This window comes from Haematobia irritans, chromosome 3 (assembly GCF_050003625.1).
Source record: "Haematobia irritans isolate KBUSLIRL chromosome 3, ASM5000362v1, whole genome shotgun sequence".
Lineage (NCBI taxonomy): Eukaryota > Metazoa > Arthropoda > Insecta > Diptera > Muscidae > Haematobia > Haematobia irritans.
In genome coordinates, this window is record NC_134399.1 from 140,502,297 (window position 1) to 140,574,385 (window position 72,089).

The window sequence follows — 72,089 nt, forward strand, 5'->3', positions numbered from 1 at the left end:
ACTTATAATGTAGCCAACATTTGGGATATGTGCGACAAGAACACTGTCGTCCGGATAAACTTATAGTCTGGACGGCGTATAACTTCAAATTGATTTTTTAAGGGATAATTGTGAGCCGCCGAATAAGCAAATTTGTATCGGCTTAGGCGTCTAGCCACCGAAGGCAAAAATTTAGTATCAGCCGCCACCGATAAAAATGGGTCGGCTGTATTCTCTGCCAAGGACCGGTCCTGGGGTTGAGCCAATCTAATCTACCAATCAACTTAACTTCCAATTCAGAAAGGTTACTTAAGGAAATTATTTCCACCAGTCTTTTCAACTATAAAGCTTTCTTAAATATGTTTGCCTTATTGAAATCTCTTATCTCTCTTTACCAATTTAGTTTTTTTTTTATATTTAGATTTCCTGAAATTTTATTTAGAAATATAATACTTAACCTACTCTATGTATTTAATACAACGAGTATAATTATAAATATAATTTGGCCATTCTCTTAAACAATCTGTTTTTTTGGTAATTATAGCTATGTCTTCACTACAAAAATACAAATAAATCTTAGTAATTCTACATTCTCATTATTCCTAATCGTAATCATTTAAATTTTCCGTCACCATGGTCTCCACACCAATCTATCATGATCATCCATAATTTCTCTTTTCACAGATCGATCCATATCATATTGAGCGATATCATTTAATTCTCTAATCATCTCTTTGGCTGGAATGGGAACAGGAGTTACAGGTGCAGATGCAACAGGCGACACTGAAGGTTTTCTCGTATACGGTAATCTTTGGTAGTTTGCTGTCATTTGTCTATTGGATAAATAAGCCGTCGATGGCAAATGTGGTATTGCGGGTGATGCTGCATTGGGAGTATTTACATTTGGAGCATAACTGGCAATATGCTGAATTAATTCTCCACTTATTTGATGATCAAATTTATTTAGATATTGTGCTACTTCGGCGGCACAATGTTGAAATCCAGCCCAGAATTTTTCCATATTCAGTGTGTCATTGTGTCTTACATAGAGGGCATTCTTTTCCCTTAGACGTTGCAAGTGACGAACGGTTAGTTCAAGAATATCAGCCTTTTCCAATTTCGAGACATTTTCACCGTCCTGTAAAAGAGAAAATAAAATTTAGTTGCCTTTTTTAAAATTTTGTTGTTTAATATGAAATGAAATAGTGAAATTAATTGTTAATAGTTTTTAGATTGAAGGTATATTAATATTTTCAAAACAAAAAAGAACAAAACCAATACATTCTTTACAACTGGCTACTATATGCGAATTTTTAACCTAAACTAAAAAATACCAAGTATATAAGATTATGTAGATTTTTACCCCTAAAATTGGAATGAGCAATATAATTAAAATCTGGAAATTTTCTCCTTATATCCCCTCAAGAAGCGAAATCAGGAGACTGGTGTATTTGACCGCATATCCAAAATCATGAAAATCAACGGCATATACCCAACCATAGACCAATACACCATATTCGTCACAGGTTTTAGCCAATCGTATAAAAATTACGATACATTGAAAGGCAAAAAATTAAATAGGGAGATTGTACTGGGAGCTATGGTAAAATATGGACCTATCACATGCTATTCAGCACTCCTATCTATGAATCTGAAATACATTAAAATTTCCAATATTAAGAAGAAAATCAGAAAAAATTGCGGTGTTTGGCAACATAAGAAGTTAAATCGGGCTATCGGTTCATATCGTGGACCAATGCACTCTATTTAAGGAACAGGTCTATGTGGACTAAAAATAGGTTTAGAGGTTAGGTTTCTGATAGGATAAATGGAAGTCGCTATATGCTAAGGAGATCAAATCTGGGAGTCAGATTAGCAACCAAAACCTGGACAGACGTACACTGAAAAAAAAAAGCCGCAGCGGAGACCTGAAGTAAGGATATTTTGACAAATTATAGTTTATTCGTTTATACTGTGTTGTTTTTCCTTCATGTTCCATTAAGGCCTTTAAAAACGTATTAACGACAATTTTATTTTCAAAATTCATACTCGACTTCAAGTACAAATAATGCTATGCTTCAACTAAAAGTCGTCTTTAAAATAAAGTATTGAAAAACATATTCTATGTTATTTGTAAACGCTTTTTGGCTTTGTTTCCAGGATGCAAAAAGACAATTTCATAAATTTTAAAGAATTTTTCACAATTATTAAAGGAAAGTAGACCTTAGACAAATAAAATTTTCTTTCATTTTTAGATACCCATTTTTAAGTCGAATCACTTAATTATAAGGACAAAATGACTTTATAGAAAAGCGTCGTCTTCTCTGCTAAGCAAAAGACGCAGTCGTATTTTTTTGAACAGGAAATCTTTGGCCCCGCGACAATATTTTTTCAGCTTAGCCAATCTTCGAATTTCAGAACGATTACATCAAACAGATGGGCAGATGGACATTGTCAGATCGTCTAAAATTTTTTCCCCTGATGAAGAATATATATTTTATAGAGACGGAAATCTATATATAAACCTATTATGATGCAATCAAATATATTTTTATAAAATCTTTCTAAAATTTAGATGGAAAATTTTAAACAACGTTTGGACTATTAAAATTAAATGATTCAAAAAAGTAACCGAGAGAATAAGCTGATTTTCGGCATGCACACCGAACAGTCAATTTTGTTTGGTTTAAGTATCAATTTTTAAGTAGAAGTCGCGGATTAAGGTAAACTTCTGAAATCTTCTTCATAATGAATGAGAAAGTCTTTAAATAAGTTGAGTTTTTGTATCTTGAACCACCAAACCAAAAAACCGAAAAATAAAAAAACAAAAACAAGTATATACAGCCGTAAGTTCGGCCAGGCCGAATCTTATGTTCCCTCCACCATGGATTGCGTAGAAACTTCTACGAAAGACTGTCATCCACAATCGAATTACTTGGGTTGTGGTATCTTAAAACTTCTTAACATCGTTTTTTAAATTGTGAGTTAGTCCATACGTGGTATATATTAGACAAAAGAGTTATGTATAGGTAATTGAAATTGAAATTGGAAATTGAAATATGGGGGTCGCTTATATTAATTATGAATTTGATATGGACCAATTTTTGAGTGATTGGGGATCGATTTATCTGTGGGCTATATATAACTATAGACCGATATGGACCTAATTAGGCATGGTTGTTAACGGCCATATGCTAGCACAATGTGCCAAATTTCAACTAACTCGGATGAAATTTGCTCCTCCAAGTGGCTCCAAAACCAAATCTCGGGATCGGTTTATATGGGGGCTATAAATGATTATGGACTGATCTGGACCACTTTTGGCATGGTTGTTAAATATCATATACTACCACCACATACCAAATTTCAACCAGATCGGATGAATTTTGCTTCTCCAAAAGGCAACGGAGTTCAAATCTGGGGATCGGTTTATATGGGGCCTATATATAATTATTGACCGATTTCGACCAATTTTTGCATGGGTATTTGAGGCCATATATTAACACCACGTACCAAATTTCAACTGAATCAGATGAATTTTCGTCTTCCAAGAGGCTCCGGAGTTCAAATCGGCTGATCGGTTTATATGGGGGCTATATATAATTATGGACCGATGTGGACCAATTTTTGCATGGTTGTTAAAGACCATATACTAACACCATATACCAAATTTCAGCCGGATCAGATGAAATTTGCTTCTCTTAGAGGCTCCGCAAGCCAAATCGGAGGATCGGTTTATATGAGGGCTATATATAATTATGGACCGATGTGGACCAATTTTTGCATGGTTGTTAGAGACCGTATATTAACACCACGTACCAAATTTCAGCCGAATCGGATGAAATTTGCTTCTCTTAGAGCAATCGCAAGCCTAATTTGGGGGTCCGTTTATATGGGAGCTATACGTAAAAGTGGACCGATATGGCCCATTTGCAATACCATCCGACTTACATCACTAGCAACTACTTGTGCCAAGTTTCAAGTCGATAGCTTGTTTCGTTCGGAAGGTAGCGTGATTTCAACAGACGGATGGACGGACGGACGCACATGCTCAGATCGACTCAGAATTTCACCACGACTAAGAATATATATACTTTATGGGGTCTTAGAGCAATATTTCGATGTGTTACAAACGGAATGACAAAGTTAATATACCTCCATCCTATGGTGGAGGGTAAAAAAAACATTCAGCTGATGGCCTTAGCAGCCAATGCTTATTTCTCATTTTATCATACATTTACCGTATGATTAAAATAAACAATAAATAAATAAATAAGCATTCAAAAATAGGAGTTTTTTCAATCCTTGCTTTTAAATCAATTACCATGATTTTCGTAAAGTTTATTATTTCGGTCTAATTTAGTAAACTTTTCATTGACGACTTTTGGAAATCTCGAAAGATAATGTATCCTATAGTCACTTCAGAGCCTCCCCCGTTTTCCCTATAAACTCCAGATATATCGAAGATGTTTAGACTTTCCCCTTTAATTTTTTGTAAATCGGGAAACTTTTTATTTTGCTTTAAAAAATATTATAAAATGAAGTGGGGTTTTTTTTGTAGAAATCACTCTTACGGAGATTTAGTTTTTTCACGGTACTTTATTAAAAAATCGTGCAGATTGGAGATCCCCCTCGCCAACCGAATATCGCAAAAGTTTAATTTTTCATTATATTATATAGTCGGGCAGATTGGAAGTCCTCCTCCCCAACCAAATACTGAAAAATAACGTAGCTAATCTTTGTCAAAACTCCATCATAAACTTTCCTGAAATTTTCTTACCAAGCGGAAAACATACGCTCAAATTCCAAAAAGGGATGGGTCCAAATCAGGGATCCGGAGCGGAGCGGAGCGGAGCGTGGAGCGGAGCGTGGAGCGGAGCGGAGCAAGCCCTTTTTTTGCCGGAGCGGGAGCGGAGCGGGAGCGGCATTTCTAAAATCCGGAGCGGAGCGGAGCGGGAGCGGTTTCCAAATGAAAAACCGCTCCGCTCCGAATAAAATATTACTTGAATGAAATGTGTAACTTTGAAATTACACTGTGTAGGTAATTTCAAATTTAGCTAGTACTTAGCGTAGTGTGAGTAAGCGTTTAAAATGTACGATATGTAGTTTTGTACGTACGTACATTGGGGAAAACACCGTGTTTTTTAGTAATTGTTTTAAAAAACGGCAAATGTCAAAATATATCTCTAGTATGTGTTGTAAAAGTAACAACAGTACTTTCGATCAATTTCATTCCGTATTACTACAAAGATGTTTGTAATGAACGTCAAATAAATGCAATTAAACGATCTTATTTATATTTAATTTTTTAGTTTTCTACACTGAAAAAAATATTGTCGTGAAGTCAAAGATTCCATGTCCTTAGAATAAGAATGCAAATTTTGCTTAACATGGAAGACGCATTTCTCTAAAATAAAGTTTTTTATACCCATCACCATAGAATGGTGACGGGGGTATAATAAGTTTGTCATTCCGTTTGTAACACATCGAAATATCGATTTCCGACTATATAAAGTATATATATTCTTGATCAGGGAGAAATTCTAAGACGATATAACGATGTCCGTCTGTCCGTCTGTCTGTCTGTTGTAATCACGCTACAGTCTTCAATAATGAAGCAATCGTGCTGAAATTTTGCACAACCTCGTCTTTTGTCTGCAGGCGGGTCAAGTTCGAAGATGGGTTATATCGGTCCAGGTTTTGATATAGTCCCCATATAAACCGACCTCCCGATTTGGGGTCTTGGGCTTATATAAATCGTATTTTTTATCCAATTTGCCTGAAATTTGAAATCTGGAGGTGTTTTATGACCGTAAAGAGGTGTGCCAAAAATGGCGAGTATCGGTCCATGTTTTGGTATAGCCCCCATATAGACCGATCTCCCGATTTTACTTCTTGGGCTTATAGAAACCGCAGTTTTTATTCAATTTACCTGAAATTGGAAATCTAGAGGTATTGTAGGACCACAAATACGTGTGCCAAAAATTTGAGTATCGGTCCATGTTTTGGTATGGTCCCCATATAAAACGACCTCCCGATTTGGGGTCTTGGGCTTATAGAAAGCGTATTTTTTTCCAATTTGTCTGAAATTGGAAATCTAGGGGTATTTTCGGACCATAAAGAGGTGTGCTGAAAATGGTGAGTATCGGTCCATATTTTGGTATAGCCCCCATATAGACCGATTTCCCGATTTTACTTCTTGGGCTTCTAGAATCCGAAGTTTTTATCCTATTTGCCTGAAATTGGAAATCTAGAGGTATTTTCGGGTCATAAAGAGGTGTGCCGAAAACGGTGAGTAGCGGTCCATGTTTTAGTATATCCCCCATAAGAACGATCTCCCGATTTAACTCCTTGGGTTTCTAGAAACCGTAATTTTTATCTGATTTGCCTGAAATTGTAAATATTCAGGTATTTTAGGCTCGGTCCATTTGGTAATGCCTCCATATAGACCGACTTCACTTGAAACTCAATGTAAAATTTCCAGATTTTACTTCTACATATTTAAGATTTCAAATCAAGACGCTATTTTATAATTTTCTTGCACACTTACAAGAGATGTTAATGATTCCTCTAAAACTCAAACAAAAATGGTTCTTATAAATCCAGAATCTGATATAGTCCTCATAGGTGAAATCTTTAAATTTATCTTCGGGAAGTGTCCTCAAGTCCTCACGCCCTCCTAAAATTTCAAAGGAAACCCTAATATTTGGTTCATGGTGGTGGGTATTTAAGGTTCGGCCCGGCCGAACTTAGTGCTGTATGTACTTGTTTTCTTGTCCAAAAGGCAATAAACTTTTGAATGAAGTTGTAATGTCCTTATAATTAAGTGATTTTACTTAAAAATGTGTATCATAACATGAAAGATAAAATTTTTGAGGTAAGGTCAACGTGACTTTAATAATTAAGAAAAATTCTTTAAAATTAATAAAATTGTCTTTAAATTTGTTTCCTTTTTGCATCTTGCCTACAAAGCAAAAAATCGTTAAAAAATAAGACATGTTTTTCAACACTTTATTTTAAAGACGCTTTTTACTTGAAACATAGCATAATTTCTACTGGAAGTCGAATCTTAATATGGAAAAAAAAATAACTCGTTAACTCGTTTTTAAAGGATTTTGATAACAACTGACGAAAAAAAATCTAAAAAAATGAAAAATTAACATATGCTTCCTAGAATGCTTCCTTTAATGAAGTCAAAATGGATTTAATATTTCTGAAAAAAATCTTCAAAATTAATAAAATATTTCAACACATTGTTTTAAAGTCATTATACCCTAAACCACATAGTGGTCAGGGTATAATAAGTTTGATCGGCCAAAAAATGTGCCTACAAGAAATATTGATTTTAGACCCCATAAAATATATACCGATCGACTCAGAATCACCTCCTGAGTCGATCTAGCGCTTGGCGTCCGTCCGTCTGTCCATGTATTTGTTGTTCACAGGATTTCGGTCGCAATTATTAACCGATTTTGATGAAATTTGGTACAGGGAGTTTTTTTGGGCACAAGGACGAACGTTATTGAATTTGGAAGAAATCGGATCAAATTTAGATATAGCTCCCATATATATGTATTGCCCGATTTCGACAAATGGGGTCACGTTGCACTTTTTTTACTAACCGATCGTCGTCAAATTTAGCACAAAATAATCTTCTGTATCACCCTTTAAGTCTGAAAATTTCATCGAAATCGGTTCAGATTTAGATATAGGTCCCATATATATGTATCGCCCGATTTTGTCAAATTAGGTCATAAAACCCTTATTTATCAACCGATCTTACTCAAAGTTGGCGAAATGTAATCTTCTATAGCACTAACTATATGTGCAAAAAATCATCGAAATCGGTTCAGATTTAGCTATAGCTCCCATATATGTACCGCCCAAATTTTCTAAATAAAATAAAACTCAATTGAACAAATAATACAATGTTTGTACTATAATTTTCTCGAAGAGGAGCGGAGCGGAGCGTGGAGCGGAGCGGAGCGATTTTTTTTTCTCGGAGCGGAGCGGTTTTTTTTTTCTCCGGAGCGGGAGCGGAGCGGAGCGAAAAAAATGGACCGCTCCGGATCCCTGGTCCAAATCACAACTCAAAATCAAAAAACCCCGTACTAATTTCATAAGCTTATCTGTAAACCAAAATTGGAAAAGTTTAGTTTTTTCAAAGCACTTAAAACTTGGGTAAAATGGAGGTCACCCTCCGCGCCCAAAAATCGAAAAATCATGTAGGAGACACCACTCCGAAACTTTCCCAAAAAAATTCAAGCTAATCGGAGGTATCCCGTATTGATTTCGTAAACTCCTCCCACGTCTTCTGTAGATTTCATGTAAATACGAGATGTTTAGTTTTTCAATTTCCGCAAATATACTAATTTCTAATTGAGTTTTGAACTTTTTAAATTTAGTCAAATCGACTTATCGAACTTTGATGTTAGCCTTTATTGACTAATCGACTTTTAATAGTGACCGAATTCGACTACTCGACTTTAAACAAAAAAAAATTGAGAAGTAGATTTTGAATTGAAATGGGAAGGCAACGACTTCAAAAGTCGATTTTTCAATATTAGTTTTTATAAATTTCGACTAATCGGCCTTTAGAAAAAGTCGAACTCAATTTTGTTTAGTCTTTAAATTCAACTATTGCAAAATTAAGTTTAACCCATGTATCGATCTTCGATCTTGGCCATCATTGACTTATCCACTTTCATGGAATAAATTGTAAAGTAGAATTTGTATTGAAAGAGTAATGTAATTTGAATTTTTTATGCTGACAAATCATAAAAAATCGAAAAGGCTGACTCCTAGTTTCACATTCCCGTCCCCAGTTCAAGTTTAGATAGAACTCTAATATAACTTAACAATACCCTGTTATTCTGTTATTTGGAATAGAAAAAAATATTTTCCTTAAAAGAAAAAAAATCGAAAATTTCTCTGACTTAAATGCATATTTAATTAAACCTCCTCGATAAAGAGAAATTTTTAAATGTAGACGTGTAAGGATTAAGAAAAACGAAAATTCTGCGATTTTCTTAATATTGGAACATGGGAGAATAACTACCACCTAAGTTTTACATCGGTCTTCTTCAAATTCGATATACCCAAAAATGTATATAAATATTGTCACAAATACATCCACTATGTGGCAACCCTTTTTAAAATTTCATGCAAAACCCTCCTCTTCAATTATACTTCTCATAGGTGATAAATACGACAAATTTTGTTTCATACAACCGATTCCGACCAACCTTAGATTTTTTATATGTATTTTCAGTCTTCCTCATCGTTTTATTATGCATCTAATTTTTCTTCTTGCAAAATAGGCCAATCAATTTTTTTACTTCGAAAAACATCTCGTAATTCTTTGAAGGCTAAGTTTTTTTTTAATGTAGGCCACAGAGATATGTCACATATTTCCCTAATAACTTAAAATTCAACCTACCGCTTGCAATGTTCCTGTCATTAAATCCTTTAACTCATCCAGACATTTGTTAATTCGAGCACGTCGTTTTCGCTCCAACATTGGTTTCATAATCTTGCGATATTGATAAGTGCGCGACACCGGCTCCATGGGTAGGGAATTCAACAAAAACTGATGGTTGGGTGGCATTCTGGCGGTGAAATTCATTCACTTCAACACTTAATCGACAAGTCACTGAGATCGTTGTGACACGCTTTTTTCGCACGCGTACTTGTTGCCGTCAACAAAAAAAACCAAACAAAAAATAGGCGCAAACAAAATCACAAAATAAAATCCACAGTTTGAGCGGCTTAAATTGTCTGTCAAAGACAACAATCACTTTACTTGTTCAGTTATTGGAAATGAAAGAAATTTATTGTTTAATTTGTTTTCGTATTTTTTAAAAGGCGTTTTTTCTTCTTAAATATAATATTTATTTTGTATTGTGTTTTGTTATTTTTCGTATCTAAAGGATGATGTTTAAGAGGCCAAAGATATTTCAAGAACAATAGCGAATAACAGACGTCTTTACTGAGACACGTTCTCCCAAGTAGTGATTCAGTCTTTGTTCATCGACCATAATTTTATTTAGTGAGATGCACTCACTGCTCAGCACCTCCCCTTGAATACAAGCTTCACTTAGCAGAGAAACACAAACAGAGACACTTGTTTGGTAATGATGATGATTACGATGATGATGACAAAGCTCTTGTGTGAGAGAGTATCATATAGCCACACACGAAACCCTAATCGACGTATGGGATTCGAGTGCGATCGCACAAGCAATCTGAACATTGGCAAGGCATTTGTAGGATTTGAAGCTACATTCATGTTAAGCCACGCGTTCGGTGCCATTCGTATCTTAAGCATGGATAATAAACACATGCCACAGAGTTGCCAATACATCTAAATATATAGCTAAAACAATTGACATATAGGAGTATACTTTGATTGTTATACAATTTGATTGAAATTTTCCCTATTCTGAGTCGATCTGATAATGCAATTTGGGCCATATCGGTCCAATTTTACGTATAGCCCCCATATAAACGGACCCCCAAATTTGGCTTGGGGATCCTCTAAGAGAAGCAAATTTCATCCGATCCGCCTAAAATTTGGTACATGGTGTTAGTATATGGTTTCTAACAACCAAGCAAAAATTGGTCCACATCGGTCCATAATTATATATAGCCTCCATATAAACCGATCCCCCGATTTGGCTTGCGGAGCCTCTAAGAGAAGCAAATTTCATCATATCCGGCTGAAATTTGGTATATGGTGTTAGTATATGGTCTCTAACAAGCATGCAAAAATTGGTCCACATCGGTCCATAAGTATATATTGCTCCCATATGAACCAATCCCCCGATTTGGCTTGTGGAGCCTCTAAGAGACGCAAATTTTATCCGATCGGGTTGAAATTTGGTACATGGTGTAAGTATATGGTCTCTAACAACTATGCAAAAATTGGTCCATATCGGTCAATAATTATATATAGACCCCATATAAACCGATCCCCAGATTTGGCTTGCGGAGTCTCTAGGAGAAGCAAATTTAATCCGATCCGGCTGAAATTTGGTACATGGTGTTAGTATATGGTCTCTAATGACCATGCCAAAATTGGTCCACATCGGTCCATAATTATATATAGCCCCCTATATAAACCGATCACAAGATGTGACCTCCGGAGCCTCTTGGAAGACCAAAATTCATTTGTTTAAGTTGAAATTTGGTACGTGGTGTTAATATATGGCCTCAAACACCAATGCAAAAATTGGTTGAAATCGACCCATAATTATATATAGCCCCCATATAAACCGATCCCCAGATTTGACCTCCGGAGCCCCTTGGAAGAGCAAAAATCAACCGATTCTTTTGAAATTTGGTATAGTATATGGTAACCAACAACCATGCAGGAATTAGATCAGATCAATCCATAATTATATATAGCCTCCATATAAAATGATTTTTTTGGTCTTCTTTAGGTTCAGCTTGACAATAGCCCAGTATTTCTCAATTGGGCGGAGCTCTGGCGTGTTGGGAGTGTTCTTGTCCTTGGGAACCACCTGCACGTTGTTGGCGGCGTACCACTCCATGGCCTTTTTACCGTAATGGCAAGATGCCAAATCCGTCCAAAACAGTACGGAACAATCAAACACTCTTTCACGTACATTTCTTGGTTGACAGTCCCGGAAGCTATGAAAATGCTGCTTTTCAAGCCACAGGTACAGATGGCTTGCCAAACCAGATATTTCTTTGCAAACTTTGGCAGTTTTATGTGCTTGAAAATATCTGCTACCTTTCCCCTTCCTTTTGCCGTATAAAACTCCTGTCCCGGAAGCTGCTTGTAGTCGGCTTTGACGTAGGTTTCGTCGTCCATTACCACGCAGTCAAACTTCGTCAGCATTGTCATCGTCGTGTACAGCCTCCGGGATCGCGCTTTGGCCGTCGTATTTTGTTTATCATCGCGATTTGGAATCACTACCTTCTTGTAAGTCGATAGTCCGGCTCGTTTTTTGGCTCGATGCACGGTTGTAGACGATACACCCAGCTTATTTGCGGCATCTCGGAGAGAGAGGTTAGGGTTTCACTTGAAACTACCGGCAACTCTATTTGTCGTCTCAGCGGCTTCCGGTTTTCGATTTCCCCCCGATCCATACTTCCTGGCTGTCGACAAACGTTCCCCAAACACTTTAATTACATTTGTAACGGTTGATTTGGCAACTTTTAGCGATTTTGCCAGGTTTGCGTGCGAGTAGCTCGGATTTTCGCGATGCGCGAGCAAAATTTTGATACGCTGCTCTTCTTGCTTGGACGGCATTTTGACAACTGAAGAGTGAATTCCAAATCAAAATAGGAGCAACATTCTACACACACACACCTTCAAAATAAGGGGTGCTCAAGTTTTTTAAATGCAAAATTGAAAGAAATACGTTATAATAAGTTATACGTATAAATAAGTTTATATTGACCAAATTTTGACCGTATCACCCTTTATCAAGTTCATAATTGTATATAGCCCCCATATTAGCGACCCCCATATTTCAATTCTGGCTCTGTACGTACAGTGCAAAAGTCCATATCGATTCGTAATTATTTGTAGACTTGCCTATACATACCTTTTTTGTCTAATATATACCACATATGGACTAACTCACAATTTAGAAAACGATGTTAAGAAGTCTTAAGATACCACAACCCAAGTAATTCGAATGTGGATGACAGTCTTTCGTAGAAGTTTCTACGCAGTCCATGGTGGAGGGTACATAAGATTCAGCCTGGCCGAACTTACAGCCGTATATATAATTGTTATACCCACCACCATAGAATGGTGACGGGGGTATAATAAGTTTGTCATTCCGTTTGTAACACATCGAAATATCGATTTCCGACTATATAAAGTATATATATTCTTGATCAGGAAGAAATTCTAAGACGATATAACGATGTCCGTCTGACCGTCTGTCTGTCTGTCTGTCTGTCTGTCTGTCTGTCTGTTGTAATCACGCTACAGTCTTCAATAATGAAGCAATCGTCCTGAAATTTTGCACAAACTCGTCTTTTGTCTGCAGGCAGGTCAAGTTCGAAGATGGGCTATATCGGTCCATGTTTTGATATAGTCCCCATATAAACCGACCTCCCGATTTGGGGTCTTGGGCTTATAGAAATCGTAGTTTTTATCCAATTTGCCTGAAATTTGAAATCTAGATGTATTTTATGACCATAAAGAGGTGTGCCAAAAATAGTGAGTATCGGTCCATGTTTTGGTATAGCTCCCATATAGACCGATCTCCCGATTTTACTTCTTGGGCTTATAGAAACCGCAGTTTTTATTCAATTTACCTGAAATTGTAAATCTAGAGGTATTATAGGACCACAAATACGTGTGCCAAAAATTGTGAGTATCGGTACATAGTTTGGTATAGCCCCCATATAGACCGATCTCCCGATTTTACTTCTTGGGCTTACAGAAACCGCAGTTGTTATTCAATTTACCTGAAATTGGAAATCTAGAGGTATTGTAGGACCACAAATACGTGTGCCAAAAATTGTGAATATCGGTCTATATTTTGGTATAGCCCCCATATAGACCGATCTCCCGATTTTACTTCTTGGGCTTATAGAAACCGCACTTTTTATTCAATTTACCTGAAATTGGAAATCTAGAGGTATTGTAGGACCACAAATACGTGTGCCGAAAATTGTGAGTATCGGTCCATGTTTTGGTATGGTCCCCATATAAAACGACCTCCCGATTTGGGTCGTGGGCTTATAGAAACCGTAGTTTTTATCCAATTTGTCTGAAATTGGAGATCTAGAGGTATTTTAGGACCATAAAGAGGTGTGCTGAAAATGGTGAGTATCGGCCCACATTTTGGTATAGCCCCCATATAGACCGATTTCCCGATTTTACTTCTTGGGCTTCTAGAATCCGAAGTTTTTATCCTATTTGCCTGAAATTGGAAATCTAGAGGTATTTTCGGGTCATAAAGAGGTGTGCCGAAAACGGTGAGTATCGGCCCATATTTTACTATAGCACCCATAAGAACGATCTCCCGATTTAACTCCTTGGGTTTCTAGAAACCGTAGTTTTTATCTGATTTGCCTGAAATTGTAAATATTCTGGTATTTTAGACTCACAAAAACGTATATCGGATTAAGGTTTTATCGGTCCATTTGGTAATGCCTCCATATAGACCGACTTCACTTCTTGAGGGTGTAGAAGGCGCACTGATCAAGAAAATTGCTTGAAACTCAATGTAAAATTTCCAGATTTTACCTCTACAGATTTAAGATTTCAATCAAGACGTTATTTTATAATTTTCTTGCACACTTACAAGAGATATTAATGATTCCTCTAAAACTCAAAAAAAAAAAATGGTTCTTATAAATCCAGAATCTTCAATCACAGAAATGATAGTATCAATTAAAAAATTAATTGACAGTCAATTAAAAAATTAATTGATACTATTAATTTGTGTGATTGATTTTTATTTCAATTAAAAAATTTGTTGATTATCTTCGGGAAGGGTCCTCAAGTCCTCAAGCCCTCCTGAAATTTCAAAGGAAACCCTAATATTTGGTTCATGGTGGTGGGTATTTAAGATTCGGCCCGGCCGAACTTACTGCTGTATATACTTGTTTTTGTTACAAGTTGTTTTTGTAATTAAGTTAAATTTAGCATCAGTTTATCGATGGACTGGTTTTCAGTGTATATTGGACCATCTAGCGATATAGTGTATTCACTGAAAAAATCCAAAGATTTTGTCTTTAATATTGAATCCGAGCCAATGAGGCAAAGAATCGAAGTAAGGAAAAATTTTAAGGCACAATTCTCTTTTAAATTTAAGTTTTGCGTACTTGATACTAGATCTCTAATTTCAGGCATATTGAATAACAACTACGGTTTCTAGAGGCGCAAGAAGCAAGACCGGGAGATCGGTCTATATGGGGGCTATGTCAAAACATCAGCCCATACACACCATTTTCAGCACATCTATTTGTGGTGCTAAAATACTGGTAATTTGTCATTTTCAGGTAAATTAGAAAAAAACTAAGGTTTCTATAAGCCCAAGACCCCAAATTGGAAAGCCCGTTTATATGGGGGCTATATCAAAACTTGGACTGATATAGCCCAACTTCGAACTTGACCTGCCCGCAACCAAAAAACGAATCTGTACCAAATTTCAGGACGATAGCACCATTATTGAAGGATGTAGCGTGAGTATAACAGACAGACAGACGGACATGGTTTTATCGGCTTAGAATTTCTCCCTGACCAAGAATATGAATATTAGAGTTGTGCACGTGACACGAAAATGTCGTGACTCACGAAAATTTTCGTGATTCGTGCATGAGTCGTGATTCACGCTCATGACAACAGCGTGAGTGTGCGTGATTACCAAACCAAAATGTCGTGCGTGAGCGTGAGTCACGAAAATAATATTTTCGTGAGTGTGAGTGAGTAACAAATTACACTCACGAAAATATTCCTGCTCACCAACATAAAACGCTTAAGAGTTAAATTCAATTACAATTTGAGTGACAACTGGGATGTTAAGAGTTTAATAACACTCTCGATATTAAGAATGCTCATGTTTTCAGACACTTCGGTAAGGTAAATTAATCATAAAATTATTCGTGAGTCACGATATTTTTCGTGAGTCACGGTATTTTTTGTGAGTCACGACGTTTTCGTACGTGAATACAAATTTTCTTTTCGTGAGTGTGCGTGAGTCCTACCAAAAAATATCGTGCGTGAGTATGATTTTTCAGTCGTGACTGTGCGAGCGCGGGACTAAACTATTACTCACGTGCACACCTCTAATGCATATACTTTATATAGTCGCAAATCGATATCTCGATGTGTAACAAACGGAATGACAAACTTATTATACCCCCCATCACCATTCTATGAAGGTTTAAAAATTATGAGTGTTTTTTATACCCTCCACCATAAGATGGGGGGTATATTAACTTTGTCATTCCGTTTGTAACACATCGACATTTTGCTCTAAGACCCCATAAAGTATATATATATATTCTGGGTCGTGGTAAAATTCTGAGTCGATCTGAGCATGTCCGTCCGTCTGTTGAAATCACGCGAACTTCCGAACGAAACAAGCTATCGACTTAAAATTTGACATAAGTAGTTGTTATTGATATAGGTCGAATGGTATTACCAATGGGTCATATTGGACTAACCGATCCGGTTGAAAGTTGGTACGTGGCGTACGTATATAGCCTCTAATAACCATGCAAAAATTGATAAATATCGGTCCATAATTATATATAGCCCCCATATAAACCGATCTCCAGATTTGACCTCCGAAGCCTTTTGGGGAAGCAAAATTCATTCGATCCGGTTGAAATTTGGTACGTGGTGTTAGTATATGCCCTTTAACAACTATGCCAAAATTGGTCCATATCGGTTCATAATCATATATAGCCTCTTGGAAGAGCAAATTTCATCCGATTCAGTTGAAGTTTGGTACATATACTAGGATCGTTAACAACCATGTCTAACTATGTCCGTATCGGTCTATAGTCATATATAGCTCTCAGATAAACCGATACCCAATCACACAAAAATTGGTCCTTATCAGTTCATAATTGTATAGAGCCCCCATATTTTAATTCAGGCTCGGTTCATAATTATTTGTTGATTTACCTTACCTTTGTACCTTTTTTGTCTAATATATACAAAGTATGGACTAACTTATAATTTGGAAGGCGATGTTAATAAGTTTTAAGTTACCTTGCCATCGGTAAGTTTTACCACAACCCAAGTAATTCGATTGTGAATGACAGTCTGTAGTAGAAGTTTTTATGCAATCCATGGTGGAGGGAGGGTACATAAGATTCGGCCTGGCCGAACTTATGGAAAAAATTTTTAATCAATCTAAAACTACTAAGAAAGTGATTGAAAATATTTACGTTTTTCATTGAAAAAATAATTGAGTGTTGCAATAAACAACAATTAAATATTTAATTAAAAATTGGTTAACGGGTTAAAAATTGCGCATTCTTTGCCAATTAGAAGACAAATGGCAAAACATGAGTCGATATTCAGTACATCTGTGCACCTAAAATATTGCTACATTTTCAATTTTAAGAAAATTTGATAAAAATTTCGGTGTCCTAAATTTAATTGAATTTGTCCAAGTGATACTTTCTTCTGCTACTATTATACATACAAGTAACAGTATATACCTTTCATATTAACAATTTAGTTTTCTGCCTAGTTGAAGATGTCAAATATTAAATTTTTGTTTTGGCAACCCTATATCAACATATTTATGTTTGCTACAACTACCTCATGTAATCAAAGCGGCACGATCTTGTCAGCCAATAAGAAATCGTGGTAAATAAGTAGCAAAAAACTACGAAGTCAAGTCGTCAAGTTAGTGAAGTGACCACCTAAACCGGTTAGTCTCATTTATCTGATGAGAGAGGGCAATTGGCTCTCAAAATAGAGGCCGCATATATACAAGCAGTCTAATGTGGTTTTTGGTTGACTAACGTTGCCACCGCCGATGGGTACTCTAAAAGAAGTAGTGAAGCATGAAGCATTTTATGAATGAAATTCTTTAAGCTTTGACTGAGCCCATTGAGTCTGCACACTGTCAATGATGATGACAATAATGCTGATGTTAATGATGAATGGAGAATCGTGTGATCGTGCGAACATTACGCTGAGTAGCAAAAATCGCACAGTAATAATAAACAAACAAACAAAAAAACGTAAATAAACAACAACCAGTTCCCATAAAGATTAACGATGCGCGGAAGAATGGAATCAAGTGACAAAGTATGCATAATGATATGTCATAATGATTGCAACGATTATCACATTTACGATTATCATTGTGAATGACAAGAATTTTATATTTGTATGTCTTAGGCAGAAAGAATATCGATATTGATTATAATTTATGTAACATTAGTGCATTAAATTCCCACAAGCAAAGGAATGCATATGTTATTAGGTTATAATCTTATATGTCCGTCTGTCCGTCCATCTGTCTTTGAATACGTTTTTGTAATCATAGTCTAGGTCGCAATTTTAGTACAATCGACTTCAAATTTGGTTCAGAATTTCGCCTGATATCTACTAATATGGCCCAAGAAGCCAGACTTTCAGCTTGATTTGCTTTAAATTTTGCACATGAAGTGTAATCGCCTTATTTACAATCATATAACCACAGAGGCCAAAGTTTTACTCTGATTTACTTGAAACTTAGCGTAGCGAATAGAACTAACGTTCGCCATATACATGCCAATTTTTGTTGAAATCGGTTCAGATTTAGATATAGCTCCCATATATATCTTTTGCCCGATTTACACCCATATATCCACAGAGGAAAAAGTTTTACTCCGATTTACGTGAAACTTTGCACAGGCAATGGAATTAAGTTTCTGGTTAGGCTTGTCAATTTTGGTTTAAAATGGTTCAGACTTAGATATGGCTCCCATATATATCTTTCACCCGATTTTCTCTCATATGACCACAGAGGATTTACGTTATATTTTGCACAGGGAGTAGAATTAACATTGTAGGTATGTGTGACAAATTTGGTTGATATCGGCTCAGATTTGGATATAACTTCCATGTACATGTTTTTCTGATTTCGGCAAAAATGCCCAAATTCCCAAATTTTCCATATAAAATCTTGTCGATGAATTAAGGACGTCGGTAGATGAAAAGAATACTGTAGCTTTAGTGAGCTTGGATTTAAATTGGGCTTTTGACTCGATTAGTCATAATGTTTTGGTAAATAAGCTGAAGGAGGTATAAGGTTGGCTGATAAGTCCCCGGTCTGACACATAGATGGCGTCGCTAGTATTAAATGCATATTATTTTTATATAGTACCAACCTTCAAATGATTCGTGTCATAATTTGACGTATGTAAGTCAATTAGTTTGTGAGATAGAGCCACTTTTGTGAAGCAACTTTTGTTATTGTGAAAAAATGGAAAAAAAGGAATTTCGTGTTTTGATAAAATACTGTTTTCTGAATGGAAACAAGTATATACAGCACTAAGTTCGGCCGGGCCGAATCTTAAATACCCACCACCATGAACCAAATATTAGGGGTCCTTTTGAAATTTCAGGAGGGCTTGAGGACACTTCCCGAAGATAAATTTAAAGATTTCACCTATGAGGACTATATCAGATTCTGGATTTATAAGAACCATTTTTGTTTGAGTTTTAGAGGAATCATCAACATCTCTTGTGAGTGTGCAAGAAAATTATAAAATAATGTCTTGATTTGAAATCTTAAATCTGTAGAAGTAAAATTTGGAAATTTTACATTGAGTTTCAAGCAAATTTCATGATCGGTGCGCCTTCTACACCCTCAAGAAGTGAAGTCGGTCTATATGGAGGCATTACCAAATGGACCGATAAAAACTTAATCCGATACACGTTTTTCTGAGCCTAAAATACCAGAATATTTACAATTTCAGGAAAATCAGATAAAAACTACGGTTTCTAGAAACCCAAGGAGTTAAATCGGGAGATCGTTCTTATGGGGGCTATACTAATATATGGACCGATACTCACCGTTTTCGGCACACCTCATATGACCCGAAAATACCTCTAGATTTCCAATTTCATGCAAATAGAATAAAAACTTCGGATTCTAGAAGCCCAAGAAGTAAAATCGGGAAATCGGTCTATATGGGGGCTACACCAAAATATGGACCGATACTCACCATTTTCGGCATACCTCTTTATGGTCATAAAATACCTTTAGATTTCAAAATTCAGGCAAATTGGATAAAAACTACGATTTCTATAAGCGCAAGACCCCAAATCGGGAGGTCGGTTTATATGGGGACTATATCAAAACCTGGACCGATATAGCCCATCTTCGAACTTGACCTGCCTGGAGACAAAAGACGAGTTTGTGCAACATTTCAGCACGATTGCGTCATTATTGAAGACTGTAGCGTGATTACAACAGACAGACAGACAGACAGACAGACGGACAGACGGACATCGTTATATCGTGTTAGAATTTCTCCCTGATCAAGAATATATATACTTTATATAGTCGGAAATCGATATTTCGATGTGTTACAAACGGAATGACAAACTTATTATACCCCCGTCACCATTCTATGGTGGTGGGTATAAAAAAAAACAGTGGAAGCAAACACTTGGCTTGATAATGAGTTTCCGGATTCTGCCCCAGGGAAATCAACAATAATTGATTGGTATGCAAAATTCAAGCATGGTGAAATGAGCACGGAGGTCGGTGAACGCAGTGGACGCCCGAAAGAGGTGGTTACCGACGAAAACATCAAAAAAATCCACAAAATGATTTTGAATGACCGTAAAATGAAGTTGATCGAGATAGCAGAGGCCTTAAAGATATCAAAGGAACGTGTTGGTCATATTATTCATCAATATTATACCCTTCACCACTACTGTGGTACAGGATATAATAAGTTTGTGCATTTGAATGTAACGACAAGAAGGAGTAATCATAGACCAACCTTTTAGTATACGGATCGGCTTAGAATTAAATTCTGAGTCGATTTAGCTATGTCCGTCTGTCTGTCTGTCTGCCTGTCTGTTGGTGTATTTTTGTGTGCAAAGTACAGCTCGCAGTTTTAGTCCGATTGTCCTAATATTTGGTATAGGGTCCTGTTTCGGCTCAAAGACGATCCCTATTGATTTTGGAAAAAAATCGATTCAGATTTAGATATAGCTGCCATATATATTTTACACCGATCTGGTCATAATTGGCGTGCATATCAACCGATCTTCCTCAAATTCCGTACATCCGAATATTTTATGAGTCTCGAAAAACTTGCAACATATCAGACAAATCGGTTCAGATTTAGATATAGCTCCCATATACAGCTTTCGCCCGATTTATACTCAATTGCCCACAGAGGCCAATTTTTAACTCCGATTTGCTTGAAATTTTGCACAGGGAGTAGAATTAGCATTGTAACTATGCGTGCCAAATTTGGTTTAAATCGGCTCAGATTTGGATATATCTCCCATATATAGCTTTCGCCCGATTTACACTCATATGACCACAGAGGCCAATTTTTAACTCCGATTTAGTTGAAATTTTGCACAGGGAGTAGAATTAGCATTGAAACTATGCGTGCCAAATTTGGTTGAAATCGGTTCAGATTTGGATATATCTCCCATATATAGCTTTCGCCCGATTTACACTCATATGACCACAGAGGCCATTTTTTTTGCTCCGATTTAGTTGAAATTTTGCACAGGGAGTAGAATTAGCATTGTAGCTATGCGTGCCAAATTTGGTTGAAATCGGTTCAGATTTAGATATATCTCCCATATTTAGTTGAAATTTTGCACAGGGAGTAGAATTAGCATTGTAGCTATGCGTGCCAAATTTGTTTGAAATCGGTTCAGATTTAGATAAAGCTCCCATATATATGTTTTTCTGATTTCGACAAAAATGGTCAAAATACCAACATTTTCCTTATAAAATCGCCACTGCTTAGTCGAAATTTGTAAAAATGACTCTAATTTTCCTAAACTTCTAATACATATATATCGAGCGACAAATCATAAATAAGCTTTTGCAAAGTTTCCTTAAAATTGCTTCAGATTTAAATGTTTCCCATATTTTTTTACTAACATTGTGTTCCACCCTAGTGCATTAGCCGACTTAAATTTTGAGTCTATAGATTTTGTAGAAGTCTATCAAATTCTTCCAGATCGAGTGATATTTAAATGTATGTATTTGGGACAAACCTTTATATATAGCCCCAAACACATTTGACTGATGTGATATGGTATCGAAAATTTAGATCTACAAAGTGGTGCAGGGTATAATATAGTCGGCCCCGCCCGACTTTAGACTTTCCTTACTTGTTGGATATGCGGAAGCTCTGAGCAAAATGGGTGCCGCGCGAGCTCACATTTCACCAAAAACAACAACGTGTTGATGATTCTGAGCGGTGTTTGCAGCTGTTAACTCGTAATACACCCGATTTTTTCCGTCGATATGTGACAATGGATGAAACATGGCTCCATCACTACACTCCTGAGTCCAATCGACAGTTGGCTGAGTGGGCAGCGACCGATGAACCGTCTCCGAGGCGTGGAAAGACTCAAAAGTCCGCTGGCAAAGTAATGGCCTCTGTTTTTTGGGATGCGCATGGAATAATTTTTATCGATTATCTTGAGAAGGGAAAAACCATCAACAGTGACTATTATATGGCGTTATTGGAGCGTTTGAAGGTCGAAATCGTGGCAAAACGGCCCCATATGAAGAAGAAAAAAGTGTTGTTCCACCAAGACAACGCACCGTGCCACAAGTCATTGAGAACGATGTCAAAAATTCATGAATTGGGCTTCGAATTGCTTCCCCGCCCACCGTATTCTCTAGATCTGGCCCCCAGCGACTTTTTCTTGTTCTCAGACCTCAAAAGGATGCTCGCAGGGAAAAAATTTGGCTGCAATGATCGCCGAAACTGGGTCCTATTTTGAGGCAAAACCGAAGGAGTACTACCAAAATGGTATCAAAAAATTGGAAGATCGTTATAATCGTTGTATCGCTCTTGAACAGAACTATGTTGAATAATAAAACCGAATTTTGACAAAAAAATGTGTTTTTCTTTGTTAGACCGAGGACTTATCAGCCAACCTGTTATCAAAACTAAAAGTATGTTTTGGCTCCTCGGCCCAAAGTCCGAACTGACATTGCAAAATAAAATTCTACTGTATAAAACCATTTTAAAACCCATATGGACTTATGGAATCGAACTTTGGGGTACTGCTGCCAACTCCAACCTAGAAATCTTACAAAGATATCAAAATAAAACACTTCGTACAATATCAACCGCTCTTTGATACATGAAAAACAGCAACATACACAAAGATCTTGGTGTCCCCTTTCTTAAAGATGTAAGAGCCACAAAGAGTACCAATTGTCTAAACAGACTTAGCTGTCATCCAAATATTTTAGCTATAACTTTATTAGATGTCGCCTACGAAAAAAGACGCTTCAAACGCACTCATATTCTTGATTTGCCTTTTTTGAATAAATAATATAATATTGTACAGTATATATTAAAAATGTAAAATGTTATAGAAATGTTAATAGCAATGGTGATTAACTAAATTTTTGTGTTACCTAGTTTTTAATAAATTTGCTTATTATTGTATTTTAAATAGATTGCAAATAAAGAGAAAGAAAAAAAAGAAAGAACATTTTAACAAAATTTTCTATAGAATAATTTTCTAAAGAAATAAAATGTTGACACAATTTTCTATAGAAATAAAATTTGGACTAAGTTTTTTATAGAAATAAAAAAAAATTTTTTTGACAAAATTTTCCATAATAATAAAATCTTTACATAATTTTCTAAACAAAAATTTGACAAAATTTTCTATAGAATAATTTTCTAAAGAAACAAAATTTTGACATAATTTTCTAAAGAAATAAAATGTTGACAAAATTGTCTAAAGAAATAAAATTTTGACATAATTTTCTAAATAAAAATTTGACAAAATTTTCTATAGAATAATTTTCTAAAGAAACAAAATTTTGACATAATTTTCTAAAGAAATAAAATGTTGACACAATTTTCTATAGAAATAAAATTTTGACTAAGTTTTTTATAGAAATAAAAAAAATTGACAAAATTTTCCATAATAATAAAAATTTACATAATTTTCTAAATAAAATTTTGACAAAATTTTCTATAGAATAATTTTCTAAAGAAACAAAATTTTGACATAATTTTCTAAAGAAATAAAATGTTGACAAAATTTTCTATAGAAATAAAATTTTGACAACATTTTCTTTGAATATAAAATTTTGACATAATTTTCTAAATAAAATTTTGACAAAATTTTCTATAGAATAATTTTCTAAAGAAACAAAATTTTGACATAATTTTCTAAAGAAATAAAATGTTGACAAAATTTTCTATAGAAAAAAACTGTTGACAAAATTTTTTATAGTAATAAAATTTTGACAAAATATTTTATAGTAATAAAATTTTAACATAATTTTCTAAAGAAATAAAATTTTGACAAAATTTTCTCTAAATATAAAATCTTGACATAATTTTCTAAAGAAAAAAAATGTTGACAAAAATTTCTATAGAAATAAAATGTTGGCAAAATTTTTTATAGAAATAAAATTTTGACTAAATTTTTTATAGAAATAAAGTTTTGGAAAATAAGAATTTGTTTGTTTAAGCAATTTCTCCAAACTTCAGTAGATTATTTTGGGCTCGAATGACAACCGTGGTTGTATGGTCATACCCCTTGGTAGACAAAGAACAACGTCGATTCTCTTACATTTATGCTATAAAAAATTTGATTTGGCCAACTTTGAGTCAGATCGGTTGATAAATAATGGACTTGTGGCCAAATTTGGAAAAATTGGGCGATACATATATATCTAAATCTGAACCGATTTCGATGAAATTTGGCACACTTAAAGGGTAGTCAATTGGATTACTTTGACACAAATTTAACGCCGTTCGGTTAGTAAATGAGCTCAATCTGACACAATTTATCGAAATCGGGCGAAACATTTATATGGGAGCTATATCTAAAATTGATCCGATTTTTTTTCCAAATTCGACAGCGTTCGTCCTTATGCCAAAAAGGCGCCACATACTAGATTTCATCAAAATCGGTTAATAATTGCGACCGGAATCCTGCGAACAACAAATACATGGACGGACGGACTTACGGACGGACACCAAGGGCTAGATCGACTCACGAGGTGATTCTGAGTCGATCGGTATATATTTTATTGGGCCTAAAATCAATATTTCTGGTAGGCATATTTTTTGGCAGATCAAAGTTAAAATTTATTAAAATTTATCAAGATAATTTTTCCATTAGTGTCGCACCACTTTGTTCACATAATGAACACCATAATTATGACTTCGACGTTTCCTAAGCAGTGGACGTGTGCTATGGTTGTACCCATACCTAAGGTTCGTCATCCCCAGAGTTATACCGACTTTCGATCTATTAGTATTCTGCCATGTCTGTCAGAGGTCTTTGAAATTCTTATAAATGACCAAATCTCTGAGCACTTGTCAGATAATAATTACCTCTCTCCTTTCCAATCTGGTTTTAGAAAAGGCCACAGTACCACAACCATCATGGCCGAGCTCGTTGATGATATCAGGGGAAATATTGATCATCGACGATTTACGGTTTTATTGAGTTTGGACTTTAGTAGAGCATTCGATTCAATTAGCCATGAAGTACTGATTAACAAACTATATGAAGTGTATGGGCTGTCTTCTGGGTTTTGCAATCTTTTTAGGACATTCATGTGTAGCAGATCTCAGTATGTGCAGTGCCCTTCCACTGCACATACTGAGATCTGCTGTTGTTTCTGATGTCCGCAGCGTATACCGTGGTGTTCCCCAGGGATATATATTGGAGCCAATTTTGTTTTCCATCTACATGAATGATATCTTCAATGTGAAAAATTTTGCTAAACCTTATTTGTACGCAGATGATTTGCAGTTGTTAGTGGTCGGAATTGAGGACGTAAACTTTCAGTAAGCTGTTAATGCCGAGCTTGAAAGGATTTCTGTGTGGTGTGTGGATAATTCCATCGATTTGGATAATTCCATCGAATGCCGGCAAGTCGAAGTCTATGATATTTAAATCTTACGGTAACACGTCGTTACGTTTTAATATTGGCGGTAATATTCTTCATATCTTAAGTGAAATGAGAGTATTGGGTTTTTGCCTGGGTAATCACTTGAAATTCGATAAGCATGTGAACAAGGTTATATCAAATGTCACTACCATTCTGCGAAGGGTATATAACACATCGTCCGCTACACCATTTGGTGTAAGGAAGAAGATTGGGACTAGTTTGATTCTGCCGCATATTACGTATGGACTTGAGGTATTCTCAGGATCAACTTTAGGTAGCCTTCATCATTTGAAAATGTGTTTTAATCGTATTGTTCGCTATATATATCACTTGGGTTATTATGATCATGTCACATCTCGCTCAATTGAACTCCTAGGTTGTACATTCGATAACCTCATGAAGCTTAGAACCATGATGTTGCTTTACAAAGTACTTAAATTTAGGACACCGCCAAATCTGGCAGAAAGATTCCAATTTGGAGGTTCGAGTAGAATGCATGCGTTGGTAATGCCCCGTTTTCAGATTCTGGTGATGCAGCGATCGTTCCTAATTCGAGTCACGCGCTTATGGAATACCTTAATACCTTACGAAAATAGAAATTTTAATTTGTCATGTTTTAAGTTTAAGGAACTGGTTCTACCTCGGTTATGAACTTCTACCATAGCTAACACTAAAATTTTTCGAACTGTGTTTACGCTACGAACATCTCTTTTTCCTTCCATTCATCCATGTTCGTGTTGGTTGTTGAATCTTGATTAGTATATTAATAATATATTCAAAAATTATATATAATATTGATATTAATGAACTTAAATTTTATTTTATAATTAAGTGTCAAACCAATGTAAAACTTTTGTAATTAATTTTGGCCTTATTTGAGCTTCTGATTATGATTATAAATAAAGTGAAATGAAAATAAAAAAATTAAAGTTATTATACCCTGACCACTATGTGGTTTAAGATAAAAAAATCTTTTGAACAAAGATCAATTTGTCCAAAAATGAAATCGGGAATAAATCTTCAGAATTATTGAAATCCTTCTTAAATTTCATCACATTTTGTATATAAAGCTAAGCAGTATTTAAAATAGGAGAGATTTTATTTTAAGGAACACTTTACATTTTTAGTTGAAGACGACTTTGAATATAGAAATTTAAATTATGGTGTGTTTAAACACTGTTTACGATATGATGAAAATGGGAGAGAATACACATAAAATCAAATTTGTTTCCTAGTAGCAACTTCCCATTGCAATTATCCGCTTCTACGGCTCGGAATCAATACCAAAATCATTAGGCAAATGCTTTTGAACCGAACAGTGAAAGTATTACAAGGGTTGCTTTTTATATTTCGGGATTGTGTACCTCTAGTGTTGCACTCATCCGAATTTAAATGTAAACATTTTAATCATTTGTTATTTATTTTTCATAAAAAGTTTTTCACAAAAATCTTGGGTATTTTTGTCACGAATTTTAAATTAACTTGGGAATGAAAGCCTTCCAATTTGGAGACAAGAGGCAGAAAAATACTGGCAACTCTTCACTAGAGTGACCGCAACTTATATGGGGCAAAAAAAATGTCGGAATCTTGTTGGCCTTAACCCCACAAAACGAATCCCCTTTACAGATATTAGGATAGCCAAAATTTTAGCCCGATTAAACGGCGTTAACACGTGCCGTTTTTTTTTCAAATTTTGAGCGACGAGGAGCACGTGTTAACGTCGTTTAATCGGGCTCAAATTTTGGCTATCCCAATATCTGGAAAGGGGATTCGTTTTGTGGGGTTGAGGCGAATGCTCCTAGTGGCACCAGGTCACTTTTTCCAAGCTAAAGGCTGGTGTAACTCGATTTGACTCAGCGACGAGCGGCACGTGTTAACGTCGTTTAATCGGGCTCAAATTTTGGCTATACCAATATCTGGAAAGGGGATTCGTTTTGTGGGATTAAGGCCAACAAGATTCCGACATTTTTTTGCCCCATATAAGTTGCGGTAACTCTACTCTTCACCATAACAATGTGAGCCCTCACAAATCGGCTCATTCGCCGTAAAGTCCTGACTTGGCAGCGAATAACTTCTTTTTATTCGCGTAAGTAACAAATAAAAGGAGAGGTCGGTTGAGGCGTTAAGAATGCAAGTTTTTGTTGATACCTTAATAAGAGTGGCATAATAAAGCGATTTTCAATTATTAATATTTATTTGAGTTCTCTAATCCCAAAATATAATATGCACCCCTCGTATGTTAAAAAGTTTAGACAAACATAATTTTATTTACTTATATTATATTTATATAAGTTATAGTATGTAAACTTTTTTATACCCTGCGCCACACTGTGGAACAGGGTATAATAAGTTAGTGCATATGTTTGTAACAACCAGAAGGAGACGAGATAGACACATGGTGTCCTTGGCAATAATGCTCAGGGTGGGTCCCTAAGTCGATATAACCATGTCCGTCCGTCCGTCAGAATAGAACCCTATTGATTTTGGAATAAATCGGTTCAGATTTATATATAGCTCCCATATATATCTTTCGCCCGATATGCACTAATATGGACCCAGCAGCCAGAGTTTTACACCGATTTGCTTGAAATTTTGTACAAACATAACACTTAGTCGTTTAGTCAAGTGTGCAGAATTTGATTGAAATCGGTTCAGATTTAGATATAGCTCCCATATATATCTATCGCCCGATATTGACTTATATGGCCCCAGAAACCAGATTTTTGGCCGAAATGGATTGAAATTTTGCATTAGGAGTACAATTAGCAGTATAGTCAAGTGTGCAAAGTTTGATTGAAATCGGTTCAGATTTAGATATAGCTCCCATATATATCTTTCGCCCGATATGCACTTACATGGACCCAGAAGCCAGAGTTTTATACCGATTAGCTTGAAATTTTGCACAAGGAGTACAATTGGTAGTATAGCCATGTGCGCCAAATTTGATTGAAATCGGTTCAGATTTAGATATAGCTCCAATATAAAGCTTTCGGCCGATTTACACTCATATGACTACAGAGGCCAATTTCTTGCTCCGATTTAGTTGAAATTTTGCACAGGGAGTAGAATTAGTATTGTTGCTATGCGTGCCAAATTTGGTTGAAATCGGTTCAGATTTAGATATAGCTCCCATATATATGTTTTTCTGATTTCGACAAAAATGGTCAAAATACCAACAGTTTTCTTGTTAAATCGCCACTGCTTAGTCGAAAAGTTGTAAAAATGACTCTAATTTTCCTAAACTTCTAATACATATATATCGAGCGTTAAATCATAAATAAACTTTTGAGAAGTTTCCTTAAAATTGCTTCAGATTTAAATGTTTCCCATATTTTTTTACTAAAATTATGTTCCACCCTAGTGCATTAGCCAACTTAAATTTTGAGTCTATAGATTTTGTCTATCAAATTCTGTCCAAATCGAGTGATATTTAAAAGTATGGTATTGGGACAAACATTTATATATAGCACCCAACACATTTGACGGATGTATCGAAAATTTAGATCTACAAAGTGGTGCAGGGTATAATATAGTCGGCCCCGCCCGACTTTAGACTTTCTTTACTTGTTATACCCTACTGTGGAACAGGGTATTATAAGTTAGTGCATATGTTTATACCCTGCTCCACACTGTGGAACAGGGTATTATAAGTTAGTGCATATGATTGCAACACCCAGAAGGAGACGAGATAGACACATGGTGTCTTTGGCAAAAATGCTCAGGTGGGTCGATATAGCGATGTCCGTCTGTCCGTGAACACATTTTTGTAATCAAAGTCTAGGTCGCAGTTTTAGTCCAATCGACTTCAAATTTGGCACAAGTATGTGTTTTGGCTCAGAATAGATCCCTATTGATTTTGAAAGAAATCGGTTCAGATTTAGATATAGCTCCCATATATATATATATATATATATATATTTCGCCCGATATGGACTTATATGGCCCCAGAAGCCAGAGTTTTAACCTAATTTGCTTAAAATTTTGCACAAGAAGAACAATTAGTACTGTAGTCAAGTGTGCCAAATTTTATAGAAATCGGTTCAGATTTAGATATAGCTCCCATATATATCTTTCGCCCGATATGGACTAATACGGTCCCAGAAGCCAGAGTTTTATCCCAATTTGGTTGAAATTTTGCACAGGGAGTAGAATTAGCATTGTAGCTATGCGTGCCAAATTTGGTTGAAATCGGTTCAGATTTAGATATAGCTCCCATATACAGCTTTCGGCCGATTTACACTCATTTGACCATAGAGACCAATTTTTTGCTCCGATTTAGTTGAAATTTTGCACAGGGAGTAGAATTAGCATTGTAGCTATGCGTGCTAAATTTGGTTGAAATCGGTTCAGATTTAGATATATCTCCCATATTTAGTTGAAATTTTGCACAGGGAGTAGAATTAGCATTGTAGCTATGCGTGCCAAATTTGTTTGAAATCGGTTCAGATTTAGATAAAGCTCCCATATATATGTTTTTCTGATTACGACAAATATGGTCAAAATACAAACATTTTCCTTGTAAAATCGCCACTTTTTAGTCGAAAAGTTGTAAAAATGACTCTAATTTTCCTAAACTTCTAATACATATATATCGAGCGATAAATCATAAATAAAAAACTTTTGCGAAGTTTCCTTAAAATTGCTTCAGATTTAAATGTTTCCCATATATTTTTTTTTCTAACATTGTGTTCCACCCTAGTGCATTAGCCGACTTAAATTTTGTGTCTATAGATTTTGTAGAAGTCTATCAAATTCTGTCCAGATCGAGTGATATTTAAATGTATGTATTTGGGACAAACCTTTATATATAGCCCCCAACACATTTGACGGATGTGATATGGTATCGAAAATTTAGATCTACAAAGTGGTGCAGGGTATAATATAGTCGGCCCCGCCCGACTTTAGACTTTCCTTACTTGTTTCTATCTCATTCCATACTTATCAGAGCAGGTGAGGCTTAGGATATAAATCGACTTAAAAATTTTTCTAATTACTTCCCATAGTGTATGACGCTCTGGATGGTTTCCAGTAAACGCTAATCTTGTTATGACATAAATCGTCTCATTGTTGAGATTTCCGTTTTTTTTTTAAGCCACAACAATAAAAGTAAAAAAACTGAATTCTATTGGGCCTTCCTTGCATGCCAGAAAATAACTGCTTCTATTGTTCTATAATTTAGTCCAAGTACTGGTGTTGCCGTCTTCATGCCATCATTCTTGATGCCGGTTGCCTGTCTATAGTACCTACGGCATTGGTACGAGTATTGCTAAAGTGTTGTTGTTGATGGTGTTTTCATTGTTGATGCTCATGATTGTGGCTGCCTTTGTTGCTGGGGTTCTGCTACGGTTGTTCCTCTGTCGTTTGTTTGTGAAGACCCACGTTTATGGTTTTTTTCTTTATAGTTTTATTTTTTCAGCGACAATGACTCCCGTGGGATAATTTGTTATTACAAAAGACGCAATCATCATCATAAAACTCCAATGGCAAAAGTACCAGCAATGAAATGCGGATATGACAGTACAGCAAATACAAAAAAAAATTAAATCTCTGAAAGAATTTTTGCAGTAAGCCCCAACAAATGAACTGCAATATGGACTCTCATTAAAGCTATTTTGTTGTAAATTGAAAAAAAGGAAATATCCTCTTTGGATTGGGGACATGATGCTACCGAATGGCCCATTCAGAAGATTATTACATAATTTTGGTCAAAAGGTGTTAATTTTTTCTTTAGCGTTAACCTTTTCGTTTGACCCTTAATAGATGATTTCCTATGTTAGGAGTTTTTAGATGGACGAGAAGGTTTCTTGTATTTTGTGGCCGCTTATAAAAATGGAATAGCACTCTGCTGCAAGCCATCATGTTTTTGACACACTAATTTATATGGGTGCTACTTTTTTTTTTTCGTTTGTCTTTCGGTCGTGCAATCGCATGTAACATGAATTTTTGCCAGAGCTTATGTCCTGCATTTAATCGAATTCAACAAATTACATGGTTTATTTTATTCGTGGTTAAGTGTGGTTTAATAATTTTGGTTAATTATGACATTACAATGGCAAAAAAATAGGCATAGAGTAATAATGAAAGGGAGCCACCATAGTGCAATGCTTAGTATGACCGCCATGCATATGAGGGTTGTCTTTTATATTTCGGGATTAGAGAACCAAAACAAATATTCGCTTTATTGCTTTTCCAAATAGTCCCTTTTAAGATCTGTAAATATTTGAATGCACTTAGTTAGGTTAGCTATACTGACAGTCCGACATTTCAGGCACACTTAGACTTCTCTCTTATCACTGAGTGCTGCTCGAATCCATGTTTAGCTCAATGACAAGGGACCTTATTTTTGTTACCACTAAGAGAATCTTTGAAACACTCAGAAATGTCACCAGCATTACTGAGAGGGCATAATCCAGCTCTAAAAAAAATGTTTGTTGCTCGGTTGAAGCAGGGATTTAACGCACGACCTTTTGTATGCAAGGCGGGCACGTTAACAATTGCACCACGGTGGCTCCCAACCAATTGTCAAAGCATTTTTGTCACTCCGATTGAGGTTTGCTCAAGACATGCATTTTGAACGCATCCAACGCTTCTTCGGGTGTCGACAAATGTTGAACTCTCATTTCGGTGACACAAAATTCAATTGTTTGAGCCGATGTTAGAGGGTTCACATTGTCGTCGTGAAGAATGATGCGTCATCGTTCCTAATATCTTGGAAAACAACTGTCAAACTAATAGTTGTGTACCACTCAGATGTGACTGCCTTGCGTTGTTCTAGTGATACGATTGCAACATGTCCAGTTTCTCCGAAAAAACAGGCGATCATTTTTCCGTTGGAAGTGCTTCATGTGCGAGCAACTTTTGTGGGATTTGGCTTATCGTGAGATACCAATACAGTCGACTGTGGTTTATTTTCGGGCTCAAACGCGTAAATCCATGATTCATCACCTGTCACAAGGGCGTTTTTCGAAGCAGCGCGATCGTAGGTTTGAAACATTTCATTCTGAGATCATTTCTGGTCTCAGTAATGCCTACATTTGCGTTCATCTCACAATAGATCATATGACAATCTTGCAATATCATATGGGACCCAGCATCAATGGTTTCCGGAACAACTACTTATTGTGGACGACCTTTTCCAGCAAAAAAAGAGCTTCAACAAGTATGTATGGCCGTAAGTTCGGCCAGGCCGAATCTTATGTACCCTCCACCATGGATAGCGTAGAAACTTTTACGAAAGACTGTCATTCACAATCGAATTACTTGGGTTTTGATATCTTAAATCGTTTTTGTCAGTTAGTCCATACGTGGCATATATTAGACAAAAAAGGTATGTGTATGTAAGTCTACAAATAATTACGAATCGATATGGACTTTTGCACGGTATGTAGGGAGCCAGAATTGAAATGTGGGGGTCGCTTATATGGGGGCTATATACAATTACGAAGTTGATATGGACCAATTTTTGTGTGATTGGGGCTCGACTGATCTGAGAGCTATATATAACTATAGACCGATATGGCCCTAGTTAGCCATGGTTGTTAACGGCCATATACTAGCACAATGTACCAAATTTCAACTGACTCGGATGAAATTTGCTCCTCCAAGAGGCTCAAAAACCAAAAGTCGGGATCGGTTTATATTGGAGCTATATATGATTATGGACTGATATGAACCACTTTTGGCACGGTTGTTAAATATCATATACTACCACCACGTACCAAATTTCAACCAGATCGGATGAATTTTGCTTCTCCAAAAGGCACCGGAGTTCAAATCTGGGATCGGTTTATATGGGGTTATATATAATTATGGACTGATATGAACCAATTCCTGCATGGTTGTTGGATACCATATACTAACATCACGTACCAAATTTCAACCGAATCGGATGAATTTTGCTCTTCCAAGGGGCTCCGGAGGTCTAATCTGGGGATCGCTTTATATGGGGGCTATATATAATTATGGACCGATTTCAACCAATTTTTTCATGGGTGATTGAGGCCATATATTAACACCACGTACCAAATGATGAATTTTGGTCTTCCAAGAGGCTCCGGAGTTCAAATCTGGTGATCGGTTTATATGGGGGCTATATATAATTATGGACCGATGTGGACCAATTTTTGCATAGTTATTAGAGACAATATACTAACACCATGTACCAAATTTCAGACGGATCGGATAAAATATCCTTCTCTTAGAGGCTCCGCAAGCCAAATCTGGGGATCGGTTTATATGGGGGCTATATATAATTATGGACCGATGTGGACCAATTTTTGAATGGTTGTTAGAGACCATATACTAACACCATGTACCAAATTTCAGCCGGATCGGATGAAATTTGCTTATTTTAGAGGCTCCGAAAGCCAAATCGGGGGATCGGTTTATATGGGGGTTATATATAATTATGGACCGATGTGGACCAATTTTTGCGTGGTTGTGAGAGACCATATACTAACACCATGTACCAAATTTCAGCCGGATCGGATGAAATTTGCTTCCTTTAAAGGATCTGCAAGCTAAATTTGGGGGTCCGTTTATATGGGGGCTATACGTAAAAGTGGACCGATACGGCCTATTTGCAATACCATCCGACCTGCATCAATAACAACTACTTCGGAAGTTAGCGTGATTTCAACAGACGGACGGACGGACGGACATGCTCAAATCGACTCAGAATTTCACCACGACCCAAAATATATATACTTTATGGGGTCTTAGAACAATATTTCGATGTGTTACAAACGGAATGACAAAGTTAATATACCCCCATTCTATGGTGGAGGGTATAAAAAAAGTTGTTTTGATCCCCAATTTGTGATCCGGAAGTAGTGCAAACTTTGATCATCTCCAATGTATTTCACATGAGCTTGTCATAAGACGGAAGTACTCCTTTTTTGTATCCTTTGCATTGCTTTTAAAGTTGTGCCTTGGAATTTCATTTGAATGAAGAAATTTAAAAACCTAAAAACGAAATGGTTTTCCCCAAATTTCACTTTTTATTTTTATCAGTAATTTTGTTACACTTTTTTATATTATCTAATTTTTACAAATTGAAAAACTTCCTCGCTTCCACCGGGGGTCGAAACTGGGTCTGTTGGCATAATAACAGAACACTTTAGCACACTCAGCCACAAACGACATCAATTGATGTTTATTAAAAGTAAGTTACAAACAAACTACACCCAGAGAAGGAATATGATCACCTCAAACATGTTTTAAGAGCAAAATGTTGTGACCATGCAGCGTTGCCAATTTAGCTTTTTTCCCGCTAGATTTGGCCTTTTTTGAAGACGTTTAGCGGGAAAAAAATGCATTTAGCTTTTAGCCTTTTTTCTGGCTTTTTTCATGACCCTTTTAGCTATTTTTGGCTTTTTTATTTTCGACATGTTCCTATTGAAATATGAAATAATTCGAAGCTCAATTGAAGCATTAATAATTATTCCAGCCATTATCCGGGCATTTTTGGAGCAAATACACCTTGTTGTAAAGTTTTTTCCTCGTATTCGTAAAAGTTATCGTAAACTTTAAATCTACTATTACCATACAAATTCCTTATATAAACTGTCAGTAAATTATTAGGAATATTAGCATTTGACTCGTTTATCCTTTTTATGTTATTATAATATTCTAAATTTATTATGATATTACTAAACTAAAATAGTAGATGTGAATTGCTTTGTCCACTAAAAAAATATTGTCGTGAGGCCAAATATTTCATGTCCTTAAAATACGTCCGCGAATTTTGGTTATAATAGCATTTGTGAATTTCATGTCCTTAAAATACGAACGCGAATTTTGGTTATAATAGCATTTGTGAATTTCTCTTATATAAACTTTTTTCCTTGTCCAAAAGCCGATAAAGTCGTTTGTCCTTATAGTTAATTGATTTAACTTAAAAGTGGGTATCTTTACATGAAAGAAGGCTAGGGTCAATTCTACAAAATTCTTAAAATTAATGAAATAGTCTTTAAATTTGTGGAGTTTTTGTATCTTGACCACAAACCAAAATAGGGCTCAAAAATAGAAGAGGGTTTTCAACATTTTATTTTAAAAACGTATATATAGAATAATTTCTACTTAGAGTCTGAATTTGGAAATTTAAGTTTTCGTTAGCACGTTTTTAAAGCACTGTGGTAGTTCATGAATAAAAAGCTGAAAAAACGAATAAGTTCAAATTTGACTCGGAATCAATACCAAAATCATTAGTGTTCAAAATCTTTGGAACCGAACATAGAAATAATATAATAATAATAAATAAAATAATAATAATAAAGTTTTGAATGTGGTATTATTTTTTTAACATAAAAATATGCAATAAAAAAATTCGTAGTGATAGGATCAAAAAATCTGCTATTTATTAAAGGAATGGATTTACATTTACGAAAATTGGACAACAATAGGTTTGTAGGGAAATTTTTGAATAAAAGTTATTCAGTATAAACTGGCAAGATAGTTAGAATGGGTTTTATTCTCTTGGGAAATATTAGGAGAAGTGTACTCGTTCACGAATTTATCATTAATTCAGTTAAAATGAAATATGTTGATATTTTCGAATGCAGTTCTATGTGACATTGTGCAATATATCGCACATTTGACTTGTTGATGATTAACCAGCTGATAATTGCAAGTTTACTGGGAAAAATGTTTTTACTAGGAAATATAAACGAAGGACTTCCAGTAAAAATTTGTGATAGTAATCCAAATGTATCGAGTACGCAAACAGAGCTAATATGACTTAGATTTTCTTACGGTCTCACAGAAATGGAAATAAAATGAATACAATTAAAATAATATGCATTTTAAGTGAAATAAAGCCTTTAAATTTGTTAAATTTCAATCAAAAACGTGACTTTTGATACAAAAAAATTTAGCTTTTTTTCTAGCTATTTTTTTAAAATTTTTTAGCTTTTTTTGGCTAGTTTTTTGGACAAATCTAGCGGTTTTTGGTGAAACAATTCTGGCAACGCTGTGACCATGTAACATGGTTTTCGCAACAGTGATATTTTCTCGGAAAGCATGCACCTGATTTCGGCAAGCAGGTTATATTTGACGAGAAAATAACATTTTAGTGACAAACATGTTACATGGTTACCATACAAAAATAACATTTTGCTCTTGAAACATGTTTGAGGTGATCATATTCCTTCTTTGCGTGTAAATAAAGAAATCCAAATTATGAAAGAAACAAAATTGAAATATTGTCATTTAAAATCATTGAATCGTTGTTATTAAGTTATGATTGAAATTTTTCCTCCAGCTTCTTCCATGCCTCTCGAGAAGTCTGACAATTCTTTACAGTCCCAAGCTGTTCGCTCTTCATACAAAGAAATATTGATGGCAAGGCTTTCTGGCCATTCCTATGACACACGGCTAATTCATTTCTATCTTCCGGTTTACAAATATCTCTAGTCACATAGCCCCACAGATCGGAATGAATCAATAAGCTCTTCATGTGAATTCTCCATCCATCGTAGTTTCCATTTTCTAATTTTTCTATATTGAACGCCGATGCCATTTTTATACCTTCCACCATAGGATGGGGGTATATTAACTTTGTCGTTCCGTTTGTAACACATCGAAATATTGCTCTAAGACCCCATAAAGTATATATATTCTGGGTCGTGGTGAAATTCTGAGTCGATCTGAGCATGTCCGTCCGTCCGTCCGTCTGTTGAAATTACGCTAACTTCCGAACGAAACAAGCTATCGACTTGAAACTTGGCACAAGTAGTTGTTATTGATGTAGGTCTGATGGTATTGCAAATGGGACATATCGGTCCACTTTTACGTATAGCCCCCCACATAAATGGACCCTCAGATTTGGTTTGTGGAACCTCTAACAGAAGCATATTTCATCCGATCCGGCTGAAATTTGGTACATGTTTTTGGTATATGGTCTCTAACAACCATGCAAAAATTGGTCGGTATCGGTCAATAATTATATATAGCCCCCATATAAACCGACGCTCAGATATGGCTTGTGGAGCCTCTAACAGAAGCATATTTCATCCGATCCGGCTGAAATTTGGTACATGGTGTTGGTATATGGTCTCTAAGAACCATACAAAAATTGGTTCACATCGGTCCATAATTATATATAGCCCCCATATAAACCGATCGCCAGATTTGGCTTACGGACCCTCAAAGAGAAGCAAATTTCATCCGATCCGGCTGAAATTTTGTACATGATGTTGGGATATGGTCTCTAACAACCATGCAAAAATTGGTCCACATCGGTTTATTATTATATATAGCCCCCATATAAACCGTTCTCCAGATTTGACCTCCGGAGCCTCTTGGAGGAGCAAAATTCATCCGATCCGGTTCAAATTTGGAACGTGGTGTTAGTATATGGCCGCTGACAACCATACCAAAATTTGTCCATATCGGTCTATAGGTATATATAGCCGATCCCCAATCACACAAAAATTGGTCCATATCGGTTCATAATCATGGTTGCCACTCGAGCCAAAAATAATCTACCAAAATTTTATTTCTATAGAAAATTTTGTCAAAATTTTATTTCTACAGAAAATTTTGTCAATATTTTATTTCTATAGAAAATTTTGTCAAAATTTTATTTATATAGAAAATTTTGTTACAATTTTATTTCTATAGAAAATTTTTGTTAAAATTTTATTTTTATAGAACATTTTGTTAAAATTTTATTTATATAGAAAATTTTGTTAAATTTTTATTTCTATAGAAAATTTTGTCAAAATTTTATGTCTATAGAAAATTTTATCAGACTGAATTATATACGTATTTAATCGATCTTTTTTGATTAAATATAACCACGTATGGACTTACATACAATTTAGAAGACGGTGTTAAGAGGTTTTAAAATACCTTGTCATCGGCAAGCGTTACCGTAACTTAAGTAATTCGATTGTGGATGGAAGTATTTAGAAGAAGTTTCTACGCAATCCATGGTGGAGGGTACATAAGCTTCGGCCTGGCCGAACTTACGGCCGTATATACTTGTTTTATTTTACTTTGTGTTTGCCCCCTTTTAATGTTACGCGTGGTCCCCTACCCCTTGTTTTCAGCTATATTATTCTGTGGTATTTGCCAGATATCTCAGAATATGCTTAGCACCTTGCAAATGCTCAACATGTTGATTTTTATTCAATTGGGACAACTTGTTAACAGCATGAAGTATATCAGGGCAAGTACAAATGGCGATGAACCGATAAAAAATTGGTACATTGTTCTATCAACTTTTTGGCACTTTGAACAATCGTTCCATTTTTTTAAATTTGAACCTGGCTCAAACTATTTCTTTCTATTCATAACGTACATAAATTGATCAACTATGCAGCGATTAAATCCCATTCCTTTAAGAACTATGTCCAATTTTTTGTTCCATTTGCGTCCAGACTGCTTTAGTCCATAAATCAATTTAGCACATATTGATAGAATGTTACATCTACTATCTGTGCAAAATTTGAAGCTGGAATTTAGGACTAAAGTTACTTTATTCAAATTAACTTCCAAACTTTGAATTTTTAAAACAATGCAAAGGATCGCAAAACGGAGTACTTTCAGAATCCTATGGCAAGTCCATATATGGTAATATTCATTGGATTTGCAAAGCTCCTGGATCAAAAGTTGGGGACCCAAACTACTTTTTTCGAAATTGTTTTTTTTTTTGCTGGGCTTTTATATATTACCTCAAAAGAACTTGAATGAAAATGAACACTTTTGGAAATACAATAAAAGTAATGACATGGGGACAACTTCTAAATTTTTTCGATGGGCTATTATGTGAAGAGGGTAAAAAAGAGGCTCCGAAGAATTTTCATTTCACTGTTTACATATGCTTTGCTCCCAGATGATTTCCATTGCATCCTCTTTCCATCCATTGTCAACCCAACCTCTTAGTTAACTAATGTACGTAGTTACAACACGCGCTGTTTTAAAAGATAGTCGTAGCAATTTTTTTCTTTCGGTGTTTCCATGGGTTTTTAAGATTCATGATTGTGATATGATCACATTTATTTTGCTATTTTGCTACTTTGAGCTTTGTTTTGCTTCATATCCATCTCGGTTTCCATTCAGTCTTGTGTGTTTTCCCATTTGCTTTTATTTTGGTTCCCACGTTCACCATGAATAGTGACAGTGGTTGGCAGTGGTAGCGCACAAGCACCATCAACTGTGTAATGTGATCGTGTTAATTTAAGCATCTCCGTTTGGTTTCTCGGCTCTGATACAATCACACTTCACCACATTATTTGGAGTTGGAGCAGCAGCAGTAGCTAATACTGCCTTGGTAGTCAACAAATATTCACCTACATAAGGAACACAAACCAAAGGCATTCATCATTGGCATGGGCATCAAGTATCGAGCATCATTTAGAGCTATAAAGAACTACCCCCGAAACCACAGCAGTAGCAGTGGAGGCAGCTGCCCAAAGTTTCTCAAACACCCACATTTTTGCTGATCATGCTTTTCCATTTGCTGAGTAGCTTGCTGACTGACAAACCAAACTGAGTGAATGTGTGTGTGTACGATATAACCAGACTTGCTTTGATGCTGCTAATGTTTGTGGTATTCATGTCCCACGAGCTGAGCCAGCCGTCCGTCTTTCAATTCAATTAAAAAAAAAACTGTCTTCGTTTCTTTCACAGACTTGTGGCACAAATAAATCACTGACGGATTGTAATTCATTTTAAATTGTAATTGCTTAATTGTTAACTTGGCGATACGAAATTCAACAAGCCCCAGCTTTGGGGTCATTTTAAGCATGAAGCAAGATTAGTTGGGGGATGGGATCTTTATGGATTCTTGGCGATATATGGACTAAGTGGGCAAAAGTGAATTGCTATAGCATTGTGTTGCTTAGTCGATGCATTTATACTTCGACATTTAATAGCGTTGTTTTTAGTGAACCGTATGGGAAAAAATCTGTTCCAATTTAAACTAATTCACATGATCGCCATAAATAAAATTCAACTTGTATGTGGTTCTTTGTTCCGTATCGATTTCAAAACCAAACGCATTGAAGAATCTATACATCTTAAAATGTTTTATATGTTATATATAATAACAAGTGAGTAAAGTAGAAAGTCGGGCGGGGACGACTATATCAGTATTTGTAGAATATCATTGAACTACGTTTGGAGGATGAACGTATTTCTATATTTAAGAAAACTAATGAGGAGCTTTATCTTAATCTCAATGCCTGAAACTACAAGCTATAACAAGATTTGACACCTACAGAGTTAATATGCCACTAACATTGAGTCCCTTATTAAAAAAAAGGAAATCGCATATTAGTGCGGCTAATGTATGTGAAAATCGTTGTTGCCAAAAATTATCTACCAAAATTTTAAGAAAATTTTTCCAAACTCTACAACATTTCGAAAAAATTTTATTAAAGATGTTGAACAAAAAAAAGATTTTTTTCTTCGAAAGAAATGTTAAACTTTTTACCTCAGAAGTTTATTTCAATATTATTTATTATGATATTAAATTATTAGAAAATTTTGTCAAAAAATTATGTCAAAATTTTATTTGTAATGAAAATTTTGTAAACATCTTATTTCTATAGAAAATTTTGTAAAAATTTTATTTCTAAATATAATTTTGTCAAATTTCTACTTCTATAGAAAATTTCGTCAAAATTTTATTTCTATAGAAAATTTTATCAAATTTTATTTCTACAGAAAATTTTGTCGAAATTTTATTTCTACAGGAAATTTTGTCGAAATTTTATTTCTACAGAATATTTTTTATTTCTACAGAAACTTTTATCAAAATCTTATTTTGACAAAAGTTTATCTTAATCTCAATGCCTGAAACTAGGAGCTATAACAAGATTTGACACCTACAAAGTTAGTATGCCACTAACATTGAGTCCCTTATTAAAAAAGAGGAAATCGCATATTAGTGCGGCTAATGAATGTGAAAATCTCTGTTGCCAAAAATAATCTATATTGAATTTATAGAAAATTTTGTCAAAATTGTATTTCTATATAAAATTATGTCAAAATTTTATTTGTAATGAAAATTTTGTAAACATCTTATTTCTATAGAAAATTTCGACAAAATTTTATTTCTACAGAATATTTTGCCAAAAATTTATTTCTACAGAAACTTTTGTCAAAATCTTATTTCTATAGAAAATTTTGTCAAAATCTTATTTCTATAGAAAATTGTGTCAAAATTTTATTTCTATTGAAAATTTTGTCAAAATTTTATTTCTATAGAAAATTTTGTCAAAATATAGAATATAGAACATTTTGTCAAAATTTTATTTCTATAGAAAATTTTGTCAAAATCTTATTTCTATAGAAAATTGTGTCACAATTTTATTTCTACAGAAAATTTTGTCAATATTTTATGTTTATAGAAAATGTTGTCAAATTTTTTTCTATAGAAAATGCTGTGCAATTTTTATTTCTATAGAAAATGTTGTCAAATTTTTATTTCTATAGAAAATTTTGTTCAAAATTTATTTCTATAGAATATTTTGACAAAATTTAATTTCTATAGAAAAGTTTGTAAAAATTTTATTTCTATAGAATATTTTGTCAAAAGTTTATTTCTACAGAAAATTTTGTCAAAATTTTATTTCTATTGTTTAATGCAATTTGCCTATAATCTTATCTTCATTACAATTACTATAAACAATAATGAATTGTAAATTATGAATTATCCTAATTGATTTAAATTTAGTTTATAATCTTTATACTGTGAATTAATTGATCACGTAATGTTAAGCTAACATATATCTTTGAAATAAAACCGGTTTTCTATTCTATTTAATATGTGGCAACACTAATCCTGTTTTTATCCGAGCGTTTTTTGAGTACTGAAACCGAGGTTGCCTGTATCGTCAGCAAGACTTCCTCTTTCTTCTTGCACTTGTCAACCAAACGATACGCACACGTTGTTCTCATTACTCACTATTTCTCAATAAGTGAAATGAAATCCTAATGTGTTTATGATTCTTGGTGGTGCTGAAGCTGGGTAGAATTTTCCTTATAATTCGCCTTTTCATAGAGCCAAAGCTCACAGGTTTGGTTTGTGTCATTAGAATTCATCCACACGGAATATTAGTTCCAAAGATTTAAAACTCAGTGGGAACTTTCATTCTCCCTAACAAATCTATGAAAGTCGATGTTACCACTATACTCACTATAGAATATTTTGACAAAATTTCATTTCTATAGAAAATTTTATTTCCAATGCAAATTTTGTAAACATCTTATTTCTATAGATAAATTTGTCAAAATTTTATTTCTAAATATAATTTTCTTAAAATGTTATTTCTATGGAATTTTTTTTTCAAAATTTTACTTCTATAGAAAAATTTCTCAATTTTTTACTTCTATAGAAAATTTCGTCAAAATTTTATTTCTATAGAAAATTTTGTCAAAATTTTATTTCCAATGCAAATCTTGTAAACATCTTATTTCTGTAGAAAATTTTGTCAAAATTTTATTTCTAAATATAATTTTCTTAAAATGTTATTTCTATGGAAAATTTTTTCAAAATTTTACTTCTGTAGAAAATTTTGTCAATTTTTTACTTCCATAGTAAATTTTGTCAAAATTTTATTTCTATAGAAAATGTTGTCAAATTTTATTCCTATAGACAATTTTGTCAAAATTTTATTTCTACAGAAAATTTTGTCGAAATTTTATTTCTACTGAAAATCTTGTCATGATTTTATTCTTATAGAAATTCGTGTCAAAGTTGTCTTTCTATGAAAAATGTTGTCAACATTTTATTTCTATAGAAAATTTTGGCAAAATTTTATTTCTACAGAATATTTTGTCAACATTTTATTTCTACAGAATATTTTGGCAAAATTTGATTTCTATACAATATTTTGACAAAATTTTATTTCTATAGAAAATTTGGTCAACATTTTATTTCTATAGAATATTTTGACAAAATTTTATTTCTATAGAATATTTTGACAAAATTTTATTTCTATAGAAAATTTTGTCAAAATTTTATTTCTATAGAATATTTTGTCAAAATTTTATTTCTATAGAAAATTTTGTCAAAATTTTGTTTCTATAGAAAATTTAGACAAAATTTTATTTCTATAGAAAATTTTGTCAAAATTTTATTTCTATAGAATATTTTGACAAAATTTTAATTCTATAGAAAATTTTGTCAAAATTTTGTTTCCAATGCAAATAAGATTTTTAATCTTATTTCTAAAGAAAATTATGTCAAAATTTTATTTCTTAATATAATTTTCTCGAAATGTTATTTCTATTGAAAATTTTTTCAAAATTTTACTTCTACAGAAAAACTTGTCAATTTTTTACTTCTATAGAAAATTTCGTCAAAAATTTATTTCTATAGAAAATTTTGTCAAATTTTATTTCTATAGAAAATTTTGTCAAAATTTTATTTCTACAGAAAATTTTGTCGAAATTTTATTTCTACAGAATAATTTGTCCAAAATTTATTTCTATAAAAAATTTTGTCAAAATCTTATTAATTAGAAAATTTTTAAAAATCTTATTTCTATCGAAAATTGCGTCAAAATTTTATTTCTATAGAAAATTGTGTCAAAATTTAATTCCTATAGAAAATTTTGTCAAAATTTTATTTCTATAGAAAATTTTGTCAAAATTTTATTTCAATAGAAATTTTGTCAAAATTTTATTTCTGTACAAAATTGTGTCAAAATTTTATTGCTATAGAAAATTGTGTAAAAATTTTATTTCTGTAGAAAATTCTGTCAAAATTTCATTTCTACGGAACATTTTGTCAAAAATTTATTTCTAGAGAAAATTGTGTCAAATTTTTTTTTCTATAGAAAATTTTGTCAAAATTTTATTTCTATAGAAAATTTAGTCAAAATTTTGTTTTTATAGAAATTTTTGTCATGATTTTACTCTTATAGAAATTTGTGTCAAAATTTTATTTCTATAGAAAATTTTGCGAAATTTTATTTCTATAGAATATTTTGTCAAAATTGTATAGAAAATTTTGTCAAAATTTTATTTCTATAGAAAATTTTGTCAAAATTGTATTCCTATAGAAAATTTTGTCAAAATGTTATTTCTGTAGAAAATTCTGCCAAAATTTTATTTCTACCAAAAATGTTTGTCAACATTTTATTTTTATAGAAAATTTTGTCAAAATTTTATTCCTATAGAAACTTTTTTCAAAATTTTATTTCTTTAGAAAATTTTGCCAAAATTATATTTCTATAGAAAAAGTTGTCATATTGTTATTTCTATAGAAAATTTTGCCATATTTTATTTCTATATAATATTTTCTCAAAATTTTATTTCTATGGAAAATTTTCTCAAAATTTTATTTCCAGAGAAATTTTTGTCAAAATTTTGTTTCTATAGAAAACTTGTGAAATACCTCTTAGTTGGAGAGGGATAGTTTGAAAACCAACAAGAATTCTACCAATCTACCAAAAGGGAGCCACCGTGATGCAATGGTTCGCATGCCCGCCTTGCATACACAAGGTCTTGGGTTCGATTCCTGTTTCGACCGAACACCAAAAATTTTTCAGCGGTGGATTATCCCACCTCAGTAATGCTGGTGACATTTCTGAGGCTTTGAAAGCTTCTCTAAGTGGTTTCACTGGAATGTGGAACGCCGTTCGGACTCGGCTATAAAAAGGAGGTCCCTTGTCATTGAGCTTAACATGGAATCGGGCAGCACTCAGTGATAAGAGAGAAGTTCACCAATGTGGTATCACAATGGACTGAATAGTCTAAGTGAGCCTGTTACATCGGGCTGCCACCTAACCTAACCTAACCTAATCTACCAAACAGTAAAAGTCTAATATCATTTTTGGTAAATTCTGCCAACTGTGGCTAGATTTTACCAATGATCTCCGATTACCAGTGTGACAATTGAGGGAAGATGGAGAAAACAGTCAATCAAAGCAAATTCATGCTTGAAAAGTTGACGTTCTATTCCGATATCTATTTGGCTTGTTAAATTGCCATATCCTACCATGTCCAAAATACTGGTCCAATATGGCTAAATGTAATCCTTCAATCGAATTACTCTCACGTTAAATGGCATGTTCCTAAACCAATATCCATACAAAATGATTGCTTGTCTCCTGATCAGCATTTAAATATCTCTCGATAGTAAAGTGTATAAAAATCGCTTGTAAGAGATAGTTGGCATCGATTGTGAAATACAACAACGTTTGCATAATCAAATATGCGTGACAACTTGTGCGTTATTCGTGCAACATAAACACTTTCAGTACCGAATTCCCTATCACCCATTAAATTTATATTGAAACTACTTGTACATATTCCACTACCTCTACTTCTTTGCATGTGTGCAACAGACGTTCGCAATAGCGATGGCGAAAGCAATAACAAAACAACATTATCATCTATACCATGGGAAGAAATCATCATCATGATTTCGTCTGTGGCATGATGAATATAAAGTAGGGACATTCGCATATGCAACAAATGGCATACAATGTTCTAAATAAATAAAATAAAAAAAACCACAATGGGTACAGAACCACCGGTACCTGGTAGAATTCTACCAAAACTGGTAGAGTTTTTTACTGTTTGGTAGAATTCTTGGTGTTTTGGTAGATTATCTAATTGGTTGATAGTTTTGCTGCAAGTAGAGGAAGCTGATGAGGAATGTGGTAATTCCGAAACGTGCGTCCATCCAACCATCTTGCAGTCTATAGGGCCTTGCCCAAATAAATTTGACAAACATTCTTTGGTTATGCTACACTTGTAGTTTAGTCAATGCAGTGGTTTTAAAGCTGAGATCAAAACCACAAATAAAATTGTCTATAGAAATAAAATTTTGACAAAATTTTCTATAACAAGAATAAACAGCACTAAGTTCGGCCGGGCCGAATCTTAAATACCCACCACCATGAACCAAATATTAGGGTTTCCTTTGAAATTTCAGGAGGGCTTGAGGACACTACCCGAAGATAAATTTAAAGATTTCACCTATGAGGACTATATCAGATTCTGGATTTATAAGAACCATTTTTGTTTGAGTTTTAGAGGAATCATTAACATCTCTTGTAAGTGTGCAAGAAAATTATAAAGTAATGTCTTGATTTGAAATCTTAAATCTGTAGAAGTAAAATCTGGAAATTTTACATTGAGTTTCAAGCAATTTTCATGATCAGTGCGCCTTCTACATCCTCAAGACGTGAAGTCGGTCTATATGGAGGCATTACCAAATGGACGGATAAAAACTTAATCCGATACACGTTTTTGTGAGCCTAAGATACCAGAATATTTACAATTTCAGGCAAATCAGATAAAAACTACGCTTTCTAGAAACCCCAAGAGTTAAATCGGTAGATCGTTTTTATGGGGGCTATACTAAAATATGGACCGATACTCACCGTTTTCGGCACACCTCTTTATGACTCGAAAATACCTCTAGATTTCCAATTTCAGGTAAATTGAATAAAAACTGCGGTTTCTATAAGCCCACGAAGTAAAATCGGGAGATCGGTCTATATGGGGGCTATACCAAAACATGGACCGATACTCACCATTTTTGGCACACCTCTTTATGGTCATAAAATACCACTAGATTTCAAATTTCAGGCAAATTGGATAAAAACTACGATTTCTATAAGCCCAAGACTTCAAATCGGGAGGCCGGTTTATATGGGGACAATATCAAAACCTGGACCGATATAGCCCATCTTCGAACTTGACCTGCCTGCAGACAAAAGACGAGTTTGTGCAAAATTTCAGCACGATTGCTTCATTATTGAAGACTGTAGCGTGATTACAACTGACAGACAGACACACGGGCAGACGGACATCGTTATATCGTCTTAGAATTTCTCCCTGATCAAGAATATATATACTTTATATAGTCGGAAGTTGATATTTCGATGTGTTACAAACGGAATGACAAACTTATTATACCCCCGTCACCATTCTATGGTGGTGGATATAAAAATAAAATTTTGTCAAAATTTTCTGTAGAAATGAAATTTTGACCAAATTTTTTGTACATATGAAAATTTCACAAAATTTTCTATAGAAATAAAATATTGACAAAATTTTTAGTAGAAATAAAATGGTGACAAATTTTTTATAGAAATAAAATGTTGACAAAATTTTCTATAGAAATAGATGTTACGTTAAAGATCGTTTACAAATTTTCCAAATTTAATTAAACCCCAAAAAAAAGGAGACCGAATTATTTTCAATAGAAAAAATGTACAAAATCAAATTCAATTTATTTGCTGAAAAAAAAAAAAAAAATAGAAAATTTTACAAGTTAATGTAATTAGTAGAGATACTTATAATGTTGTCTGCTCAGTGGTCCAAATGGAAAAGAAAGAATCAATTGATTTTAAAATCCACTTGAGTTACTATAATTCGATTTAAAATTTGAATTGAGTGACTTCTCTCCATAAATTGTTAATTCAAAAGTGCTGATGCTTCAATTTCATTCAATATAAAGCTTTCATTGATAAAAACCACTCATTCATTGATAATGATGTGCTGTTGTAATGCATTGATCAGTGAACAACAACAATAAGCTAAAGATCAGTTATTTGTTGCATATCACTCAATCAAAGCATAAACATACTGAGAGAAAGAGAATGAGAAACTTTTTATCAATGAGAATATTTTATCAATGAAACGATTGATATGAATGAAATGAGCAACGAGCAATGTTAAATGTAAATTCATTGATGATAACTACACTATTGATGTATAGCATAAGTACATATTCAACATAATGCAAATAAGTTTAAATATTTATCTAAATCATATTAAATATGTTAAAATGTATTTAACACAATGTAAAGGGGAAAATGGTAATTTAATATGAATATAAATAAAAAATAAATGTATGTTGGATATGTACACTTATCATAAAAATAATTTTAATTTTAACACAATTTTAAAAACATTAAATAAAAGTATATGGTGTGTTGGCGGTTTTGCCAACATTCTCCCCCCTGAAGAACGAAAGTTTTTCCAGATGAGGTTGTACAGGATTACCAGCCGTTGGGAGTATTTTAGTCGAGCCTTAAGCTCCGCTATGCTCCGACTCACAGCGATTGAGAACTGGTTTATCCTTTTTGATTGAGAATGGATGAAGATGATGTTGAGTGATGGTTTAGAGATTGTTGTTGTGATCATGAATAGGTTTACTCTTTTGGTGATGCTAATGTTGACCAGTTGTGTGAAATTTCTGGAAAAAAACAAATTTTAGAAATAGGCCTTTTATAAACTTTATTTTTTGAAAGGATTGATACTACCCTTGTATGTCCGTCTTGACCAGGAAAAATCTCTTGAATACGGCCAACATTCCATTGCCCAGGACCACTTTTTTCGTCGGATACGAGAACCAGATCACCAACTTTGGCTTCCGCTCTGGGTTTTAACCATTTGGGTCGAGCTTGAAGTCGATTTAGGTACTCACCGTGCCACCTCTTCCAAAAATGTTGTTTGAGTTTTTCCACGCATTTCCATCTAGAAAGATGATTGATATTGGTGTCCAACAAAGATGGTTCTTGTATACAGTTGGTCGGTTCTCCGATTAAAAAATGAGCTGGAGTAAGGAAATCAAAATCAGATGGATCAGCTGATAGAGGTGCCAGTGGCCGAGAGTTAAGACAACTTTCAATCTGACAAAGCAAAGTCGTTAACTCTTCAAAATTCAAAACTCTATCACCCATGATACGTTTTAAGTGAAATTTGGCAGATTTTACGCCTGCTTCCCAGAGGCCGCCAAAGTTTGGTGATGCTGGAGGATTGAAATGCCAGTTCGTCTCGTTTTGGCTAAGGGCTTGCAACAAATCCTTTGGCATAGCTTTTTCATTCTTATTATAAATTACCTTAAGTTCTTTTGAGGCACCTATGAAATTTGTGCCACAATCAGAATATAGGTCAGTACAAGCGCCTCTACGTGAAATGAAACGCCTAAAAGCCGCTAGAAAGGCATTCGTGGTAAGGTCTGACACTGCTTCCAAATGTATGGCTTTTGTGACCATACACACAAATAAACAAATATAACCTTTCGAAGTGGCGGAAGATCTTACCGACGAAGCTTTTATCGTTATAGGGCCAGCATAATCAACACCGCTGTGCTTAAATGGACGAACTGGTTTCAATCGTACACTTGGCAAATTGCCCATTATTTGTTGCGCCGACTTTGCTGAGTGTCTAAAACAAACAATACATTTGTGAATGATTGTTTTACAAAGTTGATTCCCAGATATAATCCAAAATTTTCTAGACACATAAGACATAGTTAAGGATAAGCCACCATGAAGTGTTCGCTCATGAGCGTCCGAAATAATTAATGTGGATAGTGGATTCGATTTCGATAATAAAATGGGATGTTTCCTATCAAATGAAAAGTTCGAGTTTTGGAGTCGTCCTCCAACTCTCAAAATACCTTCATTATCAAGAAATGGCATAAGTTTCAGAATTGGGCCATGGCCAATTTGTCGCTTTGAAGATAAAAGTTTGATTTCAGAAGGGAAATCAGTCTTTTGAGAAAGCTTCACTAAAACAAGCAATGAGTGCCAAGTTTCAGAAAATGATAGAATACCATATTTTCTCTTCTCCTTGTATATGCAATTATGTGCAAAACGTAGACATAATGAAGTCACCCGAAGTAACTTCGGGAGACTAGAAAATTTCAAAAGGAGCTCCGGGTACGTTGATGTCTCCGATGTGTGAGCGACAATTTTTTTCTTTCTTTCTTCATCGGAAGTGTATAAATTGGAAAGATTTTCAGGCCAGAAAGCAGGTGGATCATAAAGAAATTGTGGACCATTCCACCACGTCTTGTTTTCAACTAAGTCCCCTGGTAAAATCCCACGAGAGGCTATATCTGCTGGATTTAATGTGGATGGTACATATCTCCAATCAAGTGGATTTGTAAACCGTTGAATATCAGCGACTCTATTAGCCACAAAAACGTTCCAGTTCGATGGAGATTTCCTTAGCCAACTAAGAACAGTCGAACTGTCACTCCAATAATAAATACTGGAAACATCTGTGCTCCTGAAAGAGCCCATAACTTTTCGTGTCAGTTTAACCAATAATGAGGCCGCACACAATTCCAAACGAGGAATTGTAATGGTCTTTATTGGTGAAATTTTCGACTTAGCCTGAATAATATTGACGTGAGTGCCATCCGCTGCCACCACTCTAGCATATACAACAGCTGCATATGCAATAGACGAGGCGTCACAAAAGCAATGAAATTCAATTTTCGTTCCAGGACACAGCCCAATCCATCTAGGAATTTTTAGATTGGCAAGTTTTGGTAGCGATTCTCTATATGAACACCACTGGGACTGGATTATATCTGGGATTTCAGAATCCCAGTCGATCCCATGCTCCCATAAGCTCTTAAAAATGGACTTAGCGATAACAGTTGTCGGGGTTAGCCAACCAAGTGGGTCATAAAGTCGTGCAGCCTCCGAAAGAATCGATCGTTTCGTGGCTAGCACAGGCTCAGTCAATTGGGATTTAAAGAAAAAACAGTCGTCGCACGTATTCCACTGAATACCAAGGGTCTTGACAATATGACTTTGATCAAAATCCAATGTTAGAGACGGATCCCTGTGCTCCACAGGAATAGTCTCCAAAAGATCCTTTGAATTTGTAATCCATTTTCTCAGATTGCATCCCCCATTTCTCAATAGGGAGCACAAATCCCTTTGCAATCTGGTGGCATTTTCAAATGAATCAGCACCAGACAAAATGTCATCGACATATGAATCTTCTACCAATATTCGAGATGCCTCAGGAAATTCAGATTCAAAATCCTCCGCCAGTTTTTTCAACACCCTTATGGCCAAATATGGAGCTGAAGTGGTTCCATATGTAACCGTGTTGAGTTCGTAAATACTAATATCATCGAGAGGGTCATAACGCCAAAGTATCTGTTGGAATCTGCGATGTTCCGGATAGACATCTATCTGCCGGAACATTTTCTCGATATCCGCACAGAATGCTATCTTATGCCCTCTCCAATGCGTCAAAACTGTGGGGAGGTCATTTTGTAGAGCAGGACCTGGAGATAACAAATCATTGAGAGATTCCTTATTGTTATGATGACTGCTGCCATCAAAAACTACTCGCAATTTTGTGGTAGTGCTATCCTCTTTGAACACACCATGATGGGGTAAAAAATAGGAGTTATGACGAATATCTTTGGGGTAAACTCCCACTTTGGACATATGTCCCAATAACTCATATTCCTTCATAAACTCCTTATAACCTACACTATACTGAGGACGCTTCGAAAAAGAAATTTCCAACTGCCTAAAACGCTTCAGCGCATTGAAATGATTGTTATCAACAACAGGAAATATATTGCCATGACATAATGATTTAAATGGTAAATAAACCATGTATCGACCGGACGAACTTCGTTTTGTAGTGGCTCGAAAGTATGCATCGCAAGAAGTCTCTTCTTCCGTTAAATGCCGATTCATGGTTACCTCCTCCTGCTCCCAAAAGGATCGGAGTATAGTCTCAAGACCCAAATTGTGTATATGAATACCATTAATTGACACAGATTCGTCAGAACCCGTAAAAACCCATCCAAAATGCGTATTTTGGAAAAATAAATTTCCATGGACAAATGATTCAGTGGGTATCTGAATCCTGGAAATAACATCAGAACCTAAAATCATGTCAATTCTATCGGAATTATAAAAAAGAGGATCGGCAAAACTGTCCATTTCGATATTGGGCATCGTTATGTGTCTTGACGATGGATCTGGGGTGTATGATGAGAGATTAGACAAAACTAAAGCCCTACAATTCATGACTGGCTTGTTCGTACGGGAAAACAATTCGACGTTCACAAAAAACTTGGACAAAGTCGAATTACCTTCTCCAATGCCAATTACTCGATGATGAGATCTAACCTTTCTAAGTCCTATTAACTGTACCGCAGATTCAGATATAAGGCTGCCCTGTGAACCAGGGTCCAAGAGTGCTCTCAATTGAAAGCGACCACTGTTAGCATTGACAACAAGACGTATCGTATATAGCAAAACTGCTCGAAAAGCGCTGGTCGTATGAGATGTGACCGGATTCGGAACAATGCTATTATCATTCGATGAAGATGGAGACTGTGTCAAAGCTTGATTCAAGTTCTCCACTCCATCCGAATGCAATATAGAGTGATGCAATTCTTTGCATGAAATGCAACGGAAAGGCGAGGGGCAGTTATCATGACTATGTCCCGTACTAAGACAATTACGGCAAAGTTTCCTCTGTGATATAAATTCATATCTCATAGCCAAAGGTAATGCCAAAAACTTAAAACATTTCGATATCAAATGGGGTTTACCACAATGTGCGCACGAATTCACCTTTGCCTTCAATAATTTGCCCGAATGGCAGGAAGTCTTTTTTATCTTAGAATTATTCCCCGAAGTGTGAAAATCGTTATTTAAAGATTCAAGGGTTCTGAATGTCCGCTCAAGGAAATCAAACATCTCCCTGCGAGATGGAATTTCAGTGGAAGACCTTAACGATTGCTCCCAATCTTTCCTGGTTAGAAGATCAAGTTTTTGGGATAGCAAATGAATCAATAACGGATCCCAGCTTCCGGTGTCTACTCCCAAATTATCTAGAGAAGACAAACATTCTCTGGCAGAATCAAGAAGCCTTTTGATGGACTGAAATCCACCATCAGACTTATCTAAACCATAAAGTCTGCCAACTAAATTGCTAACTATTATTCTTTTGTTGTGGTACCTTGATTCCAGAATTTTCCACGCGGAATCATAGTTAGCTTCAGTAGCAGAAATACTCCTAATTAAACTCGCGGCCTCACCACTAAGAGTACCCCTCAAATAGTAAAATTTCTGTATTTTAGTAAGTGACTCGTTATTGTGAACAAGGGATGAATATATGTCACGGAAAGAAATCCATTCCATATACTCACCTGAAAATGATGGCAATGAAATTTTAGGAAGCCTTGCGTCAACCCCTATAGTCGTATCAGAACGATTATTTGGAACTGCGAATGTGCTAGCAAATGGAGAATGAGATGCCGATTGCTGAGGCAAAGAATCAATAATTTTACCCCTAAATGTAAAGTACAAATCGGAGAAATCAAAATATAGATCGTCCGCTAAATAGGGAACATCAGAGGCATTCAAGGCTTCATCGTGGACCCTTTGTAAAATCTCCTGATGTTGGCTCTCAAAAACGTTGAAAACATCATCAATTCGTTGTCCCAATGAGGACAAAAAACCCGAAGTTTTTTGAGAATTTGGTTTAGAATCAAACCTCTGCTCATATTTCCTCAGCAATTCTAATGAATCTCTTTGCATTTGTATTATTCCATCTAAATCCGCCATTCCGATATCAAATACACGTGATTTGCCTTAAACCAAATAATTAACACGTGATTCACTTAGTATTTCCACAAAAATAAAATCAATAAAAAAACCGAAAAAAATACGCGAAATATTCCCGGGTTTCGGCACCAAAAATGTTACGTTAAAGATCGTTTACAAATTTTCCAAATTTAATTAAACCCCAAAAAAAAGGAGACCGAATTATTTTCAATAGAAAAAATGTACAAAATCAAATTCAATTTATTTGCTGAAAAAAAAAAAAAAATAGAAAATTTTACAAGTTAATGTAATTAGTAGAGATACTTATAATGTTGTCTGCTCAGTGGTCCAAATGGAAAAGAAAGAATCAATTGATTTTAAAATCCACTTGAGTTACTATAATTCGATTTAAAATTTGAATTGAGTGACTTCTCTCCATAAATTGTTAATTCAAAAGTGCTGATGCTTCAATTTCATTCAATATAAAGCTTTCATTGATAAAAACCACTCATTCATTGATAATGATGTGCTGTTGTAATGCATTGATCAGTGAACAACAACAATAAGCTAAAGATCAGTTATTTGTTGCATATCACTCAATCAAAGCATAAACATACTGAGAGAAAGAGAATGAGAAACTTTTTATCAATGAGAATATTTTATCAATGAAACGATTGATATGAATGAAATGAGCAACGAGCAATGTTAAATGTAAATTCATTGATGATAACTACACTATTGATGTATAGCATAAGTACATATTCAACATAATGCAAATAAGTTTAAATATTTATCTAAATCATATTAAATATGTTAAAATGTATTTAACACAATGTAAAGGGGAAAATGGTAATTTAATATGAATATAAATAAAAAATAAATGTATGTTGGATATGTACACTTATCATAAAAATAATTTTAATTTTAACACAATTTTAAAAACATTAAATAAAAGTATATGGTGTGTTGGCGGTTTTGCCAACAATAGAATTTTGACAAAATTTTTTGTAGAAATGAAAATTATAAAATTTTGACAAATTTTTTTGTAGAAATGAAAATTATAAAATTTTGACAAAATTTTCTATAGAAATAAAATGTTGACAAAATTTTTTGTAGAAATGAAAATTATAAAATTTTGACAAAATTTTCTATAGATATAAAATGTTGACACACTTTTTTATAGAAATAAAATTTTAACAAAATTTTTTATAGAAATACAATTTTCAAATAATTCACAAATTTGACAAAATTTTCTATAGAAATAAAATGTTTACACATTTTCTGTAGAAATAAAATGTTGACAAAATTTTCTATAGAAATAAAATATTGACTACATTTTTAATAGAAATCAAATATTGATAAAATTGCTTATGGAAATAAAATTTGACAAAATTTTCTATAGTTCTATAGTAATAAAATGCAAACAAATTTTTCTGTAGGAATAAATTTTTAACAATAGTTCCTATACAAATACTTTTCTGACAAAATGTTCTATAGAAACAAAATTTTGATCAAATTTTTTACAGAAATAAAATGTTGGCAAAATTTTCTATAGAAATATTTTTTTTCTACAAAATTTTTTATAGAAATGAAAAATTTTTTATAGAAAAAAATTTTAGCACAATTTTCTTTAGAAATAAAATATAAACAAAATTTGGATAGAAATAAAATTTTGACAAAATTGTCTACATATATAAAATGTTGACATTTTTCGATGAAAATAAAAGTTTGCAAAGTAATATTTATTCGAGGTTGTTAGACAAGAATATTAAGGGTAGATTTGTTTGGTAGTTTTTTGTAATTTTTGTCTACCCATTTGGGTATTTTTTTTTTTTTTTTTGGCTCGACTATACAGGAGACGAAAAAGGATATACATTTGAATGGCAAATGATAGGACAGGATCCTGTTCCATACTCGCTTGATATAAAAATCTTATTGGATCTACACAGTAGAAATAGCAGAATAACCTATTGTTCAAAAACTGAAACAGATTTCTCCGAGACTGGTTCATAAGGACCTGTCTATGGAGTGCTACTACTAAAATGCGCCAGGACGTGTTCTTAGGAACGAGTCCCAGGCATGTCCTAAAGTGTAAATTTACCCCGTCAAGGACAAACCCATGTTAAAATGACCGGTCCTTTCCACAGGTTTTGACCAGAACTAGGACTAGTCCATGCACACGAGGGACTAGTCCTGTACCGGTCCTGTGGTTGATCCATTTCCCGTAGGGTATGTTTCTGTACTCTAATCCCCAAATATAAAAGGCAACCTTGTAGTTAAAGGCACTATTGTCAGAATAAACTCTTTTTATACCCACCACCATAGAATGGTGACGGGGGTATAATAAGTTTGTCATTCCGTTTGTAACACATCGAAATATCGATTTCCGACTATATAATGTATATATATATTCGTGATCAGGGAGAAATTCTAAGATGATATAACGATGTCCGTCTCTCCGTCTGTCTGTCTGTCTGTTGTAATCACGCTACAGTCTTCAATAATGAAGCAATCGTGCTGAAATTGTGCACAAACTCGTCTTTTGTCTGCAGGCAGGTCAAGTTCGAAGATGGGCTATATCGGTCCAGGTTTTGATATAGTCCCCATATAAACCGACCTCCCGATTTGGGGTCTTGGGCTTATAGAAATCGTAGTTTTTATCCAATTTGCCTGAAATTTGAAATCTAGAGGTATTTTATGACCATAAAGAGGTGTGCCAAAAATGGTGAGTATCGGTCCATGTTTTGGTATAGACCCCATATAGACCGATATCCCGATTTTACTTCTTGGGCTTATCGAAAACGCAGTTTTTATTCAATTTAACTGAAATTGGAAATCTGGAGGTATTGTAGGACCACAAATACGTGTGCCAAAAATTGTGAATATCGGTCCATGTTTTGGTATGGTCCCCATATAAACCGACCTCCCGATTTGGGGTCTTGGGCTTATATAAATCGTACTTTTTATCCAATTTGCCTGAAATTTTAAATCTAGAGGTATTTTATGGCCATAAAGAGGTGTGCCGAAAATGGTGAGTATCGGTCCATATTTTGGTATAGCCCCCATATAGACTGATTTTCCCGATTTTACTTCTTGGGTTTCTAGAATCCGAAGTTTTTATACTATTTGCCTGAAATTGAAAATCTAGAGGTATTTTATGACCATAATGAGGTGTGTCAAAAATGGTGAGTATCGGTCCATGTTTTGGTATAGCCCCCATATAGACCGATATCCCGATTTTACTTCTTGGGCTTATAGAAAACGCAGTTTTTATTCAATTTACCTGAAATTGGAAATCTAGAGGTATTGTAGGACCACAAATACGTTTGTCAAAAATTGTGAGTATCGGTCCATGTTTTGGTATGGTCCCCACATAGACCGATCTCCCGATTTTACTTCTTGGGCTTATAGAAACCACAGTTTTTATTCAATTTAACTGAAATTGGAAATCTAGAGGTATTGTAGGACCACAAATTCGTGTGCCAAAAATTGTGAGTATCGGTCCATGTTTTGGTATGGTCCCCATATAAAACGACCTCCCGATTTGGGGTCTTGGGCTTATAGAAACCGTAGTTTTTAACCAATTTGTCTGAAATTGGAAATCTAGAGGTATTTTACGACCATAAAGAGGTGTGCCGAAAATTTTGAGTATCGGTCCATATTTTGGTATAGCCCCCATATAGACCGATTTTCCCGATTTTACTTCTTGGGTTTCTAGAATCCGAAGTTTTTATACTATTTGCCTGAAATTGGAAATCTAGAGGTATTTTATGACCATAAAGAGGTGTGCCAAAAATTGTGAGTATCGGTCCATATTTTGGTATAGCCCCCATATAGACCGATCTCCCGATTTTACTTCTTGGGCTTATAGAAACCGCAGTTTTTATTCAATTTACCTGAAATTGGAAATCTAGAGGTATTGTAGGACCACAAATACGTGTGCCAAAAATTGTGAGTATCGGTCCATGTTTTGGTATGGTCCCCAAATAAAACGACCTCCCGATTTGGGGTCTTGGGTTTATAGAAACCGTAGTTTTTAACCAATTTGTCTGAAATTATAAATCTAGAGGTATTTTCGGATCATAAAGAGGTGTGCCGAAAACGGTGAGTATCGGTCCATATTTTAGTATAGCCCCCATAAGAACGATCTCCCGATTTAACTCCTTGGGTTTCTAGAAACCGTAGTTTTTATCTGATTTGCCTGAAATTGTAAATATTCTCGTATTTTAGGTTCACAAAAACGTGTATCGGATTAAGTGTTTATCGGTTCATTTGGTAATGGCTCCATATAGACCGACTTCACTTCTTGAGGGTGTATAAGGCGCACTGATCATGAAAATTGCTTGAAACTCAATGTAAAATTTCCAGATTTTACTTCTACAGATTTAAGATTTCAAATCAAGACGTTATTTTATAATTTTCTTGCACACTTACAAGAGATGGTAATGATTCCTCTAAATCTCAAACAAAAATGGTTTTTATAAATCCAGAATCTGATATAGTCCTCATAGGTGAAATCTTTAAATTTATCTTCGGGAAGTGTCCTCAAGTAATCAAGCCCTCCTGAAATTGCAAAGGAAACCCTAATATTTGGGTCATGGTGGTGGGTATTTAAGATTCGGCCCGGCCGAACATAGTGCTGTATATACTTGTTTACTTATCACTCCGTCCCAACAAGTCTCATTTCAAATTCCACCCCATTGTGCACACCATCATACATATCCTACGAACTTGTAGTAACACCCAGTCAGATACAATGCAGACCATGTACACAGAGGTCGCATGTGCAACTGACTTAGGCCACGACACGTTATTTAAAACATGATTACGTTGTCTCAAAGCCTACCCTGCAATAGTGCAATGGGTCAGCCAGCACATAACGTTCATTTCACTGAGATTGGGAGAGCGGAACTCTTATAATACGGGCTAAAATGTTCAATAAGAAACAAGGGGGGGGGGGGGGGGGGGCAAGCGTAACATTTAAAGGGGGCAAACAAAAAGTAAAATAAAACAACATTCACACACAGACATCTCTACATATGACTAAGGCACTTGTACCGGTAGTAACAACAACTATATGGAATACAAGAAAAAAAATCATTTGCGATCGTGGGAATTCTCAGTGGCAACAGGTGCAGTAAGATGCCGCGCCATCATCATTAAGAGGTTAACAGAACGCTTTAAATTTTCAAAAGACAGAAAGATAGCCAACTAAATCACGAAAACGTTTGAACTAACAGACTTACTTATTCCGCATGCACATGTGATACACTTATGGTACTCATGTCCAAGCCACCACTACAGGTAGTTCTAGTTAGCATATACACATGTATGTCATTGAGCACAGTGGTCCAAAGGTCAGTGTAGTGACCAAAATTGTGTTAACGTTCTTCAAGTATGATTGTAAGAAAATAAAAATTATTTATCAAGCGGTATTAAAAGCGGTTTTAATTGCACTTTTCCGATGCAAAGAAGGTTTCGGTAACATGTGAAACCCTTCAAACACATATAAATTTGAACCAAAATTCTTTACACTTCAACAAAATCTTAAGAATTAAAATGGTCTAATGGCCTATGAAGGAGCACAATATTAGTAAAACAACAAGTAAGGAAAGTCTGAAGTCGGGCGGTGCCGACTATATTATACCCTGCACCACGTTGTAGATCTAAATTTTCGATACCATATCACATCCGTCAAATGTGTTGGGGGCTATATATAAAGGTTTGTCCCAAATACATACATTTAAATATCACTCGATTTAGACAGAATTTGATAGACTTTTACAAAATCTATAGAGTCAACATTTAAATTGGCTAATGCACTAGGGTGGAACACAATTTTAGTAAAAAAAAATATGGGAAGCATTTAAATCTGAAGCAATTTTAAGGAAACTTCGCAAAAGTTTATTTATGATTTATCGCTCGATATATATGTATAAGAAGTTTAGGGAAATTAGAGTAATTTTTATAACTCTTCGACTAAGCAGTGGCGATTTTACAAGGAAAATGTTGGTATTTTGTCCATTTTTGTCGAAATCAGAAAAACATATATATGGGAGCTATATCTAAATCTGAACCGATTTCAATAAAATTTGGCACACATGACTATATTACTAATTGTACTCCTAGTACAAAATTTCAACCAAATTGGGCCAAAACTCTGGCTTCTGGGGCCATATAAGTCCATGTCGGGCGAAAAATATATATGGAAGCTATATCTAAATCTGAACCGATTTCAATCAAATTTGACACACATGACTATACTACCAATTGTACTCCTTGTGCAAAATTTCAAGCTAATCGGGATAAAAATCTGGCTTTTAGGACCATATTAGTCCATATCGGGCGAAAGATATATATGGGAGCTATATCTAGATCTCAACCGATTTCAATCAAATTTTGCACACTTGACTATAATACTAATGGTACTCCTTGTGCAAAATTTCAACCCAATTCGGTCAAAAATCTTGCTTCTGGGGCCATATAAGTCCATATCGGGCGAAAGATATATATGGGAGCTATATCTAAATCTGAACCGATTTCAAACAAATTTTGCTGACTTGATCATACGACTAAGTTTTATGTTTGTACAAAATTTCAAGCAAATCGGTATAAAACTCAGACAGCTGGGTCCATATTAGTGCACATCGGGCGAAAGATATATATGAGAGCTATATCTAAATCTGAACCGTTTTCTTCCAAAATCAATAGGGTTCTATTCTGACCCAAATTAGGAACATGTGCTAAATTTGAAGGCGATTGGACTTAAATTGTGACCTAGACTTTGATCACAAAAATGTGTTTACAGACAGACGGACGGACAGACGGACAGACGAACATGGTTATATCGACTCAGGGACCCACCCTGAGCATTATTGCCAAAGACACCATATGTCTATCTCGTCTGCTTCTGGGTGTTACAAACATATGCACTAACTTATAATACCCTGTTCCACAGTGTGACGCAGGGTATAACAAGTATATACAGCAGTAAGTTCGGCCGGGCCGAATCTTAAATACCCACCACCATGAATCAAATAGTATAATAGGTTCATTTGAAAAAAACTTCGTCTTGCGGGTTACTTGATTATATATAAAGAATTTCCGGGAGTTTTGACGACAGATATTCTCCCAAGCAGACCAGTTCAACCAGTACGCTTAAATCGGGAGATTAGTCTATATGGGTGCCACGTCAAAAACATACACCGATACACACCAAATTCAGCACATCTAATTGTGGTTCTGAAAAAGTACACCCCATTCGGAGGGGGGGTTTATAAGGGGGATAGAGAAATATTTAAAGACATTTTATGCAATAGCGCAAATTGCATTTATGATTTATTGGGCTGTACGTACACTGAAAAAAAAGCATACTCGGTTCCAAAGATTTTGTTTTTACTTTAAAAAATTTGGTATTGACTCCGAGCCAAAGAAGCGGAGAATACAAGTAAGGATACTTTTAAGACACAATTCTCTTTTAAATTTAGGTTTTGTGTACTTGCTTCTGGGAAGCACATCTTAATTTTTCACTTTCTCAGCTTTTTTTCTTAATATGCTATCAAAGTCCTTTAAAAACGAGTTAACGGCAACTTTATTTTCCAAATTAGGACTCGACTTCCAGTAGAAATTATGCTAGGTTTGAAGTAAAAAACTTCTTTAAAATAAAGTTTTGAAAAACATGTCCTATATTTGTACGATTTTTTTCTTTGTGGTCAAGATGCAAAAAGACAACAAATTTAAAGACAATTTCGTTAAATTTGAAGAATTTTTCTGAATTATTAAAGTCAAGTTGACCTTAGCCTATAAATTTTTTCTTTCATGTTACGATACCCATTTTTAAGTCAAATCACTTTGACCTCACTACAATATTTTTTTCAGTGAATGTAACATACAACAGGTAAATTTGGGGGATATATGCACTTTTTTGAGAGAAAATACTTCGCTCGATCAGTCTGTTAAAATTTTTCATGATAAAATTGAAAAATTTCCGCGCTTCCAATATTTATACACTGATTTTTTTTTCGTATGGCCAGAGATTTCATATCCTTAAGATACAAATTCGAATTTTGGTTACCATAGATTTGATTTAAGGTTTTTTTGCCTTGTCCAGAAGACGAGAAACTTTTCAATGAAGTCGTTTTGTCCTTTTAGTTAAGTGATTCAACTTAAAATTGGGTATACTAACATGAAAGAAAAACTCCTTTTACTGAGGTCAACTTGATCGGTTTAAAAATTATATACAGTTTATTTCGATAAATAAAATTTTGACAAAATGTTGTATGGTAACAAAATTTTGACAAAATTTTCTATAGAAATATAATCTGACAAAATTTTCTATACAAATAAAATTTCGACAAAATTTTCTATATAAACACAATTTTCTATAAAAATAATATGTTGACACAATTTTCTATAGAAATAACATGTTGACAAAATTTTCAATAGAAATCAAATTTCGACAAAATTTTCTAAAGAAATGAAAATTCGACAAAATTTTCTATAGAAATAAAATGTTGACGAAATTTTCTATAGAAATAAAATTTTGACAAAATTTTCTATAGAAAAAAATTTTGACAAAATTTTCTGTAGAAATAAAATTTCGACAACATTTTCTATAGAAACAAAATTTCGACAAAATTTTCTAAAAATATAATATGTTGACAAAATTTCTACAGAAATAAAATTTGGAGAAATTTTTCTATAGAAATAAAATTTTGACAAAATTTTCTATAGAAATAAAATTTCGACAAAATTTTCAATAGAAACACAATTTCGACAAAATTTTCTATAAATAACATATATTATGTTGACAAAATGTTCTACAGAAATAAAATTTTGTAAAAAATTTTCTATAGAAATAAAATTTCGACAACATTTTCCATAAATAACATATAATAAAGGGTGATACGGTCAAAATTTGGTCAATATAAACTTGACGTATTTCTTTCAATTTTGCATTTTAAAAACCTGAACACCCCTCATTTTGAAGGTGTGTGTGTAGAATGTTGCTCCTATTTTGATTTTGGAATTCACTCTTCAGTTGTCAAAATGCCGTCCAAGCAAGAAGAGCAACGTATCAAAATTTTGCTCGCGCATCGCGAAAATCCGAGCTACTCGCACGCAAAGCTGCAAAATCGCTAAAAGTTGCCAAATCAACCGTTGCAAATGTAATTAAAGTGTTTGGGGAACGTTTGTCGACAGCCAGGAAGTCTGGATCGGGGGGAAATCGAAAACCGGAAGCCGCTGAGACGACAAAGAGAGTTGCCGGTAGTTTCAAGCGAAACCCTAACCTCTCTCACCGAGATGCCGCAAATAAGCTGGGTGTATCGTCTACAACCGTGCATCGAGCCAAAAAACGAGCCGGACTATCGACTTACAAGAAGGTAGTGACTCCAAATCGCGATGATAAACAAAATACGACGGCGAAAGCGCGATCCCGGAGGCTGTACACGACGATGCTGACGAAGTTTGACTGCGTGGTAATGGACGACGAAACCTACGTCAAAGCCGACTACAAACAGCTTCCGGGAAAGGTAGCAGATATTTTCAAGCACATAAAATTGTCAACGTTCGCAAAGAAATATCTGGTTTGGCAAGCTTCCGGGACTGTCAACCAAGAAATTTACGTGAAAGAGTGTTTGAATAAACGTCTGCTGCCTTTCCTGAAGAAACACGGTTGTTCCGTACTGTTTTGGCCGGATTTGGCATCTTGCCATTACGGTAAAAAGGCCATGGAGTGGTACGCCGCCAACAACGTGCAGGTGGTTCCCAAGGACAAGAACCCTCCCAACACGCCAGAGCTCCGCCCAATAGAGAAATACTGGGCTATTGTCAAGCGGAACCTAAAGAAGACCAAAAAAACTGCTAAGGACGAACAGCAGTTCAAGGCAAACTGGCTTTCTGCGTCGAAGAAGGTGGACAAGGTGGCTGTACAAAATCTGATGGCAGGTGTCAAGCGTGAGGGCCGGCAATTCGGATTTGGAAAAGCGAAAGCCTAACTGATTATTTTTCCTGAATTTTAAACTAATTGAACTTGAAAAAGAAATTTAATTTGATTTTTTAAATAAACGATTTCACCGATTTACACGCGTTTTCCCTTGACCAAATTTTGACCGTATCACCCTTTATATTGACAAAATGTTCTACAGAGATAACATTTTGACAAAATTTTCTATAGAAATAAAATTTTGACAAAATTTTCTATAGAAATAAAATGTTGACAAAATTCTCTACAGAAATAAAATTTCGACAAAGTTTTCAATAGAAACAAAATTTTCTATAAATAATATATATTGTGTTGACAAAATGTTCTACAGAAATAAAATTGTGACAAAATTTTCTATAGTAATAAAATTTCGACAAAATTTTTCATAAATAACATATAATATATTGACAAAATGTTCTACAGAGATAAAATTTGACAAAAATTTTATATAGAAATAAAATTTTGACAAAATTTTCTATAGAAATAAAATTTTGACAAAATTTACTATTGAAATAAAATTTTGACAAAATTTTCTGTAGTAATAAAATTTCGACAAAATTTTCTATAGAAATAAAATGTTGACAAAGTTTTCAATAAAAATAAAATTTTGATAAAATTTTCTATAGCACAAAAATATGGACAAAATTTTCTAAAGAAATAAAATTTTTACAAAATTTTCTATAGAAATACAATTTTGACAAATTTTTCTATAGAAATAAAATGTTGACAAAATTTTCTATAGAAACAAAATTTCAACAAAATTTTCGATAGAAACAAAATTTCGACAAATTTTCGATAGAAACAAAATTTTCTATAAAAATAATATGTTGAAAAAATTTTCTATAGAAATAAAATTTTGACTAAATTTTCCGTAGAAATAAAATTTTCACAAAATTTTCTATAGAAACAAAATTTTGACAAAGTTTTCTATAGAAATAAAATTTTTACAAGATATTGTAAAAAACAAAATTTCGACAAAATTGTCTACAGAAAATAAATTTTCTATAAATTCAATATTTTGGTCCCTCTATCAAAATCCATTGTGAGTAAGTTCTCCCGTTTTGTAGAAGTAGTAACTGAAATAACTAAAATAAAAAAATAATAAAAAGCAAAATATTTCTTTCGAAGAAAAAATATTTTTTCATACTTGCCATAAATTTTGATCAAAAACTTTAAAATATGATTTTTTCATTTGATAGATTTTTGGTAAAATTTTCTTAAAATATTAGTAGATTATTTTAGGCACGAAGTAATTATCTACAGTACCAATTATATCTGTTAAAAATCGCCCAAACCAGTTGAGATTTATTTATTTATTTATTTCAGTCTTTGGATTTGCATTACAATCCTTACAATCCTTTAGCCCAATTTGTCGAAATTAGACCATAAGTTAGTCGTTAGTAGAACTTTTTATACTATCTATAATGGAGGATATATAATATTCGACCTGCTCAAACTTTCGTATACATTTGTTATTCGTTATAGGTAATCAAAGTTATAAAGTGGTAAGCCATTTAGAGGACCTTGTTCCTCCCTTCGATGCTAGCCTTTGATGCGTTTGGTTTACAATAGTTGCCAAGTGATTACATTCTATTGCTTTAATATTTTGTCAGTATCTTCTGTCAGATTACCACCTAATACCAGGCGCTTTACATATCGCTGCTTTTACATTACAAACTAAAGTATTCAAAAATTGTTCTCTTCTAATGTCAACTATCAATTCAGTTGCACTACCTTTTATTGACAAATGGAAAGATGTAATTTTTTCCAGAGAGTATATTTGTTTGGTTAATACATTTCGTGACAAAAGTAATAATGTTGACAAAACTAATGGTCCCACATTCAGTTAATGAAGTTGAACACGCATATCTGGACCATCAAAATCCATTGAAGCTTAATAAAAATTCGACTACGTTTATGTAACACCAGCTGAGAAACACTTCAAAAGGAGGATGTGCCTTATAATGATTTCTAGATTACAAATCAAGTGCTAAAATCATTAACATTAAAGGCAACATATCAATTCAGTCACACATACACAAAAACCTTTTAAGACTATCTGCGTGAGATTGTATCTTGCTGGTAAGATACTGGGATAATGTATCTGCCGACTGACGGTGACAAGCCCGATGATGAAGATGAATCGTCTTCGATGGTGACAACAATAAAAATTATAATTAATCTCACGCTTTTGTGTATCTCACGCATATCAGTAGCAACAAGCAAACAACTAAGAAGCCCAGATTCAGATTTAGATTTCATGCAGTCAACGCCATGTCTAACAGAGGCAGGTAAAATATCTACGGGTTTCATACATTCGCTCACTTACTCATTCATTCATTTCATTGAATTGTAGTCGGATGCCAGGCATGTTGGTATGCTAAACATTCATTCATAAATTCCCATCATCAATGATACTGTCGGCAATACAATGAAGGAATGAATGAATGAACAAACGACCGAATAGAACTGAAATGAACCACAACTATATCCTAGACATTCCCTCTTAATCTTCAGCACAGAATTATTAATGCTCTTCTTTTATTATGGCTACAACCACAAAAGTAGCGTTGAATCAGATCTCAAAGCACACTGTTTTACCAGGCAAACTCTGGATTTCGTAAAACCATTCCCATTCAACCGGATCGAACTTTGAGCGGCCGTAGGCAGAGAAGACCATTCAAAACATTGCAATGACCACTCCATCAGAATTGCAAAGAAATGTCATTGCTTGAAAGCAAACGAATGGACAAAATATCGAAGCAATTGATCCTACGTATAAGCAAAACGCTCCATAAATTATTCATTATTTGTCCAAGCTCCATAAGCGTACACAAAGGACAGACATGGAACAAGGCTTGAAGCTGTCAGTGGTGAAGAAAAAATGACTCCATGCTGAAGAAACACGGTAATGCTGTTGTATATCAATCGATTAGTAGACGGAAAACAACAGCAAACACAGATTGAAGACCGACGAACATAAATTGTCATTTTAAGATTTTATGCACTTCACTTGTTGTACGATTCAATCGCAATATGTTGACGAGGTCTATTTGAACAGTTTGGCACTGATATGTTGCTCTGAGTCTTATCACAATAATAATGCAAATGTTTAAATTTTTTTGTAGGAAAATAATGCCCAAAGTTTGTTTCCGTAACTCATACATACAAGGAAGTTGTCCAAACTGTATTTTCTTCACCTAGTTTTCTATATTTTAGACAAATCGGTTTAGATTAGACTAGGTCATCGTTGTTCTTTGCATAGAAAAAATGTTTACCCAAAGATTTCAAAGATTCTATCTTTATATATATTTAAGTTTGGAGCCAAAAAAAAAAAATTGCTCTAGGGATACATTTATAATACAACTCACTTGTAAGTTTATGTTTTGTAGACCTGACTTTAGGTTAGGTTAGATATTGTGACAACCCGACTCAGGCTCACTTAGACTATTCAGTCCATTGTGGTAAATTTCTCTCTTATCACAGAGTTCTGCCCGATTCTATGTTTAGCTCAGTGACAAAGGACATCCTTTTTATCTTTTTTATATACTCCGAACGGCTTTCCACATTGCGGTGAAATGATGAAGATAAGCTTTTGAAACACTCGAAAATATAACCAGCATTACTGAGAGGGGTGTTCGACATGGAGCTTGAGCCCTATGTATGCAAGGCGGGCATACTAACCATTGCACCACGGTATCAAGTATATTTTATCAGTGAGTGCTACCTGAGCTTAGTTAAATTACATGTGACCTACGGTTTATATCCGAGTTCTAAAGGGTGATACGGTCAAAATTTGGTCAAGGGAAAACGCGTGTAAATCGGTGAAATCGTTTATTTAAAAAATTTAATTAAATTTCTTTTTCAAGTTCAATTAGTATAAAATTCAGGAAAAATATTCAGTTAGGCTTTCGCTTTTCCAAATCCGAATTGCCGGGCCTCACTCTTGACACCTGCCATCAGATTTTGTACAGCCACCTTGTCCACCTTCTTCGCCGCAGAAAGCCAGTTTGCCTTGAACTGCTGATCGTCCTTAGCAGTTTTTTGGTCTTCTTTAGGTTCCGTTTGACAATAGTCCAGTATTTCTCAATTGGGCGGAGCTCTGGCGTGTTGGGAGGGTTCTTGTCCTTGGGAACCACCTGCACGTTGTTGGCGGCGTACCACTCCATGGCCTTTTTACCGTAATGGCAAGATGCCAAATCCGGCCAAAACAGTACGGAACAACCGTGTTTCTTCTGGAAAGGCAGCAGACGTTTATTCAAACACTTTTTCATGTAAATTTCTTGGTTGACCGTCCCGGAAGCTATGAAAATGCTGCTTTTCAAGCCACAGGTAAATGTTTACAAAATTTTCACACAATTTTGTATCTATACAAAATTCTTGTATTTATGTAAAAAATATTGTTAAAATGTTATTTCTATAGAAAATATTGTTAAAATTTTATATCTATAAAAAATTTTATTTCTATCGAAAATTTTGAAAAAATTACCGATTTGAAGAAAATGGACCAAAATCATCCAAATTCCATTTGGTCCGACCATCGGACCAAATTTAAATATTAGTAATTTTTTGTACCAATTTTGCTCCGATCGAAACAAAATGGCAACCCTGGTCCACACATAAATGTGCCGAAGATGGTGTATATCGGTCCATGTTTTGGTATTTCTTTAGCGTCTTTTGGGACCACACATATTTTGGCTTCACACATAAGTACGCCGAATATGGGACATATCGATCCATATTTTTATATACCCCCATATAGACCGATCTCCCGATTTGACTTCTAAGACTTCTCGGTTTTTAGCAAAATAAAAATCTGAAATTTAAAATTTGGATTTTCATATAAACCGCAAAAAGATTTTTCACAAAAACCGGTCATTTGGACACCCAAGTCAAAGTGGTAATCAGAAGAAGCCATGCCTGACCTATATGGCAGGTGAGGTAGGCTTTCCCGTTTGAGTCTTTTAAAATATTTTTTACGGGTTTGCGACCGTTTATCCCGCAATTCTCTGCTCAAAGACATCGAGTACAAAGCTACTGTGAACGTTTTACTCAGATCCGCTTTACATCACCAATTACGATGCGATGCAAAAAAAAAAAACCTTTTCTGCTGTATTTGAAGCATTTGTCCACAAGTTTCCCGCAAATGATGTTTTGTGGGCAATATGTCATGTATATTGAGAGCCAAAAAACTATGTTGTCTACACTCCGGGCAAATGACACATACTGAAAATTAAAACTATGAAATGAGGTTACGACCACTCAGTATTGTCCGATGCGTATACCCCGAACTACGCCATCTATTGACAATCCTGTCATTACTAATTGGAACCAGAGAATGAAGCCGACCCATTTTTGTCGGCGGCGGCGGACACTAAATTTTTACTTCCGGCGGCGGCGGCTTGACGGCTGAGCCGATATAAATTTGTTCACTCGGCGGCGGACAATTATCCATTATAAAATCAATTTGAAGTTAATCGAATGGTAATGAGATTAGTTGTACAACCTATCTTACAAACAAATTTACTTTTCGTTAAAATTTTCTGAGCTTAATTTTTGCTAAATTATCAAAATTTGGAAAAAATACGACAATTATATATAAATTTTTCTGATTTAAATTGACATTTTTGATTAATTGGCGGCTAAATTTGAGTCGAGATGAGTCGACATATTCGGCCGCGGCGTCGACTGGCAAAAAATGGTCGGCGGCGCGACTCGGCGGCTTCATTCTCTGATTGGAACTCCCATTCAGAGAATGAAGCCGACCCATTTTTGTCGGCGGCGGCTGACATTAAATTTTTGCATCCGGCGGCGGCGGCTTGACGGCTAAGCCAATATAAATAAGTCTCTTCGGCGGCGGACAATTATCCATTATAAAATCAATTTGAAGTTATTCGAATGGTAATGAGATTAGTTGTACAACCAATCTTACAATCAAATGTACATTTCATTCAAATTTTCTGAGGTAAATTTTTGCAAAATTATTATAACACTTTGAAATAGATTGATTGGGGGTGAAAGGCTCAAAATTTTGACCAAAATTACTACAATTATTAATAAAGTTTTTTGATTTAAACTAATATTTTTGATTAATTGGCGGCTACATTTGAGTCGAGATGAGCCGACATATTCGGCGGCGGCGTCGACTGGCAAAAAATGGCCGGCGGCGACTGAAATCGGCGGCGCGACTCGGCGGCTTCATTCTCTGCTCCCATTATAAAATTCTAATCAACTTTTTCTACTTGGAATCTGAGTGTAACAACAACCCTAGACTCCGTTTCCTTATTTGATGGATGGGTTGTATGATAGATCTCTTTTTCTCACACTGATAAATCCACACTCTTTTGGTCACATTTATCTGTACCACATCCTTACAACAGAAACAAAAACAACATTGATGGCAGCTATAGGTTCATTAAGTCATATGCGACCACCGTTGTAGTTGTTTCTGTTGTTGTTATACCCGTTGTTAGTGTTATTTGTTGGACTTGTGACTCTTTTTGTATGTGAGAACATTCAGAAATCCAGTTCTCATGTGTTTTGGAAAACCACAGAGCAATAGCGCAACTCAACCAACGATCCAATACGAAGTACTACTTAAGAAAACACAATAACAACAAGAACAACAACAAAGACGAACACTATGGTTACACATGAGCATATGTTTGTTGTAGATTTATAGCAACAACAGCCATTAAGATTATGTTCATTCATAAGATCACAAACGTATGACACGCGCATGCGTGTGCGCTCACTCACTCTGTACAATGACAAGACGACCGACCATACGGCCAACATTCACAGAGTTGTTGCTTGGTCTCATTGCGTTCGTTCGTTCGTTCGTTGTCCGTACATAGGCAGACATCAGAGTGCTGGGTTATGTTGTCGATAGCTGTTTTGACTGCTAATGTTGTTGTGGTTAGAGTTATGGATGGTATAGTTGTAGCATTGCTGTTGTTCTTGTTGCCTAGTATGTCTTTTGCAATGTTTATTAGCGTTCAACTCTCTGACAATGATTTAGTAAGTGTTGCATATAACCTGTTGCATCGAAATTATTGCAATGTTTTTAGTTTGATTTGTTGTTGGCGTTGCAATTAGATGATGATTACGATGGTGGTGTGTGTGGTGGCGTTACGTGCGAATATTTGAAATGCGGATCCTTTTGAAAGTGTTGATAATGTGACACTCTTCGAGGCAGGGGTTTTCATTCAATTTAATACACCTGTCACACACTTTTAAGAGGATTAATTATGTTTTGACAGGTGTGATAGAGGAATGCTCACTGTAATGTTGGTTATTCGTTTTTTTTTTATTTTTTTATCTAGAATCTATGCCCAGCAAAAAAAGCGTCGCCAAAAATGTAATGAAAATATTCTTTTTGGATCCGGAAGTGGTGCCAAATTGACGCAGGAGGGATGAATTTAACATGGGCTTGTCATAGGACGGGTGTCCACTATTCAACAGCCGCTGCACTGAATTTGCATCACTTCTTAAGGTGTGAGGTGAAGTCAGTGTTTTGGATGTGAATTAAGACAAATAAATAATTCTTGAAATTTTTTATGATTTTTAATGCATTATAACGCTTGTGTGGAACGTTTGTCATCAAATATTTTCCAAAAATTCGCAATTTTTCTAGAAAGGATTTAACATTGTTTTCAGCTAAATTTAAATAATTTGTACCATTTTATTGACTCTTAATCTGTTTTTAAACTATTTGAAACAAAAAAAAAATAAATAAATTTCCCATTAAAAATATGAAAAATGTGAGTTATAAAAAGTTGACTCAAATGAACTTCCTACACGCAAAAAATAATTCTTTCCTCCCAAACGAAATTTTAGACAAACAAAGTTCGTTTCTCATTTGCTTTTCGCTGTAAAGAAGTGTATTTGGAAGAAAAGTATATACTTTTTGTGATAAACGTTTATTCTTTTCCAGGATGTAAAAACAATTTCATAAAGACAAACTCCAAAACAAAAAACATTGTTTTCTTACTAATTGCATTTTCCCTCACATCTTCCTCACATCCACGAGGTTTTTTAGTTCTTAACACCTTATCCCGTAATACCAACAATGTAGAAGAAATTATACCATTTTATAAATTTTTAAAATTTGTTTACCTTTCGCCTGGACGGAGAATCGAACCGCGGACCATGCCCTTTGTAAGCCAACACATTAACCACTGAGCTATGTACTTGTTATGGTCATCAATAGATAAATATCCATATAAG

At 34.6% G+C, this 72,089-nt stretch overlaps 2 protein-coding genes across 2 annotated transcripts; both read right to left on the reverse strand.

Moving 5' to 3' along the window:
- Positions 1-377: 377 nt before the first annotated feature.
- Hesr (HES-related) lies at positions 378-9,976 on the reverse strand. Its single transcript, XM_075299372.1, has 2 exons — positions 9,419-9,976; positions 378-1,117 (listed from the first exon to the last, which is right to left on the reverse strand). The coding sequence occupies exons 1-2, from the start codon at positions 9,602-9,604 to the stop codon at positions 608-610; spliced, it is 696 nt and encodes a 231-aa protein (XP_075155487.1). The 5' UTR covers positions 9,605-9,976; the 3' UTR covers positions 378-607.
- Positions 9,977-47,739: 37,763 nt separating this feature from the next.
- Positions 47,740-54,166, reverse strand: LOC142229729 (uncharacterized). The gene is made up of 2 exons (XM_075300297.1): positions 48,815-54,166; positions 47,740-48,747 (listed from the first exon to the last, which is right to left on the reverse strand). Exons 1-2 carry the CDS (start codon positions 53,894-53,896, stop codon positions 48,721-48,723), a joined length of 5,109 nt encoding a protein of 1,702 aa, XP_075156412.1. The 5' UTR covers positions 53,897-54,166; the 3' UTR covers positions 47,740-48,720.
- Positions 54,167-72,089: the final 17,923 nt, after the last annotated feature.

Bases quoted from the DNA above. Each gene is read 5' to 3' on its own strand.
- LOC142229729 (XM_075300297.1), bottom strand. From the start codon at position 53,896: ATGGCGGATTTAGATGGAATAATACAAATGCAAAGAGATTCATTAGAA. The intron at 48,748-48,814 runs GTAGTATCAATC...GTTTTTTTCCAG, and splicing joins GTCAAGACGGACATACAAGG to AAATTTCACACAACTGGTCA.
- Hesr (XM_075299372.1), bottom strand. From the start codon at position 9,604: ATGAATTTCACCGCCAGAATGCCACCCAACCATCAGTTTTTGTTGAAT. The intron at 1,118-9,418 runs GTAGGTTGAATT...TCTCTTTTACAG, and splicing joins TGACAGGAACATTGCAAGCG to GACGGTGAAAATGTCTCGAA.